We start from the raw sequence: 72,089 nt of genomic DNA, 5'->3' as shown, positions 1-72,089 counted from the left end.
GTGCTCCTTTCTAACCGCATCTTCGCGGTGACAAACCAGGGGACTTGTTTCGTATGGGACACATCCAACGGTATACTCCGTCTCTCCCAGTTTATTTGTTTTGAATTTTGTCCTTTTTATAAGTTTCAAATTCAAATGTAGAGATCCCCATCACATGTTGAGATTACAATGTCCATTAAATCGTTGCGTGCATGTATAGTAAAGAAACAAATCTCGAGTTTGCCACGAGTTCGTGCAGCGGTAGCACCACAAGGCTTGGCGCAGGAGTTACATTTACCTCTCAGGGCCCTTGGGTCTAAGCTCCAGCACCTTACGACACCTGTTGTTGAATAAAAAACGTGTGGAATCGATAGGTGGCTGGTCCACATGTGATGCTCCCGAAGGCAGAGGGGCAGTGGGGCTGAGAGGGGTGAGCCATAGGTCGGGGGACGTGTGGTGTCATCGGTTCGAGCGGCGTCCTGGGAATCACGTGTGGCTGTGATAGAAACTTGATGCTCGCCGCGTTTCAGTTGGCCCACGTGTCATGCACACAAAGGCAGAGGGGCGTAGCGACCGAGAGGGGTGAGGTGCACGTCGGGGGACGTGGTGCCGTGGGTTGGTGCGGCATCGTCGGAATCACGAGTGGAAGTGGATGAAACGTGATGGTCGCCGTAGTTGAACTTCCATGGACAAGTTGTCATGTCTACGGACACATGCATTGCATACCGATCACTAGAAGGAGTAGTATAGAAAGCTAGGCGAATAAATAGTTCCTTATAGTGAAGCGGACCCACGCTACTACTTGTTCCAAAGACATGCACACCATTGAAATAGTCCATCTATATCAATATACATAGAGAGCGAATTTTTTTTACAAGAGAGGAAATAGTTCATCCATCCATAATGCCCTGCTGTTGGTGCAGCATCTTCTTCTTCTGCTTGTCCTCACTTTCTATGGGAGACGGCTTCGCAACAAGCTCTCTGGACATTGCAGCTATCTCGAAACTCACACGGGCATCGAGGGCATCATATTTTATCCGGTCGTACGTCAAGGGATAATTCTCCCATCAAGACGACCATAATGCCAGCGTCTCATCACCCTTCTAAAGATTTTTTCCGAGCATAAAAATTGCTATGTCCAATAGGGATGTTGTTGGTTTATCACAATCTTCTACAGGAATTTTTATTTTGGTTTGTAGGTCGGCGATGCTTTTCAAATCAAGGTTGTACGGCTCCATCTTCTGTTTGTCCCCTGCGATGTCTGCCCCACAGAAGTATATGTCCTCCCGAGACAAGAAATCGTGAAGCTCACCTGGTATGGAGGGCGCGTGTATGATGAGGTACACCAAAATATCATCTTTGAGGTACAGCTGAAGGACGGTGGCGCGTTGGATCTTCCTAGTGGCACGCTCCGTGTACTCTGCGTCGAGATCAATGACATTCATCTCCACCTTTTGGAGGGAGTTGGATACATTATTGATCCATTTCCGAATAACCCTTGGGTGGTCGTGACTGTGGCAACTATGCTCAACGGGCCTTCGACGATGACATGTTGGACGCTAAAAACCTACATCTCTATCTCTTTCGCCATTTGGAACTGCTAGATCGGAGGGCTATGATTTGGGGAATTAGGAATAGATGGCTAGTCTAACTGAAGAAGATGATTATTTATAGGGGCTGCAGAATTACTCTAAGAGGATGTGAAGAGGTTAAAACAATGTGAATGCAGTGTGGTTTGGATGCAAATCAAGATCAAGGAGTAGTGAAGAAGACAAGGAAAATCGGTTCCCGATGGAGAAGTAAATGGGAGACGGGGCATGCAGGCAGTTGATTAGATGGCTAGGTAGACTAAACGAAAAGGCTACGCGGGTAGACTGAGGAGTGGGGCCTATCCCTATACGTGCCCATCCTACTAGCGCTACATGTGCCACTGGCTAGTTGAGGTCACTCTTTCGAATCACCGTGGCGACACATTTTATGATTCCTTTTTATTTTTGCACCCCTCCTGACAGGCGGGACCTATGCAAATGGATAAAACAAATGTGTCGTAGCTTGTTCGGATGGATATTGGCGCGTGCGTGGGAGACACTACATTCTTTAGTTAAGGAATATGCGGTTATCCTCAAAAAAGAAAAGTCCATCTTCGCGCTTCCGCATGCACGAGAATTTGGTTCTGCTCACAATATGGATGATACCTGGAGGATGAAGTGAACCCAGAGGCATGCTAGGACGGGAGTACTACTCTTGTTCCTAGTACTTGTACTAGTAGTAGTAGTACAACTATCGTACACAGGATGGTCAAAATACTATTATTTATCCGGTCCTCACAATGAAGTGACAAGACCCTGTGCCTGGGGTGACACCAGCACAGGCGCGTGTCCAGGTTACCAAAGTCAGCCTCACCTTGTGCACTGTGTAGTCACTGTCACCGCCGCCATATAGCAGGTCTCGCCTCGTCTCCCTCTCCCCTAGCACCACTCCATCTCCGTCTCGCCGGAGATCTTGGGGTCACTCTTCATCATCTCACTGTGCCCCCGCGTACCCTCACCTCGCTCGCCTCCCCCAGTACCACTTTTCCCTCGCTAGCTGCTCGAGCACCGAAAGCCTTCTCCCCCGTAAATCAAGCCCCCCAAAACCCCACCTTCCAAACTCCACCATGGCCGAAAACGAACCACGCAGCATCCATATGAGTTGCGATTGGAGCAATCTCCCTAGTGATGTCCTCGACCTCTGTTATTCGTGTGTGGATATGTTGAGCGCCATGCGGCTGGCTGCATGCTCGAGGGGCATGCACACGGCCATCATCAAAGCGAGGCCTAAGATTTTCAAGACACCTTGCTTGTTGCCATCTGGTCTTGCAAGATTTTCTCACCGTGATACGGTGGCGTACGTGATGCCCCTCGACTTCAATCCGACCTCCATTAGCCGAAACTTCTTTGCAGGTATGTAGTGGGTCGCCGTACATCATTTCCCTCGACTTCGATCCGATCACCATCACCCGAAACTTCTTGCAGGTATGTACTAGGTCGGCATGAACTCCCACTGGATGGCTGCTGTCAGAGAAGACGGGGAAAAGTTGGTTCTCGTGAACTTCCAGACCTCCCATGAGATTATCCTTCCTCCGTTGGATGATATAGAGTTTTACCTTCGCTGTCCAAGTCATCTAGATTACGTCGTCAGTAGGACGCACCTTGTTTTGCAGAAGATTGTAATCTGCCAAGTGCCCACACGACATGCGGATTACGCAGACTTCAAGCTAATTGTGTTGTTCGACAAGGGACTCGCCTATCGTTCCGTCGGTTCCTTCTTTAGGTGGAGACAACTCAGCTTGCAGTGGATCGTCGTCAAAGCTGATACACACTTCTGTGAAGCTATTTAACACAATGGCATCATCTACGTGATCGACAAAGAAGATGGCACCACGTATTGCTGGGACGGCGGGTGTAAGTTGTTTCCGTCTGATGTTAATGATGACGCCATGTCACTGTTTGAACTTTTTGTGATGATTGACATATCCCTGTTTGAGCAGAATTTGAGTAGAACTATGGCAATGTATTAGAAACACCGTAAATCAGCTATATTTGGAATGAGTTAATTCATGCGATTGTGACCATGTCATTACAGCAAATTTGTACCCCAGAATAATCAAACTGTTAGGAAGATATTGATATTCTCCTAATGTTGTAGTAATCTATATACTACTAAATATGAGTGTGTATCAATGGCCATGTTAGTTTCCTCATTTTCATGATTTACAAACATGCATCACACTGTTGATTTCATCTAACCATACATTAGGGAAGCAAATGTGCAAATGGGAACTCTGTATTTTGAAGTAGTGAAATCATGTAATGCTTACCATGTGTACATACCTATGTTCTCCCTTCAGCAATCAATAGCTAGAATAATATGCTCACAAAAATTTTGCCCACAGAACATGAGTATATAACAATGCATGGTCTGTTTATTTCCTTGAAGAATTTGTTTGTGAGGACAGAACATGATTACATAATATGCATGACATGGTAGTTTCCTGTGAAGAATTGATTGTGAGACAACATGAGTATAACGATGCATGGCACTTCTATATTTTCGAACCTAGTATACATTTCCCTGTATTTTCCTCCCAGTTCCAACAGGGACACATCAAAGTTGTTTCTTGCATTATCCTATTCATACTCTGAACAATGCTAATCTTACATTAACAATGCCTGTCCTTTTTGAAATGATGTAGTGTCGCTATAGTTACCGCCCTTTGTAATCACTCCACCTTTTCCAAAAACAGGGAAGCACAACTCGTTCCTTGCTCGATTAGAGGACGGCAAAAGACAGATGATCATTCGGACAAATGAGCCGGAAAAGTTATATTGCACAAACCCCACTGTATGCAAGCACCGTGAAATACGTGAGTATCTGGACAGTGGCTGTTACATCCATGAGCAGGATACCAACTTGTTGGGGCCTGCAGGATTTTTGAGTCGGAGGCGAGTAAACATCCTTGGTTCATACTCTTTGTTTCTCGGACTCAATTATCCGATTAAGCAGGAGATCACCGTTGGCAAGGACCTTAATGGCAGAGGGGCTCTATTTGCTATGGAATATTGTGTCTACACGGCGAGCCATAGGAGTTCGGGAGCAAACTCCCCTGATTGTGAACGATACAGCCTGCAGCCAAATGAAGGTGAGAATGACAAAGGCATCTGGATTAACTTTGATCCCTGGATGTGTCGAGTCCGACAGGCGGTGATGTGGTTCAGTCCTTCAGGTTGATAGGAAATTGGGTTGTTGCGTCGAAAGGGTGGAGTACTGGTGTCTCCGGATCACTGTTGGTTGAACCGGGGCTGCGAATTATTATGGTGTTGGATCATCCCTCTTCGAATGTTGTCTTTGCTGCTTGTTCTAGATGGGTGGTAATCTCTTTTGTTATGCATATTCCTTGTCATTTGGTCATCCTCGTCTATGTCACTCTTACTATGTAATAGTTGCCTCTATTTAGAATGTCATTCTCGTCTGGATCACGAGAGTTTGAGCACTGCAGATGGGTGCGATTTGGTGGTGTAGCAAGACTTCTTATGAACTATAATATCTTGATGTTTATGTCAGTAGTAGTCATTAATTAGTGTTTGAATGTTGTATATATCATTGTTTCAAACTGTTTATTGTATCGAACTGCTGGTGGGCTAAATGAGGGTGAGGGAGTCCTGGATTAGGGGGGTGTTCGGATAGCCGGACTATACCTTTAGCCGGACTCCTAGACTATGAAGATACAAGATTGAAGACTTCGTCCCGTGTCCGGAAGGGACTTTCCTTGGCGTGGAAGCCAAGCTAGGCGATACGGATATGCAGATCTCCTACCATTGTAACCGACTTTGTATAACCCTAACCTTCTCCGGTGTCTATATAAACCGGAGGGTTTTTAGTCCGTAGGACAACATACATATCAACAATCATACCATAGGCTAGCTTCTAGGATTTAGCATCTCTGATCTCGTGGTAGATCTACTCTTGTACTACCCATATCATGAATATTAATCAAGCAGGACGTAGGGTTTTACCTCCATCGTGACGGACCAAACCTGGGTAAAACTTCGTGTCCCTTGCCTCCTGTTACCATCCAGCCTAGACTCACAGTTCGGGACCCCCTACCCGAGATCCGCCGGTTTTGACACCGACATTGGTGCTTTCATTGAGGTTCCTCTGTGTCGTCGCCGTCAGGCTCGATGGCTCCTACGATCATCAATAGCGATGTAGTCCAGGGTGATACCTTCCTCCACGTACAGATCTTCGTCTTCGGCGGCTTCGCACTACGGGCCAATTCACTTGGCCATCTGGAGCAGATCGAAAGCTAAGCCCCTGGCCGTCAGGTCAGATTTGGAAGTTTAAACTACACGGCTGACATCCGCGGGGACTTGATCTTCGACGGATTCGAGCCACTGCCGAGCGCGCCGTACTGTCACGACGAGCATGATCTAGCTCTGCCGTCGAACAGTGCCCTGGAGGCCGCACCCGCATCGGCTTCGACCTTTAATTTGAAGCCAACTGCGCCGATCGAGGATGGGTGGTTTGACGCCGCCTCGGGGGTTGCGATCCCAACAGCGATCGAGCCGAACACCAGTCCCGCACTCCGCAAAACTCATGACTCCAAGGAGCCGGACTCCTCTCTGAACTTCGAACCCCTTGCGCCCCTGCCGATCGAATCCGATTGGGCGCCGATCATGGAGTTTACTGCTGCAGACATCTTTCAGCACTCGCCTTTCGGCGATATTCTGAAGACCCTGAAGTCTCTCTCTTTATCAGGAGAGCCCTGGCCGGACTACGGTCAGCAAGGTGGGGGTACGGACGATGAAGAAATTCAAAGCCCACCCACCACCCACTTTGTAGCCACTGTCGACGATTTAAACGACATGCTCGACTTCGAATCCGAAGACATCGACGGTATGGACGCCGATGAAGGAGACGATGAAGAACCAGCGCCTATTAGGCCCTGGAAAGCCACCTCTTCATATGACATATACATGGTGGACACCCCAAAAGAGGGAGATGTCGATGGAACAGTGGAGGCTGACACCTCCAAGAAGCAGCCCAAGCGCCGGCGTCAGCGGCGCCGATCAAAATCCCGCCAAAACAAATACGGTGATTCCAGCACGGGAGATAATAATACTCCGGAGAGTGCCGAAGAAAACGCCCTCCAGCAAGATTTAGCACAGGAGGATGGAGAAACCAGCCCTCATGAGAGAGCGGCAGACAGAGAGGTCGAGGACGATAATTATATGCCTCCCTCCGAAGATGAGGCAAGCCTCGACGACGACGAATTCGTTGTGCCAGAGGATCCCGTCGAGCAAGAGCGTCTTCTACGCAGGCTTATGGCCACGGCAAGAAGCCTCAAGAAAAAACAGCAACAGCTCAGAGCTGATCAAGATTTGCTAGTCGACAGATGTACTGAAGTCCTTGCGGCTGAAGAGCATAAACTCGAACGCCCCTCCAAGAGCTACCCAAAGCGCAAGTTGCTACCCCGATTAGAGGAGGAAGCACTTGATGCGGCCGACCGGCCACCTCGTGGCCGCGACAGAGAGGCCTCTCGGCCCTCCACTCAAGCCGCACCCCATACCAAGGCACGGGAATATGCGCCGGACTTACGAGATATGTTGGAGGACAAGGCAAGGCAAACAAGATCGATCTACGGATCGCGGGGGCGCCCCACGGCTCGAGACGGTAACCGTCACGCCGGCCACAAATTCGGGAGGGCCGAACACATTAGACAAAGCTCATTGGAGCTATGTCATGATATAGCCCAGTACAGAGGCGCCGGACACCCACTATGCTTCACAGACAAAATAATGGATCATCAAATCCCCGAGGGTTTCAAACCCGTAAACATTGAATCATATGATGGCCCAACAGATCCGGCGGTATGGATCGAGGATTATCTCCTTCATATCCACATGGCCCGCGGTGATGTTTTCCACGCCATCAAATACCTCCCACTCTAGCTTAAAGGACCAGCTCGGCATTGGCTTAACACCTTGCCAACAGGATCAATCAGTTGTTGGGAGGACCTAGAAGCCGCATCCCTCGACAATTTCCAGGGCACTTATGTGCGACCCCCAGACGCCGATGACCCATGTCACGTAATTCAGCAGCCAGAGAAATCGGCTAGGCAATTCTGGACACGGTTCCTAACAAAGAAAAATCAAATAGTCGACTGTCCGGACGCTGAGGCCCTAGCAGCCTTCAAGCACAATATCCGTGACGAGTGGCTGGCCTGGCACCTTGGACAGGAAAAGCTAAAATCTATGGCAGCACTCATGACACTCATGACCCGCTTTTGTGCGGGAGAAGACAGCTGGCTTGCTCGTAGCAACAATATGACCAAGAACCCTAGTAATTCGGACACCAGGGACAGTAGTGGCAGGTCGCGTTGCAACAAGCAGAAGCGCCGCATTAACGGCAACAATACTGAGGATACATCAGTTAATGCTGGATTCAGAGGCTCTAAATCTGGTCAGCGGAAAAAGCCATTCAAAAGGAATCCTAGGGGCCCGTCTAGTTTGGACCGAATACTAGACCGCTTGTGCCAGATACATGGCACCCCCGAAAAGCCGGCCAATCACACCAACAGGGATTGTTGGGTGTTCAAGCAGGCAGGCAAGTTAAACGCCGAAAATGAAGACAAGGGGCTACATAGCGATGATGACGAGGAGCCCCGGCCGCCGAACAACAGTGGACAGAAGGGTTTTCCCCCCACAAGTGCGGACGGTGAACATGATATATGCAACCCACGTCCCCAAAAGGGAGCGGAAGCGCGCGTTAAGGGACGTATATGCGGTAGAGCCAGTCGCCCCAAAGTTCAACCCATGGTCCTCCTACCCGATCACCTTTGATCGAAGGGACCATCCCACTAGCATCCGTCATGGAAGATTCGCCGCATTGGTTCTAGACCCAATTATTGATGGATTTCATCTCACTAGAGTCCTTATGGACTGCGGCAGCAGCCTGAACGTGCTTTACTAGGATACAGTGCGGAAAAATGGGCATAGATCCCTCGAGGATTAAGCCCACCAAAATGACCTTTAAAGGCATAATACCAGGTGTAGAGGCCAAATGTACAGGCTCGGTCACACTTGAAGTGGTCTTTGGATCTCCGGATAATTTCCGAAGCGAGGAGTTAATCTTCGACATAGTCCCGTTCCGCAGTGGTTATCACGCACTGCTCGGGCGAACCGCATTCGCCAAGTTCAATGCGGTACCGCACTACGCATACCTTAAGCTCAAGATGCCAGGTCCTCGAGGAGTAATTACGGTCAATGGAAACACCGAACGCTCCCTCCGAACGGAGGAGCACACGGTGGCCCTTGCAGCGGAAGTACAAAGCAGCCTCTCCAGGTTGTTCTCCTGTCCGGCCACTAAACGGCCGGACACCGTCAAGCGCGCCCGGAGTAACCTACAACAAGACCGCCTGGCACGATCCGAGCAGGCGTAGCAATGCGGCCCCAACCCCAACCCTCGCAAAAAGGCGACGCCAGTACTTCGCGTACATAACTAGGCTCTAGAAATACCATGGGCATAGGGGAGGGGCACCATCACGGCACGCCCAAAACACGGCTTAAACTGCACCAAGGGATGCCGTTTTTTTAATTTTCTCTTACTTTCAGGACTCTACTCTTCGAAAGGCCTGTTCGGCAGTTCAATTGCCGCACAAATGATGCAAGAACCAGGGAAGCAGACAAGCCATGCCGCATTACGGAACTCCCAGGTGGTCTCTATCACGAGCAGTATACTTGTTTCGCATACCATTCCGCAGCCTACCCCTGGAACGGACATGTTAAAATAGTCCAACCTTTTGTTATCACATTATTTGTATCGTTCTGCTTTGATCACAGCCCTTTTTAATGAACAATGCATAGCTTTTGTCTATTTTTGCATTACTCTTTTTCTATAAATATATGTTCCTTAACGACATGTGGCACCCGTACACTTTGGTACGGCCAAGATACGCCAGGGGCTTTAGTACCCCTCAATATGGTGTGAGAAGTCCGAACACTTTAACGAGTGCGGCACCCCGAACTTATAGCACTATATGCATTGGCTCCGAATCATGTCTTGGGTCAATAGTTGGGTTTTCCTGGCTCCTATGTTTTGGTGCCTTACGTTCCGCTATATTGGCTAAGGTAGCACTAGGAGAACCACTGCGATAGTGTCCCAGTTGAGCTGGGTCGAGCACCTCAGTGGAGAAAGCTAAAACTGACTGTCATGATGAAGCGAGAGCTGGTCGCTGTTCGAGAGGTTTTTCGAGTCCCTAAAGACTTATGCCGCTTAGAGCGAGGAGTCGGTTCTGTCCGGCCAAGGCGTGAATAGCGCCCCGAACTCGGTCTTCCGAATACTAGGGGCTTCGCCGAAATTTAAAATTATAGAATTCTATGGCTAAGTGAGAGTGTTCACGCATTATAGTCTGATTGCCTTGTTCGATTGGGCTAAGCGCCTCCCTCGAAGGACCCAAATATGGGAAAAAGAGCGCCCAGGTTTATCCCCGAACACCCCAGCACTAGCGGCACGGGGGCAGAAGCCGACGACTCGCCATCTCTCAGTATTGATAAACTGCCGCACATAAGGTAATATCTAAAATTCCAACAACATTGCTTAGCACATATGAACCAGTTTTCAGCGCACAGGATAACATGAGCGAGTTCTACTCAAAAAATACATCCTTGGTACATTCATCCGCCACAAGGTAGGCATCCTTCAGAACATCCTTATAATAATTCTCGGGCTTGCGATGCTCTTTCCCCGGCGGTGGCCCGTCCTTCACAAGCTTCTCAGCATCCAGCTTGCCCCAGTGCACCTTAGCATGGGCAAGGGCCCTACGGGCACCTTCAATGCAGACGGAGCGCTTGATGTCTTCAAGCCTCGGACAGGCCTCCACCAGCCGCCGCACCAGCCCGAAATAGCTCCCAGGCAGAGCCTCTCCAGGCCACAGCCGAACTATGAGGCCCTTCATGGCCCGTTCGGCCGCCTTGTGGAGCTCGACCAGTTGCTTCAGCTGGTCGCTCAGGGGCACGGGGTGTCCGGCCTCAGCGTACTGAGACCAGAACACCTTCTCTGTCGAGCTACCCTCCGCGGCTCGATAGAATGCGGCAGCATCAGATACACTTCAGGGAAGATCTGCAAACGCTCCTGGAGAGCTCCGGATTCAGGTAAGTATCAAATAACTCGCGTTTATGTGTTTACTTTGCATAAAGAATGCCTTACCCGCCGCTATCTTCTTCACCTCATCCAACTCCTGGAGGGTCTTCCGGGATTTGGCCTTGGCAGACTCGGCATTTTTACTAGCCGCCGCGAGCTCGGACGCTCGCGTCTTTGAGTCAAGCTCCAAACTCTCATGTTTTTTCATGAGAACCTGGAGCTCTTGCTGTACCTTGCCAACCTGGGCCTCGTACTTCTCCTGCTCGGTGCGCTCCGTGGTCGCCCTCTTCTCGGCCTCGACTAGCGCTTGCTTAAGGGTTGCCACCTCAGACGTGGCCCCTACAATAGCCACGATAGTCCTGTCATTTTTTGTAATTGCACCTTTTTGTATATATTCAAACAAGGTATTTCTTACCTTCATTATCCTCGAGCTGCTTCTTGGCACGCCTGAGCTCTTGCTCGGACCGCTCGAGGTTCTGCTTTAGCATGTCCACTTCCGCAGTCAGTGCGGCGGATGCAAGCAGAGAAGCCTGCATACGCATATTGACTCCTTTTTGTTAGACTCTTGTGAATTTATTTGATCCTCTATTCAGCCTTTCTTTTCAAACGCAAAACAGAGCATCAGGGGCTACTGTCTATGCAGTAATATTATCTACACATTCTTTACTTACCTCAACGCCTGTTAAAAGGCTAGTACAAGCTTCAGTCAGTCCGCTCTTGGCGGACTGAACCTTCTGGACCACCGCACTCATAATGGTGCGGTGCCCCTCGTCGATGGAGGCGCCTTGGAGCGCCTCCAACAGATTGTCCGGCGCCTCTGGTTGGACGGGGGTCACCGGCACGGTGGGCTTACTCCTCTTGGAAGGAGGTCCCCCGCCGGACTCTGGAACCTTTGAAGGTTCCGGAGCGGTGTCCGGCCTTGAACCGGACTTGGAGCCCTAGGGGGTTTCATCCCCTTTACTCCTGGAGTCCGGGAGGTCGCCTTGCGGCGCCTCCAGGACCACCTCCTCCTGGCTTGGAACCTGTTGGGACAACACTTCGGTGTCGTCCATAGGGCGGGGGGAGGAAGCCGTCGGAAGTGAGTTCACATCCGACGAGTCCAGTGAGCCGCTCGACGACGCGTCGAGCCGATCTTTGGGTGGGCTGCGTAAACATATTCGACATAAGGGAAAGCTGTGCAGTAAACGAATACTATGAATTACTCTGGTATCCGGATACTTACGATTTCGCCAGGGGCTTGGCCCTGAGCGGCCACTCCTCTCCGCCGTCGTCGGCGTCGGTGGAATAGTCCGGAGGAAGGTTTTTCCCCTTCTTGGACCCTCCGGCCTCCTCAGAGAGGGCGGCCTTCCTTTTCTTCTCTCCTCCCGCTAGAAGGGGAGAGGTCTCTTCTTCTTCCTCCTCGTCTTCACGGGAGGAATGCGCCTCGGAACCGCCGGATGATGGATCCGACACCTCCTGGCGCCGGGTACTCTTTCGAGTCCCCGTGGCCTTTTTCGCGGCACTCTTCTCCGGCACCACATAGGGTGCCGGAACCAGCAGCTTCGCCAAGTGAGCGTCTGCTGGGCCTTCGGGCAAAGGAGCCAGATAGTTGATTTGTCCGGATGTCTTCTGCCAATCTTGTCAAAGGTAAGGGAGCTTAGATCCCGCATGGAGTCAGACTATGAAAAATTGATACCCTGTAAAAGGAAAAAAATAGCTTACCGCATGAGCGTGGCGATGTGTACTGAATCCGCGATCCTCGGTAGCGAATGCGGGGGCCACGGCGCCCTTGAAAAGCACCTTCCAGGCATCTTCGTACGTCGTGTCGAAGTGCCTGCTCAGAGTTTGGTGTCGCGCCGGGTCGAACTCCCACAGGTTGAAAGCCCGTTATTGACACGGGAGGATCAGGCGGATGAGCATAACCTGGACTACGTTGACAAGTTTGAGATTCTTGTCCACCACGGTTTGGATGCATGTTTGGAGTCCGGTCAGCTCTCCTTTTTAACGCCACGACAGGCCCGTCTCCTTCCAGGAGGTGAGCCGCGTAGGGGGTCCGGATCGGAACTCGGGGGCTGCGACCCATTCGGGGTCGCGCGGCTCGGTGATATAAAACCACCCCGATTGCCACCCCTTCAGGGTCTCCACAAAGGATCCCTCGAGCCATAAGACATTAGGCATCTTGCCCACCATGGCGCCTCCGCACTCCGCCTGGTTGCCGCGCACCACCTTTGGCTTGACGTTGAAAGTCTTGAGCCATAGGCCGAAATGGGGGCGGATGCAGAGGAAAGCCTCGCACACGACGATAAACACCGAGATGTTGAGGATGAAGTTCGGGGCCAGATCATGGAAATCCAGGCCGCAGTAGAACATGAGCCCCCGGACAAGTGGGTGAAGAGGGAAGCCCAGTCCACAAAGGAAATGGGGGAGGAACACCACCCTCTCATGGGGCCCCGGGGTGGGGATGAGCTGCCCCTTTTCGGGAAGCCGGTACGCAATGTTGTTAGACAAGTATCCGGCCTTCCTCAGTTTTTTGATGTGTCCCTCCGTAACGGAGGAGACCATCCACTTGCCTCCCGCTCCGGACATGGCTGGAGAAGGTTGAGGTGGGGAGACCGGACTTGGGCACTGGAGCTCGAGTGCGCGAGAATGGATAGGCAAAGGAGGAAGAAGGCGTAGGTGAAAAGGTGGATCCTTATCCCCTTATATGGGTGGACGCAACTATGTGTCCCCACCAGCCTGGTAAAACTCGCTTATCTCCAAGCGCCGTAATCAATGGCGCGGTTGGGTTACCCACGCCCGTATTGATGAGAATCCTGGAATAAGGGGACATGATCTCTGCTTTGACAAGACGTGCCAAGGAAACCGCCTCGCATGACGCGCTGAGGTTGGATAATGAAATGACTCGGACAAAGGCTTGGCCGTGGTGTGTCCTACTACGGAATACGTCAGGAGATTAGATTTGTGTAAGTATTATTCTCTCTATGGCAATATGTGGAAACTTATTTTGCAGAGCCGGACACTATCTTTGTGTTCAATATCTTCTATGAAGTACTTGGAGGAGGAACCGCCTTGCAATGCCGAAGACAATCTGCGCGCCGGACTCGTCGTCATTGAAGCCTGGTTCAGGGGCTACTGAGGGAGTCCTGGATTAGGGGGGGGGTGTTCGGATAGCCGGACTATACCTTCAGCCGGACTCCTGGACTATGAAGATACAAGATTGAAGACTTCGTCCCGTGTCCGGAAGGGACTTTCCTTGGCGTGGAAGGCAAGCTTGGCGATACGGATATGAAGATCTCCTACCATTGTAACCGACTTTGTATAACCCTAACCCTCTCCGGTGTCTATATAAACCGGAGGGTTTTAGTCCGTAGGACAACATACACATCAACAATCATACCATAGGCTAGCTTCTAGGGTTTAGCCTCTCCGATCTCGTGGTAGATCTACTCTTGTACTACCCATATCATCAATATTAATCAAGCAGGACGTAGGGTTTTACCTCCATCGAGAGGGCCCGAACCTGGGTAAAACTTCATGTCCCTTGTCTCCTGTTACCATCCGGCCTAGACGCACAGTTCGGGACCCCCTACCCGAGATCCGTCGGTTTTGACACCGATAGAGGGCATTACCATTCTCCAGTGTTCAGAGTATATGTCATTTTTTCAAGTTATAATTTGAGCCCAGTGTCTTTTTGATGATGTACACTTGTTTGGGCCAGTGAGGTGTCATTGAATATGGGCTAAGTAGTAAGGCAATGCCAAATAGGTCAATTATGACTCTCAGGCCGGGCTCTCAAAAGATCCTCTAAAAAAAGGTTGGGCTCTCAACAAAAGAATAAGCACTCTTAGACCAACATGTGGGCACCACCAGTGTTTTCGTGCGCTTGCGCACTGAGAGCATATTGGCACGTGTTCGAAATTCATGCTACCTTTTCATCCCCAATCAACCGTGCCTCCCCCACCTCCGGAATCTCGATTCCTACTCCGGCTCCCCCAAATCCCCCTTCTATACTCCCTGTACTCAAGCGCAATATCATGTCACCAGTCAACGTGGATCTCCAAGCCGGAGATCCTGAGGTCCGTCCTGCCTTCGGGCACTGCGTGCTGCCACTCAATAGAGGCATGGCGGCGCTTGACGGCCAGTTTGCCGGCAAAGTGCTGATGGTAACCATCAACGGCGACCGACCTCCCATCTCGCCGGGCGACCTTGTCAAAGCTCCTGGCATTGCGCACGACATCCAAATAAGTGACTTGCTCGTCGAAGTCTGTCCACCACCGAATGATTTCTTCGTCAGGTTCCGAACAACTTTCGACTGCGGTCGTGTGTTTGAATCTTCCCGATGTTTGTTCTGCGATGGCGCGCTGGTGAGCTTTCATCGATGGCACCCAGGATGGGGTTGGTGCCCTCTGAGCTTGAGTTTTTAATAAAGCTTACCTTCCACGGCATGCCTCGACGTGCTTGGGACTGCGAGTCCATGAATGAGCTTATAAACGACCTTGGAGATGAGCTCGTAAGTAAGTTTGTTCCTACAGACAGCTGGGCTCTTACGGTTATGGCATGGATGAAGAAGCCGTCCACCATACCGAAGGTGATTGGTGTTGAGATACCGGTGCAGGAACCGGGGTTGTACTATCCGTCGCCACCAAGGCCGCCGCGGACTACCTTAGGGATGTACCTGTATTGATTGTTCGTGCATGTCGAAGAAGTGGTCAATCCATCAATCAAAGTCCTGCCGCCGCCACTGGTGCCCGGGTCCATCGACGACGTCCAATACAGGAGTCAACGTCAGACTTTCCCCGTGTTGCTCAGAACGATGGATGGCATAGGGCCTACTCCATCGTGCGGCGGAGGCCACTGCTTCTTTGGGAGAAGAGGTAGGGCTGGCTGCCTAGATGTGCTCTAATTTGAGGTAACAACTAATTCTTGTCAGATGACCTGTTCTATTTTTTTACCTGAACATTTTTTAGAAAGGGTTGTACGTCCACTTAATGTTCTAGCATAACTTATATATTGTGTTGGCTGTCTATTTTCTTTGCACAACATTCAAGATATTTCCCTGTCATTAATAAAGACGATGAACTATTATGTACGAGTTCGTTGGTTTCAACATAGCCCTACCCGTAGCGATCCACTGCTTCCACCCTGATTGTGCCGCCTGTCTGAATTTTTTGTATGCAAGTTTAGTGTCCTATGATGTTCTATATGATTGTGTGAACTATATAAGTTTTTACTGAGCATCATCAATGCATATGGCTGAAAGATGTATTTACGAGCATCGACCGATGGGTTTCTCTCTCTCTCTCTCTCACACACACGTGCACACACACACGCACAAGTGGGACCCGTTGAATTATTTCTTCGCTCGTGACAGCTTTTAATTAGGTTCCACTATACTCTAACTTTTTATTAAGTTATTAATTGAGCTTAGTGACTTCAAAAAGTTGTACAGAAGCTTTGTTTGGGCCTTTCCGGCATCACTGGATGTGGGCTGAGTAGCCATGTAAGGTTGTACAGTACTACACATGCCTTTTCTTTCAACATCAACAATGCAACTAGGCCGACAGTTGTACATAATCCGGGTCAACTTGTTATTCCCCGCCCCGCTGGGCTGCAAATCTTTCCTAGGAGGGATGCATTAAGCTTAACAAGAAAATGGGATGTAATTATAAATATGGGCAGTAACTATAAAAAATGCACCAAACACGTAATTAGTTTATAAAATATTACTTTTGGATTTTGAAAATTTTAATTTCATTAATTGTTGCGCGCATAATGTTTCGTTGGATTTTTACGTAATACAAATTTATATGGAAATTGTATTTAATCTGACTAGACATTTCAGGACAAAAATATTTTGGATCCTATCAAAATGAGGGAAATTTTATTGAATTCTGTTTTGAACAGTTGGTTGAAATTATTAATCGTTGTCCTAGCTAGAAAATGGGCTGTACTTTTAACAAACTGTAAATGGGCAGTAGTAAATTCCATTAGAATTCAAAATTAGGTTGTGCATTCTTACAAATCGCAAATAGGCTATAAGTTCTCTGCCACACACTCGTGGGCCTACTAAGTTGACGCATATGGAAGGCTTTGTCAACTTATAGTCAACACACGGTTCTAGCAGCAGTGTCCGTTGGATGTCAATCCAACGGATGTCGTGCTTCTTCTTCCATCTCAGATATTCTAGATTCAGCTGCCCAAAAAATGATTCCTCCCCTAACATTGGGGATGCACCTTTTTGAAGGCTGACCTGTGGGCCTACTAAGTTGACGCATACCAATGGATTTGTCAACTTAGTCAATATAAACGATTCTAGCTGCAGTGATCGTACGATGTCCATCCAACGGCCGTTGTGATTCTTCAACCTCTGGTCTTCTTGCTCTACCCGCCCAAAGAAGAGCCGGTCGTGCCGCCTGCTCCTGCCTCCCATTGCCGGCTATGCTGCCGCGGAAGCCTCACCTCCCACTACCACTCCCACCGCTGGCCAGACGCTTCGGCGACGGCATCCTCACATCGTAGCTGAACCAGGGAACCCTCGTACTCCTCTCCACGTGGGCATCCACTGTCATGTCTTCCCCTTCTTAGGACTCGCCGACGTCCACCGCCTTGGTGCTCTCGGCACGGTGTGGTCAACGTGGTCAAGGAACGACTTCCATCGGAAGTGTACTATACGTGGAGAGGCTGACACCTGGGTCCACGCCCGCAACAAGGAAGTACTTCCTTATTACATGTAAAATAATGATTCCTCCACCTGACAGTAGGGACCCACCGGACGGGACACCGTATTTTGCAAAAAAAAGTTTCCCCCTAACTAGTGGGACCGACCAGCTACATCCACTAGTAGAAAATAGGGCTTTGGTTCGGCCAGAAAAGAGCATTAATCCTGGTTGCATTACGAACCAGGACTAATGTGAGCATTAGTTCTGGTTCGAGCGGCTAGCGCACCGTACAGGCATTAGTCCTGGTTCAAATGGGACCTTTAGTCCCGGTTGGTGCCACGAACCGGGACTAAAGGGTGCGATGCCCATTAGTACCGGTTCGTGGCACGAACCGGTACTGAAGGTTAGACCTTGAGTCCCGGTTCGAGCCACCAACAGGTACAAATGGGGTTGAGGCATTAGTATCGGTTCGTGGCACCAACCGGTACTAAAGGTAGACCTTTAGTACCGGTTGGTGCCACGAACCGATACTAATGGTGCAATTTTCAAATTCTACCCCCCCTGTGTATCGCCTTTTCAGTTTATAAAAAGCAAAAGAAAATGATAAAAACGTCAAAAGTTAAAATCCTTCGAGATGTAGTTATGTTACTACATCTACTAGTTAGGAAAATTTAATAACTTAAATTTGGACATGTTTTGCAAAAAAGTTTAGGGAAAATGTAAAACGGCTATAACTTTTGCATACGATGTCAGAAAAAACATATAATATATCAAAATGTTCAGCACTATGGTCAAACTACTTATTCGAGAAGTATTAGTGTTACTAAATAATTATTCAAGAATATTAGAGTTACTAAATAATTATTCCAGTGTTTTTTGAATTTTGGTCAAATCTGGTCAAACTGTGGTCAAACAATGGTCAAACTACTTATTCAAGAAATATTAGTGTTACTAAATAATTATTGTTTTTTAGAATGATAGTTTCAAACTCAAACAGTGAAATGTGTGACTTCAGGCTCAAGCTAAACTCCTGAGAGTTAATAGGATTGACATCTTACTATTGTCAGGAAAACAACAAGTGCAGACTTGGAAACAAGAGAGAATAGAACCCGGAAGTTAAGCGTGCTCAGGCTGGGGTAGTGAGAGGATGGGTGACTGTCCAGGAAGTTAGATGATTTGGAATGATGAGGGGTGATTAGAGATTAGAGGTTAAACGGAGCAGTGATGAATGGTGATTAGAGGCTAAAATAATTTAGAAATTTGAAAATTCAGGAAAAAAATTCAAAAAAATTTAAAAAAAATCATAAAATTTCCTTTAGTACCGGTTGGTGTTACCAACCGGGGCTAAAGGTGGACCTCCACGCACCTCATCATTCCAAATCATCTAAATTCCCGGACGGTCACCCATCCCCTCACTACCCCATCCTAAGCACGCTTGACTTCCGGGTTCTTTTCACCCTCGTTTCCAAGTCTGCACTTGTCGTTTTCCTAACAATAGTAAGATGTCAATCCTATTAACTCTCAGGAGTTTATCTTGAGCATGAAGTCACACATTTCACAGTTTGAGTTTGAAACTATCGTTCTAAAAAATAATTTCTTGAATAAGTAGTTTGACCATTGTGACAAATGGCCCTTTTTCTACTGCTGATATCTTCCACGCAAGGAAGTGCGTCCATATTACGGGCAAAAAATGATTCGCCCCTGACTACTGGGACCCACCAATTACATCTTCGCACGCAAGGAAGTGCGTCCGTATTACAGGAAAAAATGATTCGCCCCTGGCTACTGGGACCCACCAGCTACATCTTTGCACGCAAGTGCTGATAGTCGGGACCCACCCAGTTGAAGCGTACGTAGCATTGTCATTCTGGTCACGAATGTGTACGTACATACTGGTCGATCGGTTTGTCTACAGGCTGCAGCGATGAACCTTGGCCGTGTATGGAAGGGCATGTGTGGTAGTAGGAGCGCGCACGTGTGGTAGTAGAGGCGCGCACGTAGCATGTACACGTACGTACAATGGCCAGGGTGCAAGAAAGAAAATACGGCCACGCACATACATACGGGCGGGGTCTCGAATGCGTACTCGTGGATACGTATGGCAGGGCTCGTGTACATGGCTAGGTCGGAACGGAGAAACTGCGACGTCGTCGTATTCATGGGGAGCCAACCGGCTAGGTCGGAATGGAATGCATCATCGTGTTCATCAAGAGCCAACCGGCTTGAACGAAACATGTGATGGAAACGAGGCCTGGCTTACCACAGAACGGAGGAAATGGCCTTGTGTTCGACCGGCCATGGTGGAAACGGGATCCGTGTCATCGGGAGGGGTCTGGCATACCGCAAAATGGAGGAAACGGTCCTCCTACGGATGAAACAGGGTCCTGTTGATCAGGAGGGGTGTGGAGTAGCGCAAAATGGAGGAAACGGACTTGTGTTGGAGCGCCACAGTCGAAACGGTGGTCCTGTTTATCGGGAGTGGTTTGGCGTACCGCAAACCGGGACTCCGTGGGATATTGTTCATCTCTACCGTCGACTGCCTCCACGGGCTACTGTTCATCCACCGTCGACCTCCTCCAGCCTCCACCTGCGACTATTCATCCACGGGCTCCTGTTCATCCAGCCTCCACCGCGCGCTCCTCCACCGGGTACTGTTCAACCAGCCCTCTCCACGGGGTCCTGTTCAACAACCCTGCCACGGGCTACTGTTCATCTAGCCCTCCACCGGCTAATGTTCAACCAGCCCTCCACTGGCTACTGTTCAACCAGCCCTCCATGGTGTCCTATTCATGAAGCCCTGCACGGGGTACTGTTCATCCAGCGGCAACAGCCTCTACTACCACGGGTTCCTGTTCATCCAACCCCCCACCGGGAACTGTTCATCCAAACCCCCTCAACAACACTCACTATTCATCTAGGGAAGGAGGCAGTAGTGTTCGATCAGCTTTAGTTAGCAGCAATAGCGAAGGAATCACTCGGGTTCAGTTAACAGCAAGGGATCGATTGATCGCTCGGGTTCAGTAACGCGTAGCCTGCAGTGGAATCGCTCGGGTTCAGTTAGATCCCAATGATACGTCTCCAATGTATCTACTTTTCCAAACACTTTTGCCCTTGTTTTGGACTCTAACTTATATTATTCGAATGGAACTAACCCGGACTGACACTGTTCTCAGCAGAATTGCCATGATGTTGTTTTATGTGCAGAAAACAACAGTTCTTGGAATGACCTGAAACTCCACGGAATATCTTACAATAAATAATAAAAAATCATCGCCAAAGATGAAGACCAGGGGCCCACACCCTTCTCACGAGGGTGGGGGCGCCCCCCCCCCTACCGCATGGCCCCCCTGGAAACCCCCCGACTCCAACTCCAACTCTATATAACTGATTTCGGGGAGAAAAAAAGAAAGGAGAAGAAATCATCACGTTTTACGATACGGAGCCGCCGTCAAGCCCTAAAACCTCTCGGGAGGGCTGATCTGGAGTGCGTTCGGGGCTCCGGATAGGGGGATTCGTTGCCGTCGTCATCATCATCAACCATCCTCCATCACCAATTTCATGATGCTCACCGCCGTGCGTGAGTAATTCCATCGTAGGCTTGCTGGACGGTGATGGGTTGGATGAGATTCACCATGTAATCAAGTAACTTTTGTTAGGGTTTGATCCCTAGTATCCACTGTGTTCTGAGATTGATGTTGCTATGACTTTGCTATGCTTAATGCTTGTCACTAGGGCCCGAGTGCCATGATTTCAGATCTGAACCTATTATGTTTTCATCAATATATGAGAGTTCTTGATCCTATCTTGCAAGTCTATAGTCACCTATTATGTGTTATGATCCATTAACCCCGAAGTAACAATAATCGGGATACTTACCGGTGATGACCGTAGTTTGAGGAGTTCATGTATTCACTATGTGCTAATGCTTTGTTCCGGTTCTCTATTAAATGGAGGCCATAATATCCCTTAGTTTCGATTAGGACCCCGCTGCCATGGGAGGGTAGGACAAAAGATGTCATGCAAGTTCTTTTCCATAAGCACGTATGACTATATTCGGAATACATGCCTACATTACATTGACGAATTGGAGCTAGTTCTGTGTCACCCTATGTTATGACTGTTACATGATGAACCGCATCCGGCATAATTATTCATCATTGGTCCGATGCCTACGAGCTTTCCATATACTAGTTTATGCTTATTTACTTTCTCGTTGCTATTGTTACAATCACTACAAAACACCAAAAACATTACTTTGCTTTCATTACTCTTTTGTTACCGTTACCATCACTATCATATTACTTTGCTACTAAACACCTTGCTATAGATACTAAGTTTCCAGGTGTGGTTAAATTGACAACTCAGCCGCTAATACTTGAGAATATTCTTTGGCTCCCCTTGTGTCGAATCAATAAATTTGGGTTGAATACTCTACCCCTCGAAAGCTGTTGCGATCCCCTATACTTGTGGGTTATCAAGACTAATTTCTGGCGCCGTTGCCGGGGAGCGTAGCTCTATTCTTTGAGTCCCTTGGGATTTATATCTGCTGGACACTATGAAGAACTTGAGAGATCCAAAAACCAAGATCTATCCCTCAACTACGAGGGGAGGTAAGGAACTGCCATCTAGCTCTACACTTGATTCACCTTCTGTTATGAGTAAGCTTGCGACACCTACACCTGCTTCTGCTATTCGTTCTGATCTGTCGCATGTTATTGATGATGCTACTTCTGCTATGCATGATACTTATGATGAAACTACCTCTATGCCTGATACTACTATGCCACTTAGTGATTTTCTAGAGGAACGACTTGCTAGGGCTAGAGAGATTGAAAATATTGAATCTGATTATGAAGATGAAAGTGATGATGAAGAATCACTTGTTATTCCTGAGGGTTATTTATTTGATCAAGATGCTTCTTTAGCTATTTTATCCTGCAAAGATAGATATGAACTCAAAAGGTTATTAGCTAAATGGAATAAGCAATCTCCAAATGCTAGGATGAGACCTGACCCTGCTTTTGCTACTTCACCTATATGTGTTGCTGATAAGGATTATGAATGCTCTGTTGGTCCTGATATAATTACTTTGGTTGAATCTGATCCTTTTCATGGCTATGAATCTGAAACTATTGTAGCACATCTTACTAAATTAAATGATATAGCCACCCTGTTCACTAATGATGAGAGATCTCGCTACTTTTATATCCTTAAAATATTTCCGTTCTCATTAAAGGGTGATGCTAAGATATGGTTTAATTCTATTGATCCTGGTTGTGTGCGTAGTCCCCAGGATATGATTTATTACTTCTCTACTAAATATTTCCCTGCTCATAAGAAACAAGCTGCTTTAAAGGAAATATACAACTTTGTGCAAATTAAAGAAGAGAGTCTCCCACAACCTTGGGGAGGCTTCTCAAGTTACTTAATGCTTTGCCTGATCATCCTCTTAAGAAAAATGAAATACTTGATATCTTTTATAATGGACTAACCGATGCTTCCAGAGATTACCTGGATAGTTGTGTTGGTTCTCTTTTCAGGGAAAGAACACCGGATGAAGCTGAAATCTTATTGAATAATATGTTGACAAATGAAAATAATTGGGCACCACCTGAGCCAGCTCCTACTCCAATTAATGATCCTATTCCTAAACCAACTCTGAAGAAGAGAGGTATTCTATTTCTTAGTCCCGAAGATATGCAAGAGGCAAAGAAATCTATGAAAGAAAAAGGTATTAAAGATGAAGATGTTAATAATTTACCTCCTATTAAAGAAATACATGGTCTTAATTTACCGCATGTTGAAGAAACATACGATCTTAATCCTTTATTTATTGAAGAACCTCTAGACCTTGATAACCCGACACAGGTAGTAAAGGTAAATTCTCTCTATAGATATGATAAAGCTGAAATCCCTCCTGCTAAAATTGCTAGTCAATGCTTGGATGAGTTTGATAATTTTATGTTTAAGAAAGAAGACTTCAATGCTTATTTTGGTAGACAATTAAAACAAGATGTTAGCAAACATGCTTCTATGGATAATATTACAGGTGAACTTAAACTTGTTAGCAAACATGCTTCTATGGTTACCACTCAAGTAGAACAAGTACTTAAAGCTCAAAAAGAATTCCTCAATGAGATGAATAGTAAGAAAAATGATTATGATGTTAGACTGGCTACTAGAACTGGTAGAATGACTCAAGAACCTTTGTATCCTGAAGGACACCCTAAGTGTAACATCCCAAAATTCTAAATTTTGGAATGTTATAATAAATAGATAGATTTGAATGATTGTTTGATTGATTGTCTGAAAGTGAGTGAATTCGAAACTTTTGAAAGTTAAATAAGAGGGAATAAAAGGACTTTCCCGAACTTTCATATCTGCTTTTATGATCTCCATGAATTCAAATTCTTTTCAAACACAAGACCCTAGAGAGAAGATGACATGACTTCTTCCATTTAAAAAAATGAAAAGGGTGTTTGAAAAATAATTGAATTTCATTTGGAAATATTCCAATTCTGAAACTTTATGCGACTCAATGATTTTCACGAGAGAAGATAAAATGACTTCTTCAAATTATATGAAATATGAGTTGGGAGTTTCAAAGAATTAAATTCAAAGTTCTTTTGAATTTATTTTCAATTTGGAATGTTAGATCATCATGCATATCTTATTTTCTTGCATTTTGGTCGATCCTAGAAATTTCACGCAACTCAAGGACCTTCGAAGAGAGTTGGAGATTTCGTTATTTTCTTATTTGAGAGTTTTCTCGGATTGGAAAAGAGGATCATTTGATTTATTTATTTCATCTTCAATTATTTTTCCGACGTCAAAAATATAAGAGAGGGAATAATATGACTTTCCCAAATTTAGGAAAAATGAGGATTTAATAAATAGATCAAATTTTGGTTTTGCCGGAGTTTTATTTGCATTTTATTCGGATAGGGAAAATGCGTGTTTTCAAAAATTGCATTTTAGGCCCGGAGAAAAGTTCATTTTGTTCGGCTCATTTTTAGGAGTCGGGGAAAATTTACTTTAGGTTTTTCGGAGTTCGTTTAGATCTCTTTTTGTTTTTTTTCTACGCGCTGAACAGTTTATAAAAAAAAAGAGGGAAACTTACTGCAGGCCAGCCGGGCCAAGGCCTAGGCCAGGCCGCTGCGCCCTAGCCTCACGCACGCCAGGAGCCAGCGAAGGGAGCTCGCCGCCGCCTCTTGCTCCTGTACCGAATCCTAAAAGGATTCTAGGGCGCCCCTTGCCCCTTTTTCCTTATTTCGTTATTCCTATTCCTACTCTATTTCTTGCCCTCTACCCCAAGTAAACCCCCTCCCCTCCCCAATATAAATACCCAAGCACCCCTCCCCTCTAAACATCAAATCAAAACCCCTCTCTCCACCACCCAAGCCGCGCCTCACCCCGCGCCTCTCACCTGCGCCACGCCCTGCGTCACCCGCCGCCGCCGCGCCTTGCTTACACCGCCGCCGCCCCTCACCCACGCCACCGCCGCCGCCGCCCAACGCCGCCGCCGCCGGAGCCCCTCACCGGAGACCTCGCCAGAGGTACCGCGCCGCGTCTCTTTTATTTTCCTCGGATCGGTTTTCTTATAAATCGTTCCGATTCTTTTCTTCTCCACCGATTCGTTTTCTTTCTGGTTCTTCGCTAAACAGTTCCGGTTTTCTAGATCAGTTTTCCGTTTCTTTCCGGTCTTTTTCTCCGAAAACCCTAGATTGGTTTTCGTTCTTCTTTCGGACCGTTCGTCTCAACGAACGTGATCACCGATTCTTTCCCGGTTAACGACGTCCGTTCGTTTAATCGTTCTTCGTTTTCTTTTCGTCGGATTTATTCCGCGATCGCGATCTCAGATCCGATCTTCGTTCTAGTTTATCTTCTCGCCCGTTTATCGGAATCAGGTGATTCAAGCGCCTGGAGTTTCGTCTCGAAACCGCCGTTCCGTCTAATCAACTTGAACAAGTTTTTGCTACTATAAAAATTTGACCTAGTTTCAACTTGCTAGAACCGAGTTGTTTCTTCCGCCGTTTGTTTTCCGTTTCTTTGTTCGGTTCTTTCTTTCCTTGCAATTGGAGTTCTTAAGTTGAACTTTCTAATTCGTTCTCTTGTTCGAGTTTTACTTGTGCATTAGATGACTACTTATTGTGTGGTTACTATTGTTTGCTTACGATAGATTGACCGGAGTGTGACGAGTAGATCTATCACGAGTTTTGAGTGCGAATCATCTTCATCAACATTGCAGGCAAGTAACACTTTGATCACACCTTTTCTACAACCCATGTTTTATTGCATTAGATCAATCCTCTCACACTGCATGATTAGGATCTAATTAAATTGTGGGATGGGAAGTAGATGAGGTAGTACTTATTACCTGTATTATTATGAAACATTGGGAGTTACTTCTACGTTTGCTTATTTTGCCATGCTATGCTAGTAGACGTGGATTGGGTGAGTGATATCCATGACAGATGTGAGTTGATAATTTTAATGGTTTATCTAAGGTGGCAACTTAAACACACATCTGGGTGGATTGAGGCACCTGATGTCTATCAGGACTTGCCTGTTTTTTTTGGACCGCCACCCAGGCTCAAAGGGATCATAAGATCTTTCATGCTAGAAACTTCCGTGTGCAGCCACATGCTACTATGGGCTCTGGCATAGTTGACTAAGTTGTGCGAACTCTTACAGGGTGGACTAGCAGATGTAGGGGATGTAGGTGTACCGGTCTACCCCACATGTAAGGTGCTAGCGCTTCTGAAAGACTATGTCTCGGTCATCCGTTTCTCAAACACCATGTAGTGCGAGAAAACAAACGGAGGTGATCGAGTCATGTGGGGAAAAGTGCGCAAACCTCTGCAGAGTGTACAAACTAATCATGATTAGCCGTGTCCCTGGTTATGGACAACTTGAGTATCTAGTACTTGAATATCCTGTGAATCTCAACATGTTACCTCTAATTAATGTTATTGGGTTTTAATTATTTTTAATTGGGATTGAGAATGCTGTCAACCGTTCTCAATGTTACACAACCACCATGATAGTTAAATAAATTTATTCCTTTGCAGTAGGGAAAAATTGGCTGTACGCAAAACTGTAACCATAGAGCTTTCCAGCAGCCATATATGCATATAGTATAGCTGTTTCATTCCATTACTCTCTATGTGTTACTTTGCCAGCATTTTCCATGTGCTGACCCGTTTTCGGGCTGCAACGTTAATGTTGCAGACTTTTCAGACGACGATTGAGGTGCTTTTAGGTCGTGGTTCTATACTCAGTGATGCCGCTGGAGTTGATGGACCCATTTATCTTCCGAGTCTTCCGCTGTTATCGATATTAGATGGCCTTCAGCCATATTTATTGTAATAAGTTCTTTTGAGCCATCGATGTAATAAGTGTGTGATTACAACTCTGCTATAAAACCTCGATGTACTGTGTGGTGTCAGCATTACTGATCCAGGGATGACACCGTAGCACAGTAGACGTGATCCATTTGGGTCAGGTCGCTACACTAAGAGAATTGAGCAAGACTTTTAGAGAAATAATATTGATGCACCTAGTTCTTCTAAAAAGAAGAAAAAGAAAAATGATAGAACTGTGCAAACTTCTAGTGAACCTATTGCTGAACCACCTGATAATCCAAATGATATCTCTATGTCTGATGCTAAAACACAATCTGGCAATGAAGATGAACCTAATGAAAATGTTAATGATGATGTTCATAATGATGCTCAACCTAGTAATGATAATAATGTAGAAATTGAACCTGCTGTTGATCTTGATAACCCACAATCAAAGAATCAACGTTATGATAAGAAAGACTTTGTTGCTAGGAAATATGGTAAAGAAAGAGAGCCTTGGGTTCAGAAACCCATGCCTTTTCCTCCCAAACCATCCAAGAAAAAGGATGATGAGGATTTTGAGCTTTTGCTAAAATGATTAGACCTATCTTTTTACGTATGCGATTAACTGATATACTCAAAACCAATCCTTATGCTAAGTACATGAAAGATATTATTACAAATAAAAGAAAGATATTGGAAGCTGAAATTTCAACCATGCTTGCTAATTATACTTTTCAGGGTGGAATACCAAAGAAACTTGGACATCCAGGAGTACCTACTATACCATGCTCCATTAAAAGAAACTATGTTAAAACTGCTTTATGTGATCTTGGAGCTGGTGTTAGTGTTATGCCTCTCTCTCTGTATCGTAGACTTGATTTGAATAAGTTGACACCTACTGAAATATCTTTGCAAATGGCCGATAGATCAACTGCTATACCTATTGGTATTTGTGAGGATGTACCTGTTGTGGTTGCAAACGTTACTATTTTAACGGACTTTGTTATTCTTGATATTCCCGAGGACGATAGTATGTCTATTATTCTTGGGAGACCTTTTCTTAATACTGCAGGGGCTGTTATTGATTGCAACAAAGGCAATGTCACTTTTCATGTTAACGGTAATGAGCATATGGTACACTTTCCGAGGAAAAACCTCAAGTTCATATTATCAATTCTATCGGAAAAATTTCATCGATTATATTTGGAGGTTTTGAATTTCCTCTCCCTACTGTCAAGAAGAAATATGATATACTTATTATTGGGGATGTGCATATGCCCGTTGAGGTAACCTAGTGTTATTCGAAATTTCTCTGGTTTCATGTTAATCGGAATGAGTTTGTTAACAAGACTTGATCAACCTTGTTAGTGGATTCCTTTTGACGAGCATGAGATGGATGAAACTAGAAGCACAACCTTCTGTACCCTCTCTATACTTTCTGTTCTTTAGTTGAAATAAAATAAAAACAAATAATTTTCTGTCTGTTATCTGATTATCCGTGCAATATAAAAATACCTCGAAAATAAAAGTTGTCCAAATACCCTGAAAATTAAATATGTTTTTTATAGAATATTTGAGGATTTATGGAACAAAGAACACACCGGGGGGGCCAACCACCTTGCCACGAGGGTGGAGGGCGCACCCCCTACCTCGTGGGCCCACGGCGGCCCTCCTCCACTTATTCTTTCAGCCACACACTTCATCTTCATCCCCCAAACACGGAAAACCAACTCAAACCCGAGTCCAAGCTCGTTTTTCCGCCATTTTCGATCTCCTTGCTCAAAGCACCTCTCACAAAACTTCTTGGGAGATTGTTCCTTGGTATGTGACTCCTCCATTGGTCCAATTAGTTTTTGTTCTAGTGCTTTATTCATTGCAAATTTTTGCTGCTTAGGTGACCCTGTTCTTGAGCTTGCATGTTAAATTTATATGGTCAACAGTAGTTTTGATGCATGATATAGGCTCTAGGCACTTGTAGGAGTAGTTGCTATCAATATTATTGATTTTGGTTTACTTTTATTTTGAAGTTACAAAAAATTTCAGAATTTTTCAGAAAATGATGAGGAGATTATTGAGGGGCTCATCGAGCCAAAGCTCGAAGGAAAAGGCACCGAAGCCTAAGTATAATTTTCCGCGCACCACGGAGGTTCGAGTGTGTGAATGGCCTTCTGAGGATTTCTTGAGAGCAACCGGGATTTATGAAGATTTTCAGGAGTTGGCTCATAATGCAGGCCTCACCGCTTTCCTCCATGACCAATGCGATCAGTATCTCTTGCACACAAATACCTTTGTGCAAAACTTTCATTTTCATTCTAGGAACTCACCACCTACGGTGGAGTTTCATTTATATGATGAGCATAAGGAGATGTCACTTTATGATTTCTGTCGGATTTGTTTAGTCCCTTTTGGGGGCAAGACAGAAGAACCACATCATGATGATGTGGAGGGATTTATTAATACTATCACTATAGGGGAAACTAGGAAGGTTTCCGATGCACGAATCACCAGCATACATTTTCCTGTCTTACGTTACTTTGCATTATTTGCTAGTCGTTGCTTAATTGGTCGCGGAAACTGTGGAAACCTTAGTATTCCTGATATTATTATTTTGCTCCAAGGTTTATACAGTGATAACTCTTTTAGTATGGGCGGCATTATTACTAGACGGTTAAGTATGAACCGTACTAAGGGTCCCATCTCTGGAGGCATCTATGCTACGCGCCTAGCTGCACATTCTAACATACCTATTAGGCATGCTGAGAAGGAAGAAAAAGTGCTGCCTCGTGTTTATCTAGATTATAAAAGTATGGTGGCACATGATTTTATTGTTAAGAATAGGGCATGAGAGCTTAAATATCAATTGTTCTTTAATAAACATCATCCTGAGACTATTACCTTGCCTGCTTTGTTTGATTTGACTGTAGGCAAGTACCTTGTTCCGTTGACGGTGTCACATCCCTACTTCTAGTCTGCTCTAGGTTAGCTAGTCTTGTGTTTCATCATGTCTAAATTTCTCAGAAACTTGAAATGGGGACTGACCAAACCCTAGCACCAAATGAATTCGAATAGGCGCAAACAAAATCACTTCCAATAAACCCAAAGTGACTTCAGGAAAAGTCTATCATTTTTGAAAATGGTGAAAACCTCAGAAAAAAATGGGTGCATATTTTAAATCATAAGTATTTGAATTGGAGCATTTAATGGCTATAAATATTTTAAATGCTTCAATAATTCTGAAAACATTTGAGGGCTGTTAGTAAACATTTAAAAAGTGCCCACAAATTTTCTCAGGAGTTTTAAAAATGGTTTAGTATTATTACTAAATCAAAAACAGAAAAGAAAAATAGAAAATAAAAATAAAAAGAGAGAGAGGGACTTACCTGGCAAAAGCTTACCTGGCGCCCACCAATAGGCCCAGTACTGTAGCTGGCGGCCCAGCCCACCTGGCCCCCCTCCCCTGTCGTCTTCCTCCTTTGCCAGGAGGATGGGCGTGTGCCCGCAGTGCGCCAGCACGCGCATGGCCACAGACGGCCACCTCCTGCTTGCCGTTTCGCCCTGGACACCTCCATGCGTCGCCACGCGCCCCCCGACCTCTCTCTCTCATGCCCGCAGCTCCTCCCCTCCTCTGGCTCCCTCTTCCTCTCTTCCCGAGCGCACCAGAGGGCGCCGCCGTGCACTACCACGGCCACCAGCCACCCCACGCCTCGCCGACGCGCCAAGAAGCCCCGCCTTGTTCCCCTCTTCCTCCTCACCAAGGCGGAAGGCGCCGGAAGCCCTGTGATGCCGCCAACATCATCTTCTTCCTCGCCGGTGATCCTCCTTGCCGCCCCGACTGCTCCGGACCGTCTCCGAGCTCGCTGACTCCCTCGTCCGACTCGCCGTGAGCCTCCGACCCTGCCCATCCCTCCTTCCTCGTAGGCCTCCGTAGCCACCGGACCGCCTACGCCCGAACCCGCCGCCGCCTGCGCTCGCCGCCGACGCGACTCCGGCGTCCAACCCACTCACCGCATCACGTAGGCCCCCGCTAGCGCCTCAGCTCGCTAGCTCGCGCACTGCAGCCCCGTAGCCACAAACACCCGAACTCCGGCGCCGCCCCGAGCTCGTTTCCGCCGTGCTCCGGCCGTCCCCGCCGCTGCCGCATGCTGCCCTGGATGCGGGCAAGCCCCAGCTCCCCGCGTGTGCCCTCCGCTGCTCGTTTGGGCGCCGGAGAAGCAATCTCACACCCTCCGCCGCGTCTGCTGCCGCCGACGGCTAAACGCCGGCGCGTTAGCCCAGTTGACCAAGGGGTTTGACCTCCCCTGGCTCAATGACAGGTGGGGCCACCCTGCTTACTAACCTAGAATAGGATTAACTAATCCTAGCTAATTTAGCTTAGCTACTGACATGTGGGCCCATGCCCCACTGACACTTTAGTTAGGATTAAATTAGCACTAACAGTCTCTGTTAATTAGCCTAGTCACTGACTAGTGGGTCCCAGCGTCAGGATTGACCTGGGCTGATGCTGTTGACTTGATGACATCATTCTGACATCAGGCTGATGCAGTAATGCTTTCTGGATTTTAAATAAATTAGAAATGATTTATTTAATTCAGAAAATGTCCAAAACTTCCAAAAATCATAGAAATTCAACCGTAACTCCAAATGAAATAATTTATATATGAAAAATTATCAGAAAAATTCAAGGAATCTGTTTATGGCATTTTCATGCTTGTTTGAACAATGTTAGTCCTCTGTTTTGGAAAAAACAAATAAATGGCATTTAACTAATCATATATGGAGTTTGAATTTGAATCTTGTATTCAAACCAACTTCATTTAATTGTGTTGCTAGTTGCATTAGCTCAATCAACAACATATTCCCATGTCAATTTCATGCATCATGTTGTGCATTGCATTGATTGTGTTCCTTCTCTGTTGCCAGTGGTTGTCCCTTCTCGGTGGACGTTGTACCGACGCTGTGATCGTTGACACTGATGAAGACCCAGTGATATCTTCAAAAGTGCCAGGCAAGCACAACCCCCTTGTTCACTCCGATACAATCCCACTCTCTCGCTCATGCTCTCTTTTACTGCATTAGGACAACAATGATTCATCTATTACTTGTTGCGGTAGTTGAACCCCTTATCCTCTGCATGACCTGTCATTGCCACAGTAAATAGATGAAACCCACTAGCATGAGTAGGAGTTGTTTGAGCCCTGATGTGCCTACTCACTCATGCTTGTTTGTCATGCCTGCTATTGCATAGACTTGTGTCAGGTCTGATTCATCGGGAATGAATCGGAGGTGTGTGAACATGTCCTACTGTGTGTGAGCTAAGTGTGTGAACACGTTTTGGTAAAGGTAGTGGTGAGAGGCCATGTAGGAGTACATGGTGGGTATTCTCATTGAAACCGTCCTCAGGAACTGAGTTCTGTGTCTGTGATCCATGAACAGCTACTACCACTCATTGGGATCCTTAATTGACCCTCTCGGCTTCTTAATCACCCTAGTACTCTGTCCAGGAGTTGCAACTAGTTTTTGGTGTTTGTAGGTTATGTGTTGGAGGCCGTGCGTAGCGCTGACCCTAGGGGTGGGCTATGATGCGGTAGATACACCGTGGCACGGTGTACCGGGTGCCCGTTTGGTATCTCGGGAACCCTGTTCACATCGTTCTGGGCCGTATGTGGAAACCTCGGCCGGACTCCCTATGGATGGAACCTGGATAGGCGATAAACCTGGACTAGAGACTTAAGTGTTTAGGTAGGCCGTGGCCGACACCCTCGTTGGGCTTCCGCTTGAAGGTTGCCGAGTACATGTCGTGTAAACGACGGTAAGTGGTGGGAGCGTGTGTGAAGAAGTACACCCCTGCAGCGTTATCAATATCTATTCGAATAGCCGGATTCCTCGGATATGGAAACTTGGACCCCTTGCATAGTTCATAGATAACTTGAAGTGGATACTCTAAAACTCGCAAGCTAAGTGTGAGTGCTATGGATGGCCTTCTCGTAGGGAGACGGGAGCGGATCCATAGTGGTGTTTTGAATGGTGAATATGTGGACTCGTGTGCGCCACCTCAGAAGAGTTGCTTGTAGTTATAGTTCAGGTTAGCCACTGGGTCAAAGCTGGCTTGCTGCAGTTAAACTCCACTACCCCTTTGTTGATACCGATGCATATGTAGTTAGTTCTGATGTAAGTCTTGCTGAGTACAATTGTACTCACGTTTGCTAAATTTATGTTTTGCAGAGAGACGTCAGTCTCGCTAGTAGTTCCGTGTGGGCTTCGACGTTTAGCTTGGTACCTCAGCTACGATCTTGTGCCCTCGGCAGGATATGGTAGATAGTCAAGCTTCTTAGCCTTTTTCATTTGTAGATGTCTGTACTCAGACATGTTAAGTTTCCGCATGTGCTTTGCATTGTATGCTATGATTGTTGGGTCATCAGACCCATGTTTGTAATATCTCGCTCCTCGAAGCCCAATGAATAAATACTTGAGTTATAGAGTTATGTTGTGATGCCATGTTGTATTTACACATATCGAGCATATGTGTGTATGATTGAAATGCTTGGTATGTGTGGGATCCGACAATCTAGTTGTTTATCCTTGGCAGCCTCTCTTATGGGGAAATGTAGTCTAGTGCTTCCATGAGCCATAGTAGTCCGGTACAGCCCGGTTCACCGGAGTCCTGCTAGCCCAGCACTACTTCTCAGGACACTTGACTGGCCGGCATGTGTTTCACTTCATTCATGTGTTTGTCCCTTCGGGGAAATGTCACGCGGTGACATCCGGAGTCCTGCCTAGCCTGCTACAGCCCGGGTTCCCGGAGTCCTGTTAGCCCAGTGCTACAGCCCGGATTCACACGCTGCTGACCGACATGCTCGATGTGATTCATGTATGACTGTCCCCATAGGTTAGTGCTGCTTTGGGTTAACGACTAGCCATGTTTGCCTGGGTTCTCTATCATATGGATGCTAGCGACACTATCTTATACGTGAGCCAAAAGGCGCAAACGGTCCCGGGCCATGGTAAGGCGACACCCGTGGGAATACCGTGCGTGAGGCCACAAAGTGATATGAGGTGTTACCGGCTAGATCGATGTGACTTGGAATCGGGGTCCTGACAGACGGCTATCCACGCGTACCGGAACCCTGCACCAACCGAGGAGCCAGAACCGGAACCACAATTTGATCCTTCATGACAATCTAACTATCAGTGGGATCTGGAGTTGATTGCCAGCCTGTGGCAATCGAAGCCTTCTTCTTCCTCATCATAGTACGGCCCCAACAACTATTATTATGGATATCGGCCAGGCCAGCCGTGGCCATAGACCAACTTAGGCCAAAATCCTAAGCTTGGGGGAGTACGTATTTCTCACCAACATTACATTTATGTTCACACACACTCATTGCTAGATGTCGGTGCTCATACTTTTCCACTTTATCATCCATGCTAATTTATTTTCTTTTATGCTTTCTTCTTGTGTGTTTGATAAACCTTAAGAAAAACCAAAAAAAATTAGTTGTAGCTTTTAATTAATTTACTTTCCATGCTTGTAGTAGTAATTAAAAAGAAAACCCAAAAATATTTCCTGTTCTTCTTTTGCTTGTTGGGTGCTTTCTCGTGTAAATAGTTTTATTTCTTTTCTTTTCTTTGGGGGTCAGTAGGAGAAGACCATGATTAAATTGTTGAAGTGGCTCTTATATGCATTATTGTTTATCTGACAAAAGAGCCCATATTGCCTTGTATTCTCCTGTTTATTGAATGCTCGCAGATTCCAGCTTAGTCCAATGCACGTGCACTCTTAATATTATTCACATCGTTTGGTCGTGCAAGTGAAAGGCAATTATGATGATATATGATGGACTGACTGAGATGAGAAAAGCTGGTATGAACTCAACCTCTTTTGTTTTTGTAAATATGATGAGTTCATCGTTCTTAATTCAGCTTGTTATGATGAGTGCCATGCTTGATTAGCTATGAGTTATAATGGTTTACCTTGCGTGCCAACATGCTATTAAAATGGTTATGATGTGGTATGATAGGGTGGTATCCTCCTCTGAATGATTTAAGTGACTTGACATGGCACATGTTCACGCATGTAGTTGAAACAAATCAACATAGCCTTCACGATATTTATGTTCATGGTGGATTATATCCTACTCATGCTTGCATCCAACGTTTATTAATTTTAATGCATGTACATGGCTGTTGTCGCTCTCTAGTTGGTCGCTTCCCAGTCTTTTGCTAGCCTTCCCCTGTACTAAGCGGGAATACTGCTTGTGCATCCAAACTCTTTAAACCCCAAAGTTATTACAGATGAGTCCACTATACCTTCCTATATGCGGTATCTACCTGCCGTTCCAAGTAAATTTGTATGTGCTAAACTCTAAACATTCAAATAATCATCCCGTTTTGTATGCTCGAATAGCTCACGTATCAACTAGGGCTTTCCGTATCTTCCATGTTAGGCGGGTTATTCTCAAGAAGAGTGGACTCTGCTCCTCACTCACGAGATAAAGGGCTAGTCACCGGGATGCCCAGTCCCATGCTTTATGCAAACTAAATCAAAATAATTGCAAACAAAACTCCCCCTGGTACCTGATGTACATTGGAGGCACTCGTTGTTTCGAGCAAGCCATGGATTGATCTTTGTTGGTGGAGGGGGAGTATAAACTTTACCATTCTGTTTGGGAACCGCCTATAATGTGTGTAGCATGGAAGATATTGCTATCTCTTGGTTGTTATGTTGACAATGAAATTATTCCGCTCAAAATATTATTCACCTCTATTTCGAAACCAAGCTCTGGCACCTCTACAAATCCCTGCTTCCCTCTGCGAAGGGCCTATCTATTTACTTTTATGTTGAGTCATCGCCCTCTTATTAAAAAGCACTAGCTGGAGAGTGCATCTGTCATTTGCATTCATTGTTGTTAGTTTACATTGGGTGTGACTATGATTGGATCTATTTTACCATGAATTACAATGTCTAGTTAGTCCTTGACCTAGAGTCCGTTCGGTGCTCCGGAGAGGGAGATTCGTCGCCGTCGTCATCATCAACCATCCTCCATCACCAATTTCAGGATGCTCACCACCGTGCGTGAGTAATTCCATCGTAGGCTTGCTGGACAGTAATGGGTTGGATGAGATTCACCATGTAATCAAGTTAGTTTTGTTAGGGTTTGGTCCCTAGTATCCACTATGTTCTGAGATTGATGTTACTATGACTTTTTTATGCTTAATGCTTGTCACTAGGACCCGAGTGCCATGATTTCAGATCTGAACCTATTATGTTTTCATCAATATATGAGAGTTCTAGATCCTATCTTGCAAGTCTATAGTCACATATTATGTGTTATGATCCGCTAAACCCAAAGTGACATTAATCGGGATACTTACTGGTGAGTTTCGGTTCTCTATTAAAAGGAGGCCTTAATATCCCTTAGTTTCCATTAGGACCCCGCTGCCACGGGAGGGTAGGACAAAAGATGTCATGCTAGTTCTTTTCCATAAGCACGTATGAATATATTCGGAATACATGCCTACATTACGTTGACGAATTGGAGCTAGTTCTGTGTCAGCCTATGTTATGACTGTTACATGATGAACCGCATCCGGCATAATTATTCATCATTGATCCGATGCCTACGACCTTTCCATATACTGGTTTACGCTTATTTACTTTCCCGTTGCTATTGTTACAATCACTATAAAACACCAAAAACATTACTTTGCTTTCATTACTCTTTTGTTACCATTACCATCACTATCATATTACTTTGCTACTAAACACCTTGCAGTAGATACTAAGTTTGCAGGTGTGGTTGAATTGACAACTCAACTGCTAATACTTGAGAATATTCTTTGGCTCCCGTTGTGTCAAATCAATAAATTTGGGTTGAATACTCTACCCTCGAAAGCTGTTGCGATCCCCTATACTTGTGGGTTATCACCCAACGCCTCGCTTGGGTTCAGTTAGAGCGCAACGCGTCGCACACATTTGCGTACATACAAGAGAAACGCGCATTGCTCGGCCCCCGACCACTCACCGTAACTGGGAACTTCCCCGATATTTTCCTCGCCCTCGCTTCTACCACGGTTTTCTCCATCATGGATGGCACAAAGAATGTCATGCAGCTGCGTCTCCGGCCCGCCCAGGACGAAAAGCCCATTTTCTGTCATGATTTTTTGTCATAGAAGTAGGAGCCCACCACATCTATGATGATACTGGATTTTCTCACAATTATCGTCATAAGTATGACCGAATTTTTTTTCGTTCGGCCCAAAATGTCACAGATGTGTCTTTTTTTTGTAGTGCGGGAAGATCTTGTTCTTCTCAAATAGCAAGGGTGCATAGAAGTTCATTTGCGTCTTGGTCCAAAAGCGCAGAAGCCTAATCTTGATAGAGCCATAAGGAGGCCTTACGGCGGTGGCAGCTGCGAAAGCAGCGACCTTGCTAGGGTTTTGAGCGAGGGAGGGGTTGTGGGGTGTATCTGTGTGTGTGTGTAGATTTTTGGGGTTTGTGTGTGGAGTGGGGGTGGTGTTTCAGGAAATGACACGGCAACTGAAAATTTTACTACGTGGGAGTAAAATAGCGGGGCTATTGAAAATTTGGATGACGCATCGCACACGGTCCCGATATAACAACCGTGTGTTATCAAACAAAAAACCCTCGAGCCAGGCAGATATTTTCGATGGATGCAGGCGGGAGCGGGAACAACAGATATCACACACGGTCAAAACATAATAACCATGTAGGTAGGTAGACATTTTTGACATTGCGAGGGAAGCCTCGTGGAACCAATGTACTGCGCTAATGTGAGGGACAGGGGCACGTGCATGGCAGATGGGTAGTGTGTGAACCGTGTCTGTTGCATCGTCTGACTTGTCTAATGTTTATATATTTGGCGAAAATAATGCGGGAAAGTGTCAGAACACGAACACACTTGCATGTGGACCAAAAATATGTATGCAAAGGGTGGTTTGATGTTCAAATACCAAATGCAAAACTTCAATGTGGCACCTGTCTTAGAAAGCGCATGGTATTACTTGTCCCTCCCCCTTCTTGTCGGCAGGAGGTGAATCCTAGCTAAGAACGCATGCCCCCATATAGGTAGATCTAACATATCACCCTACCGTAACACTAAACCTATGGGTGTTCATCATGGTCAAACCACGCCCCCTTTCGCCTCCAGTGAAAGGTGGACCGTGTGTGGACCCACAAATGTATGCTTCCGGTGTGAGATGGGTTGAGACCACATACGAACCACCTGCAGGTAGCTCAACTATATGTATGAAAATTGTGGTGTGATATTTAAATACCCAATTCACAACTTTGATGTGGCACATGTGCCTCGCAAATTAACCGGACATCACCGACCCCCATGGAGGTTCAACTAGCAAACTGCGAAGTTGTCCCTCAAACACACACACACACACACACACACACGCATGCACGCGTGCGCACACACCCACCCACACACACACACTCTTTGAGTTGTCAAGAGATGGAATCTCACCAAGATGTATCATAAAACGGACCAAGAATAATCCACCTCAATTGTACAACCTCTCTCTTGTTGTTGGTCAAAGTGATGGACGTCACCCGACCCCGGAGATGGGTTAGCTCGCCAATAATCATGCAAGTAGTGCCCGAAGACAACCATTGCCTGCACATGGCCCAAACATATGTATGGAGTGTTGATGTTTGAATACCCAAATGCACAACTTTGATGTGGCACCGTGCTTTCGAACCAGAATCCCCACACAGAGCGAGGGTTAGTTGATGATACGTCCATTTTGCATCATGTTGTTATGATATTTATTGCATTATGGGTTATTATTTCACATGATGGTACAATACATATGCCTTTTCTCTCTTATTTTACAAGATTTATATGAAGAGGGAGAATGCCGACAGCTGGAATTCAAAACCTGAAAGGAGCAAATCTGGGAGACCTATTCTGCATAACTCCAAATGTCCTGAAACTTTATGGAGAATTATTTTGGAATATATAAAAATATTGGGCGACGGAGTTACAGAAGGGGACCCACTAGGAGGCCACAAGCCTTGGGGGCACGCCCTACCCCCTAGGGCACGCCCCCAAAGCTCGTGGCCCCCCTGGCCATTGTCTGGTGACCATCGTCTTCTATATGAAGTGTTTTGACCTATAAAAAAATTAGAAGAGAGCATTCGGGACGAATCGCCGCCGTCTTGAGGCAGAACCAGGGCAAAAGAAATCTACGACTTCGGTGGAGCTATTCTACCAGGGAAACTTCCCTCCCGGAAGGGGAAATCGAAGCCATAGTCATCACCAATGATCCTCTCATCGAGGGAGGGTCATCAACATCTTTACTAGCACCATCTCCTCTCAAACCCTAGTTCATCTCTTTTATTCAATCTTTATCCCAAAACTTCATATTGGTACCTATGGGTTGCCAGTAGTGTTGATTACTCCTTGTAGTTGATGCTAGTTTGTTTATTTGGTGGAAGATTGATATGTCTCAATCGTATCTACTTTTCCTAACGCTTTCCTCTTGTTTTGGACTCTAGTTTACATGATTTGAGTGAAACTAACCTAGACTGATGCAGTTTTCAGCAGAATTGCCTATATGCGGTATTACTGCTTGTGCATCAAAATCCTGAAACCCAAGTTATTCCAGATGAGTGCACCATACCTACCTATATGCGGTATTACCCTGTCGTCCTAAGTAAATTTGCGTGTGCTACCTCGAAAAACTTCTAATAAGTATCCTTTTTTGTGTGCCTAGATTGTTCATAGAGCGATAGGATGTAGTCAATATCTTCCATGCTAAGCGGGTTATTCTCATGATGAGTGTTTACTCACTCGTCCCTGCACGAGTGGGGTGGTAATAGGGGATTCCCAGTCCTGAATTCAAATTGCAAATAATTAAGCAAAACTCCCCCAAGACTGTTTTTGGTATGGACGGTACCGTTGTTTCGGACCAGCCGTGGAGTGTATTGTTGGTGGAGGGGGAGTAAACTTTTACTTTTATCGCTTGGGAACCACCACTAATGTGTTTAGCATGGAAGATACCGATAACTAATGGTCGTGAAGTAAACAAGAAGGGTGCATTTCTCAAAATTTCATTTACCTTTGTTTTCAAAAGTTGAGCTCTGGCACCGCTGCAAATCACTGCTTTCCTCTCTGAAGGGACTATCTATTTACTTTTATGTTGTATCATCACCTTCTCAAATAAGAACCAGAACCTGAGAGCACTGTTGTCATCCTCATGCATTGTGTGTAGCTAATGTTGGGTGCATCATGACTGGATCTTTTCTACCATGAATTACAATGTTTAGTCACTGCTCGAACTTTGGAGGTGCTGTGCAATTATGTTTTGTGGTGTCAGAAAGGGCCAGTGAGATACCACTATTGTCATATTATATCATGGTAGTTTTGATAAAGTGTTGCCATTTGAGATATCTTATTATTTCTCGCTAGTTGATTATGTAATTGATATGAGTTAATATAATTTTTAGGAGTTATTGTCGACATGGTTAGTCATGATCTTGGCTGAAAACCTGGGTGCTACTAAAGCTTATTTATGTAAACAAGAGAAAAAGAGTTCGTAAAATTTTTTCTCTTTCACTTTCAGTTTATGAACTGACTTGCTTGAGGACAAGCAAAGGTTTAAGCTTGGGGGAGTTGATACGTCTCCGTCGTATCTACTTTTCCTAACGCTTTTCCTCTTGTTTTTTACTCTACTGTGCATGATTTGAATGAAACTAACCCGGACTGACACTGTTTTTAGCAGAACTACCATGGTGTTGTTTCTTTGCAGAAATAAAAGTTATCAGATCGAAACAAAACTTTGCAAGGAATTGTTAAAAAATAAAAGATAATTTCAGGAGCCAAGAACCACCGGAGGGGGCAACTGGGTGGGCACAACCCACCAGGGCGCGCCCCCCTTCAGGAACACCTAGGTGGGTTGTACCACATGGTGGCCCCACATGCCTCAACCCTGATACTACAAAATCACATTTTCGGAGAAAAAATTAACTAGGAAGAATTATCACGTTTCATGAGATGGAGCCGCCGCCGCCTCATGTTCTTCATCGGGAGGCCAGATCTGGAGTCCTTTTGGGGCTCTTGAGAGGGGGATCTTCGATCTTTGTCATCACCAACCCTTTTCCATCGCCAATTCCATGATGCTCCCCACCGAGAGTGAGTAATTCCTTCGTAGGCTCGCTGGTCGGTGAGGAGTTGGATGAGATTCATCATGTAATCGAGTTAGTTTCGGTGGTGCTTGATCCCTAGTATCCATTATGTTCTGATATTGATGTTGCTATGACTTTGCCATGCTTAATGCTTGTCACTTCGGGCCCAGTGCCATCATTTCAGATCTGAACCATTTATGTCATCACCATTATATTGATGTTCTAGATCCGATCTTGCAAGTTATTGTCACCTACTATGTGTTATGATCCAGCAACCTTGGACTGACAGAAGTTGGGACACTTCCTAGTGATGACTGTAGTTTGAGGAGTTCATGTATTCACTATGTGTTAATGCTTTGTTCCGGTTCTCTATTAAAAGGAGACCTTAATATCCCTTAGTTTCCAGTAGGATCCCGATGCCACGGGAGGGTAGGACAAAATATGTCATGTAAGTTCTTTCCATAAGCACGTAAGACTATTTACAGAATACATGCCTGCATTATATTTATGAACTGGAGCTAGTGTCGCATCGCCCTAGGTCATGACTGTTATATGATGAATATCATCCAATGAATTCACCGATCCAATGCCTACAAATTTCCCTTATATTGTTTCTGCTAAGTTACTACTTCTACTGTTATTGTTACACTTGCTACAAAATCATTGCTATCACAGTTACTGTTACTATTGCTGTTGCTACTACTGTCAAAACTATTATACTACTTTGCTACTAATCACTTTGCTGCAGATAATTGATCTCCAGGTGTGTTTGAATTTACAACTCAGCTACTGATACTAGCAAACATTCTTTGGCTCCCCTTGTGTCGAATCAATAAATTTGGGTTGAATACTCTACCCTCGAAAATTGTTGCGATCCCCTATACTTGTGGATTATCAAGACCTTTTTCTTGCACCGTTGCCGGGGAGCATAGCTATATTTGTTCAGTCACTTGGTATTATTATCAAATTATCACTATGAAGAATCTGAAGGATGCTAAGACTAAGATTTCCCCTCCAAGACGAGGGGAGGTAAGGACTCGCCATCTAGCTCTGCACTTGATTCACCTTCTGTTATAAGTAGACTTGCAACACCACCACATTCTATTAATCCAGATATCTCACAAGTTATTGATGATGCTACTTCTGCTATGAATGATATTTATGATGATGCTAGTACCATGCTTGATGATAATGTGCCACTTGGTGAACTTCTTGATGAACAACTTGCTAGAACTAAAGCTTTTGAAAATACTGAAACTGATGAAGAGCTTGAAACTGAAAATCTTGAAACACCTATCAGAACTAGTTCTCCTAGATATGAATTGCATAAAATACCGGAAGGTTATGTTAGGGATGAGGAGACAACTAGAGACTTTCTTCCTTACAATGATAGGGATGATCATAATAAATTATTATGCAAACTGAAAGAAAAATCGTTGAATCCTAGAATGAAACATGATCCTAAGTTTGCTACTTCACCTATCTTCGTAGATGAAAAGGATTATGAATTCTCTGTCGATCCAGAGTTAATTACTTTTATTGAATCTGATCCATTCCATGATTATGAAACTGAAACTGTTGTGGCACATCTTACTAAGTTGAACGACATAGCCACTCTTTTTGCTCATGATCAGAAAATGCGCTATTATTTTATCCTCAAATTATTTCCGTTCTCATTAATGGGTGATGCTAAGACTTGGTATAATACTCTTACTCCTGTTTGTGTGTGTAGTCCCCAGGATATGATTTATTACTTCTCTAAAAAATATTTTCCTACTCAAAAGAAACAAGCTTCCTTACAAGAAATATTTAACTTTGTGCAAATTGAAAAAGAGAGTCTCCCACAAGCTTGGGGGAGGCTTCTCCAATTTCTTAATGCTTTTCCTGATCATCCTCTTAAGAAAAATGAACTACTTGATATCTTCTATAATGGACTAATCGATGCTTCTAGGGATTTCCTGGATAGTTGCGCTGGTTGTGTTTTCAGGGAATGAACTATTGAACAAGCTGAAGAGTTATTAAATATTATATTGAAAAATTATGATGATTGGACTCTTCCTGAACCACCGCTCATACCTACTCTGAAGAAGAGGGGTATCTTATATCTCAGTCCTGAAGATATGCAAGAGGCAAAGAAATCTATGAAGGAAAAAGGTATTAAAGCTGAGGATGTCAAAAATTTACCTCGTGTTGAAGAAATACATGGGCTTGATACACCACCACCACCAAAGGTGGTATAGGTAAATTCTTTAATGAAATTCAGTGACAATGACAATCCTTATAATATGCATCCTAGTCAATGCCTTTATGAGTTTGACAATATACATTAGAAAGCAAGATCACTTGAATGCAAATGTTATGAAACAATTGAAATACAGTTCTGATATGATTGCTCGCTTGAGTGACTTGCTATTTAGAATTACCAATTATGGTAGGGGTGTAGGAAAACATGCCTCTGTGGTTCAAACTCAACTAGAACAAGTTGCTAAATCTCAAAGAGAATTGCCTGATGAAATGAACAATAATATCAATGATCATGCTGTTAGAGTAATGACTAGAGGAGGTAGAATGACCCAGGAACCACTTTATCCCAAGGTACACCCAAAAAGATTTGAACAAGACTCTCCAAGAGTTAACACTGATGCACCTAGTCCTTCTAAAAGGAGAAGACGAAGAAAAATGATAGTACTTTGCATGCCTCTAGTGAACCTGAAGTAGAAAGCTCTTGATAATGATAATGAAGTCTCTATCTCTGGTGCTGAAACTCAATCTGGTAATGAACATTCACCTACTGATAATGAAAAAGTTAATGATGAGGTTCATGAAGACACTTAAACAAATAATAAAGAACCAGACAATGATGTTGAGATAGAACCAACAGTTGATCTTGATAACCCAGAACCCAAGAATAAAAGATATGATAAAAGGGATTTTGTTGCTAGAAAATGCAGTGAGGAAAGAGGACCATGGGTTCAAAAAACCTACACCCTTTCCACCTAAGTCAACTAGGAAGAAAGATGATGAAGAATTTGAATGCTTTGCTAAAATTCTTAGGCCAGTCTTTTTGCATACCCGCTTGACTGATATCTTAAAAATGGCCCATTATACAAAGTACATGAAAGACATCATCACCAACAGGAGAAAAACACCGGAAGTCGAAATCTCCACCATGCTTGCTAATTATTCTTTTAAGGATGGAGTACCTAAAAACTTGGAGAACTGGGAATACCAACTATACCTTGCTCCATTAAGAGAAACTATGTGAAAACTGCTTTATGTGATTTAGGAGCTGGTGTTAGTGTTATGCCTTTCTCTTTATATAAAAGACTTGATTTGAATGAACTCACGCCTACTGAAATATCTTTGTAAATGGCTGACAAATAAACTGCCATACCTATCGGTATTTGTGGGGATGGGTGAGGGTGTCCTGGACTAAGGGGTCCTCGGGCGTCCGGCTTGTTGGCCATGGGCCGAACTGATGGGCTGTGAAGATACGAAGACCGAAGACTGTACCCGTGTCCGGACAGGACTCTCCTTGGCGTGGAAGGCAAGCTTGGCGACGGAATATGTAGATTCCTTTCTTTTTAACCGACCTTGTGTAACCCTAGATCCTCCCGGTGTCTATATAAACCGGAGGACATAGTCCGGAGAGGGAGAGATTCATTATCATAGCCATACAAGCTAGACCTCTAGGGTTTAGCCATTACGATCTCGAGGTAGATCAACTCTTGTCATACTCATATTCATCAATATCAATCAAGCAGGACGTAGGGTATTACCTCCATAGAGAGGGCCCGAACCTGGGTAAACATCGTGTCCCTTGTCTCCTGTTACCATCGACCTTAGACGCATAACTCGGGACCCCCTACCCGAGATCCGCTGGTTTTTACACCGACGTTGGTGCTTTCATTGAGAGTTCCACTGTGCCGTCGCCAAAAGGTTTGATGGACCCTTCAATCGTCAATAATGACGCTGTCCAAGGAGAAATCTTCTTGCCGGACAAATCTTTGTGTTCAGCGGCTTCGCATTGCGGGCCAATTCGCTTGGCCATCTGGAGCAGATCGAAAGCTACACCCCTGGCCATCATGTCAGATTTGGGAGCTTGAACTACGTTGCGGACATCCATGGACACTTGATCTTCGCTGGATTTGAGACCGCGGTAGCCGCTCCCGGTCATTGTCGGTGTCAAAACCGGTGGATCTCAGGTAGGGGGTCCCGAACTGTGCGTCTAGGCCGGATGGTAACAGGAGTCAAGGGACACAAAGTTTTACCCAGGTTCGGGCCCTCTCGATGGAGGTAAAACCCTACGTCCTGCTTGATTAATATTGATGATATGGGTAGTACAAGAGTAGATCGACCACGAGATCGGAGAGGCTAAACCCTAGAAGCTAGCCTATGGTATGATTGTTGATGTGTATGTTGTCCTACGGACTAAAACCCTCTGGTTTATATAGACTAGAGAGGGTTAGGGTTACACAAAGTCGGTTACAATGGTAGGAGATCTGCATATCTGTATCGCCAAGCTTGCCTTTCACGCCAAGGAAAGTCCCTTCCGGACACGGGATGAAGTCTTCAATCTTGTATCTTCATAGTCCAGGAGTCCGGCTGAAGGTATAGTCCGGCCATCCGGACACCCCCTAATCCAGGACTCCCTCAGTAGCCCTTGAACCAGGCTTCAATGACGACGAGTCCGGCACGCAAATTGTCTTCGGCATTGCAAGGCGGGTTCCTCCTCCAAGTACTTCATAGAAGATTTTGAACACAAAGATAGTGTCTGGCTCTGTAAAATAAGTTTCCACATATTGCCATAGAGAGAATAATATTTACACAAATCTAATCTGCTGATGTTTTCTGTAGTGCGACACACCACGGCCAAGCTTTTATCTGAGTCATTTCATTATCCCACCTTAGCGCGTCATGCGAGGCGGTTTCCTTGGCACGTTTTGTTAAAGTAGAGATCGTGTCCCCTTATTCCGAGATTCTCATCAATAGGGGCGTGGGTAACCCAACCGCTTCTAGGACTCCTAGATTATAGGCAAGTCCAAACGTACACGGAGAGGACGCTTGATATTCACCCTTTTTATGAAGGGACAAGGATTTTATTTTTCCCTCCCGTGCTCAATTGAATCCTTCCCCCACCTAAAGCTCAGATGTCCAAAGTTCAGGTCAGGTGCTCCCAACCTTCAGTCATGTCCGGAACTAGCCTTCAAGGCCGATGGGTGCCTTCCTCCGTCACGGAAGAAGACATCAAAAAGTTGAGGGGGCCAGATATCTGACCGCTGAGATTCCGCATCGGCTGCCTGCCCAAGGGCAGGCCGTCCCCTCCCCCGAACCCAACGAGATCGTCGTCTTCGTTTCTCACTTCCTCCGAGGTCTAGGCCTTGCTCTGGATCCTTTTGTCAGGGGCTTGATGTTTTATTACGGGCTAGATTTTCATGATCTAGCTCCAGACTCCTTTCTTCATATCATGACATTTATTGTCGTGTGTGAGGCCTTCCTTCGAGTTACCCCTCACTTTGGCCTGTGGCTCAAGACCTTTGAAGTAAAGCTGAAGATGATCGAGGGGCAACATGCGGCGTGTGGAGCTCCATGGCAATACGCAAGATGACGGGAGCTCCATGGCCCAAAGGTTCCAATCCAGAGGTGTCTGAATTGTGGCAACAGGAGTGGTTCTATATCACGGCTCCTAGAAGTGCCAAGTGGGTGGCCGCCCCTATTTTCCGCCCGGGCCCCCCACCACAACTGATTTCATGGATTAGCAGAGGATTGAGCTGGGGTCCAGCCAAGGACGTGCCTATACTTCAAAGCCGTATTCAAGATCTCCTCAATGGAGATTTTAGTTTGGTTGCGGTAACACAAGTTATGGTGGTTCATTAAGTCCAGCCTTGCAAACGCCGGCCCCTTCGCTTGTGGGAGTTCAATCCCGAGGGACCGCGTGCCATTCAAAATTTCCTCGGCCTGACACATGAGGAGATGTACAAGTCATTCTTTGGACATCAGGTAGAGTGTCCGGAAATCACCGAGGACGTGGGCCTGAGCAGTGCCCGCGCCGCCGAACAGGTAAGAAATCTTCCGGCCGAACATACTGTCTCTCATTTGTTACGAAGTTATTTCTGAGAGTTCGCTTTTTGATCAGGGCTGGCTAACAAAGGCGAAGTTGATTCGGTGTTCGGCCCCCCTCCCTGAGGGTTTGGAAAATCCGGTACTGGAAAAGATGCTCCAGATCGCACCTTGCCCGGAGCCCTTGAAGGAAGATACTGTGGAGGATAATAAGGGCGGACGCCGGCCCGCAACGCTGCCCATTCTAACCGATGGAGCGAGTGTCTCCATGAAGGAAGAAGACCGGAAGAGAAAAAGGACCGTGCTCGGGGATCAGGAAGCTGAAGCTTCCAAACGGGAGAAAAAGTCTCCCACAGAGGGTCCTACCTTGGGGGGTGCTGTTGCCGCACAAAGTCTGCGGGGGGATCAATTCTCCCACGAGTCGTAAGTGACCCAAAATACTTCAATAGTACAGATATGCCATCTTTTTCTTCTGAGAAAATAACCACCGCATATATCTTTGCAGTTCGGGCCTTAGCCCCTCCCAAATGAGCTCGTCTTCGGGGGATCTTCTTCCAGAGATGATGGAGAGCGAAACGCCTCCTCTGGACTCCTCCGCTTCGGAAGCGGGCGACCCTGAAGTGTCGTCGCGGAGGGCCTCTCCGAGTCCGGCGAGGCCAGAAGATAATCCCGTTGACCCTCGAAGCTCCCAATATCCGGCTCCCAAAGAGAGCAGACAAAAGAGTCCGGCACTGTCTAGTGTGCGATCGGATGTTCAGAGGGAGTTGGTGGGGCGTGCGGCCATCTCAGATGAACACCGTGTGCTGATGAATACGGTGATGGAGAGGATCTCGTCCGCCGAAAGCGGATTGCATAAAGCTTTTATGAGTCTACTGACAGGCTTTGAGGTACGTAAAATAATGTATGATAGTCCTGCACATGCTAAGTGTGCCCTGTGTAGATAGTAGCCCCCGAGACTCTCGTCGCCGTCGGAAATGACGACGAACAGAGGATCACATTCCTAGGTAATAACCATACTGCCTCTATGTGCAGGTGATGGAAGCTCCGGTGGCTAGCCGGACTAGCGAGTTTGCCCATTTAGAATGGAAGTTGGATGCGGCAGACGCCGACATCGAGCTTGTTAACAAAAGGCTTGACGAGGCACAGGGTAAGTGTCATTATCTGGTAAACGCCACATAGGAAGAGCAGCATGATGCCAGTATCATTAATATGTTGTGATTGCAGATGGAGCCGCCACTGTTGAAGCCCTGCGGGCAGAACTTGCCCAAGCCAAGGAACAAGCGAGGTTGGGTAATGCGGCTGCTTTGAAGGCAGCCGAAGAGTTGCAAGCCGAGAAGGTCGCGCATGGAGAGAGCCCAGATAAGATGGCCAAGATGGCCATAGAATTAAAAGCCGCCGCCGACTGTTGTCGGGTTCTTGAAAAGGAAAACCAGGCGAAGGCATCAGACCTTGAGAAGGCTGCTGCGACGGGAAAAGACCTCCGCTCTGCTATGAGGGCAATGAAGGAGGAGCTGCGGGAAGCCGGGGATATTGTAGCTGGGAAATCCTTTATGTTGCGGAGAAAGTTCGGAGATCCACGGTATGCCCCTCTGGATCGACTGTGGAGTTCGGAGGATGTGTATATGGATTTGGCAGCGAGCACTGCCGATGTGGCCAAGTACTTCCAGGGTCAGACGGACCGTGAAGTAGACCAGCTGTTTTGGAGATAATTCCATTCTCCCGAGCGTCCGCCTTCATTGTCTGACCAATTAGCCGAATGGGCCGAACTAAATAGGTTGTCCGGACTCTCCATGAGGTCTGTTGTGGATCAGCTATGGCCGGAAAGGTCAAAACCGAACAACTATTTCAGCTTGGTGCAGCAGTTCCTTGACGTGGTGCCGCGCATTAATGCGATGAAGAGGTCGGCGTGCATAGAGGGTGCACGGATAGCCTTTGCCCGTGTTAAAGCAAACTGGGTGGATATGGATGCTACCACTGTTGCAGCACGGGATTCGGCCATAGGTCGAAGGGCTACTGAGCACTACTTTGAAGAAGTTCTTGAGGGTGCTCATTTGATAGAGACCCAGTGCTCAAAAAATATTATGTTTGAGTGATATGTAATATCATTGTAAGCGAAATGCTTTTATAGATTTTTATAAGGCTATTTTTATATTTTTGCCTGAAAGTAATATGATGCCTCCTGGGCGGCCGTTTATGTATACATGAGTATAACCTGAAAGATTGCAGTCGTCGGCTTCAACCCCCACGCATATAATGCGGAGGTGCTTGCAAAAACACGCGTTCACACTTAACCCAACGTCTTGGTCCAATTAAGGAGGTGATAGCGGAGTGAGCGAGGCAACCGGACTATAATGCTTTAGCACTTTCACTTAGCCATAGGAGTTTGACTGTGGGGCTACTAGATAGCCCCCGGTGGCTCCGCACTCTCCTGATCCCAAGGTGTGTACATGCCTGGCCGGGAAACGGTCCTTCGTTAAGGCGGAGGAATTCTAACATTCCAACAGGTCATCGAGTGGTTGACCAGTCTCACACTATATCATGAAAATCAGTTTTCGGCTTTCTCTACTGAGGTGCTCGTCCGGATGAACCAGGGCACAATCGCAGTAGTTCTCCTGGTGCTACCTTAGCCGGTAAAGCGTAACGTAAGGCACCAAAACACAGGAGCCAGGAAAACCCAACATTTGACCAAAGACAATGATTCGGAGCTGATGCATACAGGGTCAAACTCGCGACGCCGAACACTCCCTAAGGTATTCGGTCTTTGTGGTATAGACCGGGCCTAGGTAATGGCCTTTGTAAGAAGCCCCTTGTGTCCAGGTACGTGCATTGTTCTGGCGTGGCCACATGCCAAGACGTCAGCATCCTTCTCAAAGGTGGATGTGTATCAACAAGAGTCAGTAAAAAAGGTTTATGCAGGGTCTTAATCTAAAAAGAATCCTCGGAGCAGGTCCCTGCTGCACGTCTGCGCCTGTGTCTCCGTTGTGCCGTATCCTGGACGGGTGTAGCACGATGGTCGTCTGTAAAAGAGAGGAATTTAGGTGAAAAAGGCTGTCGTGCAAAAAGATAGTTTTTTAAAGAAACCATGTATAATTCAAGATGAGAAGAAATTGCCACTTGTCTGCGCGCGTTGAGCCCCTTGTATTGACAAATAGGGGTGTGACCATTTATTCGGTATAAGTAGCGGCGCCGGACTCGATTAGTTGTGTCGGAGGTCTTGACGACCTATTGGATGCTTTCGCTAGTCCGGGCGCCTTTAGTGTGCGGCTGCCAAGGCAGCCTCACTCTCTTCGGTGCGCAGAGATCGCTTGATATTTCCGTGCACTGAAATGATGCCACGTGGACCGGGCATCTTGAGTGTGAGGGAGGCATAGTGTAGTATTGCATTAAAAAGCGAGCGAAAGCTTCGCGTCCGAGCAGTGCTTGATAGCCACTTTGGAACCGAGCGATGTGGATGGTTAAATGCTCGCGACGGAAGTTATCGGGGGAGCCGAATAAAACTTGTAGTAGGAGGGTGCCCGTACAATGAGCCCCTGGGCCTAGCGTTACTCCTTTAAAGGTAGTATTGCTATGGCAAATTTGTGTTGGGTCTAACCCCATCCCGCGGATTGTATCCTGATATATTAGGTTTAGACTGCTGCCGCCATCCATCAAGACTCGTGTGAAGTGATATCCGCCAATTACTGGGTCTAATACCAGGGCAGCCCATCCTGCGTGTTGGATACTTGCTGAGTAATCGCAATGGTCGAAAGTGATCGGTTGAGACGACCAGTGGCAGGACTTCGCGGTGACAGGCACTTGGGTATATTTTCCTGGGAGTGCCGCATTGTTTTTTCCCTTGATCACGTGTAACACGTTTACTGTTTTGACTTCTGGTGAAAATTTCTTTTGTTCCCCCGTGTCTTGCTTGGGAGGCTCGTCCTCGTCTTCACTTGGTGCATCCTCCCCCTTGTGTATGGCGTTGAGCTTGCCGGACTGCTTGAAGACCCAACATTCTCTGTGGGTATGATTAGCAGGTTTACCCGGGGTACTATGGATCTGACATACTTGTCCAGAATTTTGTTGAGGTTGGACAGTTCAACCATGGTGCCTTTAGTGGGCGGCTTTTGACCTGGCCGAGAGATTTTGAATCCGGCATTTACTGCCGTGCCCTTCGTGTTGTGTTCTTTGTTTCGGCGTTTGTTATTGCTGTTGCGCCGTGATTTCGCGTTTCCATCTCTATCTTCAGATGTACTGGGGTCGCTGGTGCTGCATCTTGCTAGCCAGCTGTCCTCACCCATGCAAAAGCGGGTCATGAGGTTTGTTAATGCGACCATCGTTCTCAGCTTATTTTGACTGAGGTGTCTGGCGAGCCATTCGTCACGGACACTATGCTTGAAAGCTGCCAAGGCTTCGGCGTCCAGACAGTCGACAATCTGGTTCTTTTTAGTAAGAAACCTGTTCCAAAGCTTTCGGGCTGACTCTCCAGGCTATTGAGTTATATGAATCAAATCATCCGCATCCGGAGGTAGGACATAAGTCCCTTGAAAATTTGCCCGAAAGGCGTCTTCAAGCTGTTCCCAACTTCCAATGAAGCTTTCGGGGAGGCCTTTAACCCAGTGACGGGCTGGTCCTTTGAGCTTGAGGGGTAAGTACTTGATGGCATGGAGATCATCTCCTCGAGCCATATGGATATGAAGGATATAGTCCTCGGTCCAGACCCAAGGGTCTGTTGTTCCGTCGTATGTCTCTATGTTTACGGGTTTGAATCCCTCTGGAAATTCATGGTCCAGCACCTCATCGATGAAACATAGGGGGTGTGCGGCACCCCTGTATCTGGGTGTACCGCGTTGTTCGGATGTTTGTTGTGTTGCATTGTATGCTGGGGCGCGCATGCGTGGTCCATAGATGGATCTTGTTGCGCCGTCCTTTGGGTGCGAGCCCTTGCATGGGTCGTGTGTTGTATTGTGAGTGGCGTTGTATGCCGCTCTGTGTTGATAGAGGGGTCGTCTATCCGACCAGGTGGCTGCTTTGATATTTGGTTGTGGGGGGTCGGAGGCCTCCTCACCGAATTCAGGTAGCAGCTTCCGCTTTGGGTAGCTCTTTGAGGGGCGATTGTCGCCATACATCGCTGCTGTATTGAGTATTTTACTCCATCTGATTTGGAGTGTGTCTTGTGCAACCTTGAGCCTTTGCTTTTGCTTTTTCAGATGCCTCGCGGTGGCAACAAGCCCTTTACGGGTATTCTGCTGCTCCAGGTGCCTGTCCGACGTTATGTCGTCCGGACCATTATCCTTAATAGAATTTGTTTGTTCAGTTTGGTTATCCGGATTGTCGTTGTCCGGCGGCGGTTCACCCTGCTCCAGCGCTAGGTCTGTGTGATCGCTATTTCTGTCGAGGCGGGATTTGGGGAGGCGCTTGCGTCGCCGCTTTGACTGCTTTTTGAGGGAACAAGCCTTCGGTGCATCCTTCCGCTCTCTGTCGTCAACTTTTGGTGCGTCCACCATGTATACGTCATGTGACGAGGTGGCGTTCCAGGGCCCAATAGGGCGCTGGTTCTTTATCGTCTCCTTCATCGTCGTCCATACCGTTGACGTCTTCGGAGTCAAAGTCGAGCATGTCGGTTAAATCGTCGACAGTGGCTACAAAGTGGGTGGTGGGTGGGCTTTCAATTTCTTCATCGTCCGCATCCCAATCTTGCTGACCGTAGTCCGGCCAGGGCTCTCCTGAAAAGGAGAGAGACTTTAGTGTCTTCAGAATATCGCTGAAAGGCGAGTGCTGAAAGATGTCCGCGGCAGTAAACTCCATGATCGGTGCTCGATCGGATTCGATCGTCAGGGGCGCGAGGGGTTCAGTGTTCGGAGAGGAGTCCGGCTCCTTGGAGTCATGAGTCTCGCGGAGTGCGGGGCTGGTGTTCGGCTTGATCGCCGTTGGGATCGCAGCCCCCAAGGCGGTGTCCAACCACCCATCCTCGATCGGCCCAGTTGGCTCCGAATCAAGGGTCGAAGCCGATGCGGGTGCGGCCTCTAGGGCACTGTTCGGCGGCAGAGCTAGATCATGCTCGTCGTGACAGTGCGGCGCGCTCGGCAGTGGCTCGAATCCGTCGAAGATCAAGTCCCCACGGATGTCAGCCGTGTAGTTTAAACTTCCAAATCTGACCTGACGGCCAGGGGCATATCTTCCGATCTGCTCCAGGTGGCCAAGTGAATTGGCCCGCAGTGCAAAGCCGCCGAAGACGAAGATCTGTCCGGGGAGGAAGGTCTCACCCTGGACTGCATCACTATTGATGATCGTAGGAGCCATCAAGCCTGACGGCGACGACACAGAGGAACTCTCAATGAAAGCACCAATGTCGGTGTCAAAACCGGCGGGTCTCGGGTAGGGGGTCCCGAACTGTGCGTCTAGGCCGGATGGTAACAGGAGGCAAGGGACACGAAGTTTTACCTAGGTTCGGGCCCTCTCGATGGAGGTAAAACCCTACGTCCTGCTTGATTAATATTGATGATATGGGTAGTACAAGAGTAGATCTACCACAAGATCGGAGAGGCTAAACCCTAGAAGCTAGCCTATGGTATGATTGTTGATGTGTATGTTGTCCTACGGACTAAAACCCTCCGGTTTACATAGACACCGGAGAGGGTTAGGGTTACACAAAGTCGGTTACAATGGTAGGAGATCTGCATATCCGTATCGCCAAGCTTGCCTTTCACGCCAAGGAAAGTCCCTTCCGGACACGGGATGAAGTCTTCAATCTTGTATCTTCATAGTCCAGGAGTCCGGCTGAAGGTATAGTCCGGCCATCCAGACACCCCCTAATCCAGGACTCCCTCAGTCACCCTAATGATCATTACCTAAATCTGTCATCTAGCAGCATCCACGAGATTGCTCCTGTAACCGCTCTGGCCCTAGATCCGGAGCAACCCGCGCCATCCAAGGATGGGAGGATCAAGCCCACCATGGAGGCCAGAGATTCCACTTCGTTGGAGCTGCATGTAGACTTAACCTCTCACGACGTTTTTGTCAGCGGAACTCCGGACTCGTCTCCGGCCGTATGTTCCGAACCACGTGAGCCCATGGATGCCGAGCTTGATCGTTTGTCGATCTTTGAATTCAGCACCGTAGACATCTTCCAGCACTCGCCTTTGGGTGATGTGCTAAACTCATTAAAAAAACCTGTCCTCGGCGGAGGACTCACAGCCGAACTATATCCAGCTCTAACTAGGTGCTCACGGTGGAAAATTTTGCTTCCCACCCGCCACCCACTTCATCGCCACAGTCGAGGATTTGACGAACTAACTTGATTACGACTCCAAGGACAATGACGGTATGGACGACGATGCCGGAGAAGAAGAGGCCTAGAACCCGCCGTTCACCGGACGCTGGACGGCCACTTCCTCGTATGATGTATACATGGTGGATGCACTAAAGGAGAACAACGGCGATGACAAGGAAGATCCAGCTGAGGATAAACTATGGTCAAACTACTTATTCAAGAAGTATTAGTGTTACTACATAATTATTAAAGAATATTAGTGTTACTAAATAATTATTTCATTTTTTTGAATTTTGGTGAAATCTGGAGAAACTGTGGTCAAACAATGGTCAAACTACTTATTCATGAAATATTAGTGTTACTAAATAATTATTGTTTTTTAGAACGATAGTTTCAAACTCAAACATTGAAATGTGTGACTTCATGCTCAAGCTAAACTCCCGAGAGTTAATAGGATTGAGATCTTACTATTGTCAGGAAAATAACAAGTGCAGACTTGAAACAGAGGGAGAATAGAACCCGGAAGTTAAGCGTGCTGAGGCTGGGGTAGTGAGAGGATGGGTGAGCGTCCGGGAATTTAGATGATTTGGAATGATGAGGGTTGATTAGGTACTAGAGGTTAAATTGAGCAGTGATGAGGGGTAATTAGAGATTAGAGGTTAAAAAATTCAGAAATTTGAAAATTCGGGAAAAAATTCAAAAAATTCAAAAAAATCATAATATTTCCTTTAGTACCGGTTGGTGTTACCAACCGGGACTAAAGGTGGACCTCCATGCAGCGGCCATGTGGAGGGCCTTTAGTCTCGGTTCCCTTTAGTCCCGGTTCTAGAACCGGGACAAATGGCCCTTTTTCTACTAGTGATATCTTCGCACGCAAGGAAGTGCGTCCATATTACGGGAAAAAAATGATTCACCCATGACTGCTGGGACCCACCAGCTACATCTTCACACGCAAGGAAGTGCGTCCATATTACGGGCAAAAAAAGATTCACCCCCTGACTACTAGGACCCACCAGCCACATCTTTGCATGCAAGGAAGTGCCTGACAGTCGGGAACCACCCAGTCAAAGCGTACGTAGCGTTGTCATTCTGGTCGCGAACGTGTACGTACATACTGGTCGATCGGTTTGTCTACAGGCTGCAGCAATGAACCTTGGCCGTGTATGGAAGGGAATGTGTGGTAGTAGGGGTGCGCACATGTGGTAGTAGAGGCGCACACGTAGCATATACACGTACGTACAGCGGCCAGGCTGCAAGAAAGAAAATATGGCCACGTACATACATACCGGCGCGGTCTCGAACGCCTACTTGCGCATACGTATGGCCAGGGCTCGTGTACATGGCCGGGTCAGAATGGAGAAACTGCATCATCGTCGTATTCATGGAGAGCCAACCGACTAGGTCGGAACGGAATGCATCGTCGTGTTCATCGGGAGCCCACCGGCTTGGACGGAACAGGCGATGGAAACGAGGCCTGACTTACCGCAGAACGGAGGAAACAACTTTGTGTTCGACCGGCCACGGTGGAAATAGGATCATGTTCATCGAGAGGGGTCTGGCGTACCGCAAAACAGAGGAAATGGTGCTCCTATGGTCGAAACGGGGTCCTGTTGATCGGGAGGGGTGTAGCATAGCGCAAAACGGAGGAAACGGACTTGTGTTGGAGCGCCATAGTCGAAACGGGGGTCCTGTTCATCGGGAGGGGTGTGGCGTACCGCAAAACGGGACTCCACGGGATACTGTTCATCTCCACCGTCGACTGCCTCCACGGGCTACTGTTCATCCACCGTCGACCTCCTCCACCCTCGACCTGCGACTATTCATCCATGGGCTCCTGTTCATCCAACCTCCACCGCGCGCTCCTCCACCGGCTACTGTTCAACCAGCCCTCTCCATGGGGTCCTGTTCAACCACCCCGCCATGGGCTTCTGTTCATCTAGCCCTCCACTGGCTACTGTTCAACCAGCCCTCCACTGGCTAATGTTCAACCAGCCCTCCACGAGGTCCTATTCATCCAGCCCTCCTCGGGGTACTGTTCATCCAGCGGCAACGGCCTCTACTACCACGGGTTCCTGTTCATCCAACCCCCCACCGGGAACTGCTCATCCAACCCCCTCAACAACACTCACTATTCATCCAGGGAAGGAGGCAGAAGTGTTCGATCGGCTTTAGTTAGCAGCAGTAGGGAAGGAATCACTCGAGTTCAGTTAATAGCAAGGGATCGGTCGATCGCTCGGGTACAGTAACGCGTAGCCTATAGTGCAATCGCTCGGGTCCAGTTAGAGCCCAATGCCTCGCTCGGGTTCAGTTAGAGCACAACGCCTCGCACACACGTGCATACGTGTGAGAGAAACGCGCACCGCTCGGCCCCCGACCACCCACCGTAACTGGGAACTCCCCCGATAATTTCCTCGCCCTCGCTTCTACCATGGTTTTCTCCGTCATGGATGGCATAATGAATGTCATGCAGCTGCATCTCCGGCCCGCCCAGGACGAAAAGCCCATTTTCTCTCATGATTTTTTGTCATAGAATTAGGATCCCACCACATCTATGATGATACCGGGTTTTTTCACAATTATCGTCATAGAAGTGTCATAAGTATGACAGAAAAAAATTTGTTCGGCCCAAAATGTCACGAATGTGTCTTTTTTGTAGTGCGGGAAGATCTTGTTCTTCTAAAATAGCAAGGGTGCATAGAATTTCATTTGCGTCTTGGTCCAAAAGTGCAGAAGCCTGATCTTGATAGAGCCATAATGAGGCCTTGCGGCGGTGGCAGCTGAGATAGTGGCGACCTTGCTAGGGTTTTGAGAGAGGGAGGGGTTGTGGGGTGTGTCTGTGTGTGTGTGTGCGTAGATTTTTGTGGTTTGTGTGCGGAGTGGGGGTGGTGTTTCAGGAAATGACACGGCTATAGAAAATTTTACTACGTGGGAGTAAAATAGCGGGGCTATTGAAAATTTGGATGATTCATCGCACACGGTCCCAATATAACGACCGTGTGTTATCAAACAAAAAACCCTCGAGCCAGGCAGATATTTTCGATTGATGCAGGCGGGAGTGGGAACAACAGATATCACACACGATGGAAACATAATAACCCTATAGGTGGGTAGATATTTTTGAGATTGTGAGGGAAGCCTCGTGGAACCAATGTACTACGCTAATGTGAGTGACAAGGGCACGGGCATGGCAGATGGGTAGTGTGTGAACCGTGTCTGTTGCGTCATCCGACTTGTCTAATGTTGATACATTTGGCGAAAATTACACGGGAAAGGGTCAGAACACGAACACACTTGCATGTGGACCAAAAATATGTATGCAAAGGGTGGTTTGATGTTCAAATACCAAATGCAAAACTTCAAAGTGGCACCTGTCTTAGAAAGTGCATGGTATTGCTTGTCCCTCCCCCCTTCCTGTCGGCAGGAGGTGAATCCTAGCTATGAACGCATGCCCCCAAATAGCTAGATCTAACATATAACCCTACCGTAACACTAAACCTATGGGTGTTCATCATGGTTAAACCCCGCCCCCCTTTCGCTTCCAGTGAAAGGTGGACCGTGTGCGGGCCCACAAATGTATGCTTCCGGTGCGAGATGGGTTGAGACCACATACAAACCACCTGCGGGTAGCCCAACTATATGTATGAAAATTGTGGTGTGATATTTAAATACTCAATTCACAACTTTGATGTGGCACATGTGCCTCGCAAATTAACCGGACATCACCGACCCCCATGGAGGTTCACGTAGCAAAGTGTGAAGTTGTCCCTCAAACACACACACGCTCGCGCGCGCCCACACACACACACACATGCACACGCGTGCACACACCCACCCACTCACACACACTTTTTGAGTTGTCGAGAGAGGGAATATCACCAAGATGTATCGTAAAATGGACCAAGAAGAATCCACCTCGATCGTACAACCTCTCTCTTGTTGTTGATCAAAGTGATGGACGTCCACCCGACCCCAGAGATGGGCTAGCTCGCCAATAATCATGCAAGTAGTGCCCGAAGACAACCATTGCCTGCACATGGCCCAAACATATGTATGGAGTGTTGATGTTTGAATACCCAAATGCACAACTTTGATGTGGCACCGTGCTTTCGAACCAGAATCCCCACACAGAGCGAGGGTTAGTTGATGATACGTCCATTTTGCATCATGCTGTTATGTTAATATTTATTGCATTATGGGCTGTTATTTCACATGATGGTACAATACATATGCCTTTTCTCTCTTATTTTACAAGATTTATATGAAGAGGGAGAATGCCGGTAGCTGGAATTCCACACCAGAAAGGAGCAAATCTGAGAGACCTATTCTGCATTACTCCAAATGTCCTGAAACTTTACAGAGAATTATTTTGGAATATATAAAAAATATTGGGTGAAGGAGTTACTGAAGGGGACCCACCAGGAGGCCACAAGCCTGGGGCACGCCCTACGCCCTAGGGCACGCCCCCAGGGCTTGTGGCCCCCCTGGCCATTCTCTGGTGCCCATCTTCTTCTATATGAAGTGTTTTGACCTAGAAAAAAAATCAGAAGAGAGCATTCGGGACGAATAGCCGCAGTCTTGAGGCATAACCAGGGCAAAAGCAATCTACGGCTTTGGTGGAGCTATTCTACCGGGGAAACTTCCCTCCCGGAAGGGGAAATTGAAGCCATAGTCATCACCAACGATCCTATCATCGAGGGAGGGTCATCAACATCTTTACTTGCACCATCTCCTCTCAAACCCTAGTTCATCTCTTGTATTCCATCTTTATCCCAAAACTTCATATTGGTACCTATGGGTTGCTAGTAGTGTTGATTACTCCTTGTAGTTGATGCTAGCTGGTTTATTTAGTGGAAGATTTCTACGTCTGCATCATATCTACTTTTCCTAACGCTTTCCTCTTGTTTTGGACTCTAGTTTACATGATTTGAGTGAAACTAACCCGGACTGATGTTGTTTTCAGCAGAATTGCCTATATGCGGTATTACTGCTTATGCATCAAAATCCTGAAACCCAAGTTATTCCAGATGAGTGCACCATACCTACCTATAGGCGGTATTACCCTGCCGTCCTAAGTAAATTTGCACGTGCTACCTCGAAAAACTTCTAATAAGTATCCTTTTTTTGTGTGCCTAGATTGTTCATAGAGCGACAGGATGTAGTCAATATCTTCCATGCTAAGCGGGTTATTCTCATGATGAGTGTTTATTCACTCGTCCTTGCACGAGAGGGGTGGTAATAGGGATTCCCAGTCCTGAATTCAAATTGCAAATAATTAAATAAAACTCCCCAGGACTGTTGTTGGTATGGACGGTACCGTTGTTTCGGACCAGCCATGGAGTGTATTATTGGTGGATGGGGAGTAAACTTTTACTTTTATCACTTGGGAACCGCCACTAGTGTGCTTAGCATGGAAGATACCGATAACTAATGGTCGTGAAGTAAACAAGAAGAGTGCATTTCTCGAAATTTCATTTACCTTTGTTTTCAAAAGTTGAGCTCTGGCACCGCTGCAAATCACTGCTTTCCTCTGCTAAGGGACTATCTATTTACACTAGTAGAAAAAACCCCATTCGTCCCGGTTGATAAGGGCCTTTTGTCCCGGTTTTTGAACCGGGACTAAAGGGTCGTTACTAATGCCCTAACCCTTTAGTCCCGGTTCTTACACGAACCGGGACAGATGGGCCTCCACATGGCCGGTGCGCCGAGCCCAGGAAGGAGGGCCTTTGGTCCCGGTTGGTGGCACCAACCGGGACCAATAGGCATCCACGCGTCAGCATTTCAGGGGCTGGGGTTTTGTTTTTTTTAAGGTTGGGGGTTGGGGGTTTGGGGGGTTTAATTTAGGTGTTTCATATATTGTGTTAGCTAGCTAATTAATAGAGAGAAGTGTCCTCTCTTATGTACGTGCTTGGATGACGCTATATATACGTGTATATAGAGAGGACTAGACACGCTAGCTAGTAAGAAAATAAAGGAAACAGAAGGTCGTCATGAACATATATGCATACAGAGAGAAGTGATATCGAGCACCTCTCCTTCTCCAAGAGATTGGTCGAACAACAAGTTCTCGTATATCTATCTGACACTACAGGCTACATATATACAATAATTATCTCTTATAATATAATCTCCTAATTATATATGAACACATGGTCCACATAGTATTCGTCGTCTTCAGCGATCACGTTGTCAAGGAAGAATGCCGCCAATTCCTCTTGAATTGCTCACATACGAACTGGTGCTAGGAGTTCATCCCGCATCCGAAACATCTAATTTGAACAAGGGGGTCAATACATATATATATATATATATGAATACATGAAACTCAACACAAATGATGGTAATAAAATAAAATTTTGAATATTATTGCTTACGCACTTCATATTGTTCGTCAGAGTACCCTCGTTGACAGGTCGTGTGGCGGATGGACTCGCAAACGTAGTATCCATAGTAATTATTCCCGGGTTCCTGCCACAACCACTTTACAAGAAATAGAGGTCAATCAAACTGATAAGCAAGCATGCTATAAATGGTATTGATGAAACTAGTGCATGAATCACTAGGAGATGCGTGGAACATGTTACTATAGTACTTACTTTCGGGTGTCTAAATTGCAGCTTCTTCGGTAGTCCCAGAGCTTTTTTGGTGAATTTTCTCCAAACCCTGCCAGACAAAGAAAACAATTACTTGATATATCAGGAAATGAACAAAGTTGCTGATATGGTGGATAATGATCAATTTAACTTACTTCTCGAGCATTTGAGTCATGTCCGCATAGTCCTGGGGATCTTTTCGTCTCGAATCTAAGACGGTTACTAGTCCCTGCTCAAGATTAATCTCTAGGAGAATATAGTGGAACCTGTGCATGCATACATAACTCATCAATTACATTACTATAACCTGGACTAATAAGGGAAACCGAATATGCACAAGCCAGTAACACTCACTTGAAGTTGTAAGGAAAGAGTAATATATCTTTGTTTTCATTTATTACCAACGATCATAGCAAGTTGGCCTCGGTATCTTCGACACGATATTTAACCTAGTTTGCATCTATGAGATTTGTGTTAATGAACCCAATATCACCGATTTGTCTTTTCTTCAATTCGGCGATCTTCAATCTGCATAATATAGTGAGGATAATTATAAATACATGCGATGAAAGAGCTGACCTATATAGAGAGACTTAATGATAGAAGTTGTACTAGTTACAGACAGTAGCAAGTGACCGTTGCTTTATCGAGGGCCTTTTGATTGAAAAACTGGAAGAACTCCTCAAATGGAACATTCAACAGTTCAATTCCAATGAGATCATGCTCCTCTCTAACTCTCAGCGTCAAAGTATTCCTCCCCCAGACTCTCTGCAGGTTTTCATGTACCAATCATGGAATCTTCGCATCATCATTGTTAGAGATCTTTCATCTTTGACGAGAGGCTTCCCGTACTCGTATTTGTGTTCCTCCACCTCCAAGAACTCATAATGTACATTGTCGGGCAGGTAATCTCCAAGATTGCTATAACTGGGCACCATCCTCGGATCATTAGTAGGCACCTTGAGCGGGGGGCACGATTGGTTCGCTTGTTCGCCGAGCTGGGGAATTTTCTTCCCAGCTCGTCATTCTTTTAACCTTTGATCACTGACAGTACTTCCCGACCGCTCTGCTTTGACAAATGACTTTGCAATAATGCGGTCATAGTTGCCTTTTGGCGGAGACTTTGCTGGTTTTTTTAGGGCAACCAGAGTGCGCTTCGCTTTCACCGGATCTACCTTCTCCTCCAGAGGTGGATGTTTCTTTGCTTTCACCCCTTCAAAGAAGTTCCTCACTTCGGCTCGCGCGATCTTGGCGTTCTCCTCCGGGGTCCTCTCGTATGGTAACTTCTCTGGAGTCTTTAGAGAAGGACCGAATCTGTATTGCCTCCCGCCTCTGGCTATACTGCTAGACACCGGCAGAGCAGACGGAGCGGCTGCGGCTGTCTTCTTTCCTTGCTTATGAGGCGGAGGAGAAGGACTACGACGCACCGGAGCAGCCGGAGCGGCGGCGGGTCTCTTCCACCCTTGCTGACGAGGCGGAGAAGGAGGAGGATGGCTGCTCGGGCGCGCCGGCGCAGGCGGAGAAGGAGGCGGAGTGCCGCCACGCGCCGGAGAAGGAGGCTGAGTGCCCTGATCACTCGCAGGAGGAGGAGGTGGAGGCGTCCAGTTCAGAAGCTTGATGAGCTCCTTCCGCCATAGGCATGGAGTCAATAGACAAGAACTCAGCCGAGTCTCCCCTTCTCCGGTAGGGTAGTCAAGCTGGAGGTCCTCAAATCCCTCCATTATTTCATCCACCGTCACCCTGGCATATCCTTCTGGAATTGGACTATAGTAAAAGTTGCACCGGGTTCAGTAGGTCGAACAGAGCTGACAGCCGCCTTGACTTTGAAGTTCTGCCATTGTGTCATAAGGTGGCAATGTTGAGAATCCGTGATAGCATCCACGGGGTAGCTAGTAGGAGTTGTCAAGACATGCTCCGGCTGAAGCAGCTCGGTGGAAGCCATGCTGCTTCTCCGCTGAGATGGCGGGGTAGCTTCGGGGGTAGTTTCGGCAGGTCGCTTGCTGTGAGCTGCTTCTCGTTCCTCTAGCGCTTGAACCCTTTCGTGCAGCGTTTGAATTAGGGCATGCTCCACTTTTTTCCTCCTCTCCTGGCATTTGTAACCGCCTGCATCCGGAAAACCAGCCTTCCACGAAACGGAGCCTAGCGTGCCTCGTGTCCGTCCAGGGTGCTCAGGATTCCCAAGGGCCATTGTGAGCTCGTCGTTCTCTCTGTCTGGAACAAACGTCCCTTGCCGCGCTGCATTGATATAGTGCTTTAGCTTCTTCACACTGGTATGTTCATTTGCTCATCCATCCAAACGCATTTCCCTGATACAAGGTTCAAGGTTCCGCCAGCCCCGAAGAACCAAGTCCGGCAACGGTCTGGCCAGTTCATTGTCTCTGGTTTGATCCCTTTATCAAGGAGATCATTCTCAGCCGTGGCCCACTTAGGCCGGGCTTTGAGGTAGCCACCTGACCCCGTGCGATGGTGAAGCTTCTTCTTTGCAGCATTTTTCTTGTTTGTCGCTGATATCTTCTTACTCTTTTCTGATGTCTTGTAGGCCACAAATGCGGGCCAGTGATCTCTGATCTTCTCATATCTGCCGATGAATTCTGGTGTCTCTTCTTTGTCGACAAATGTTTTCAGCTGATTCTTCCACCTCCTGAATAGGTCTGCCATCTTCTTAAGAGCATGAGACTTGATTAATTGCTCTTTAACTGGCTTCTTCGGATCCTCCTCTGGCGGTAGGGTAAAATTTGCCTTCATCTCAGTCCAAAGATCATCTTTCTGCATATCATTGACATAAGACACCTCAGGGTCTTCGTTCTTAGGCTTATACCATTGCTGGATGCTGATCGGGATCTTGTCCCTAATAAGAACCCCGCACTGAGTAGAAAATGCTTCCTTTGTCCGGATGGGTTCAATCGGTTGGCCGTCGCGCACGATTGTTGTGATCTCAAACCTTTCATCCGAGCGCAACTTTTTCTTCGGGCCTCGTCTCTTTACCGAAGTTGTGCTCGATCCGGAGGGCTAGAAAAAGGAAGAATTAGACGAGAGTTAATTAATATGTGTACATACCAAAACAATGAATGCATCAATTAGCTAGTCATCACATGCTTAACTAATATATTTACCTGGCCGGACTCTGTTCGGTCACTTGAGCCGTCACCACGGGCTCCTTCTTGCATGAGCATTGGGTCACCAGAGCCACCATAATCATGTATTTCCTCCTCCATTCTTCGATCACCGTAGCCTGCTTCTTCTTCACCCTATTCCGCTTCCAGACCATCATTGTCGTTAAGATACGACATGACATCACCTCCGGCTAAGATTATGTCCCCCAACACCTGTTCTTGTTCCTCGTCTCGTCCGAACTCCATTGTTTCTACAAATATTACAACATGGCAATTATTTCACAAACATGACAGCATGTCCATGTATTAGTGGCAAACGTAGACCTAGCTTATTCCGGGTTTGGGGTGGCCTCGGCAACGCTTCATGGGTAGGAGCGAGGCGGGAGGGGGTAGGAGACCGATATCGTTTTTTTTCTAGGGTTTGGGTGTCCTCGAGAGTTTTGGTCAAGCGAGAGGGCCGGGGGGTGCTCCCGTGGTATAAGTTATCACGGTCGAAGTTATCCGGGAGGGGGTTATATCGACAACAACGACATACATACATGGGAAAATAATGTTATCGGGGAGGGGGTAGGTCGAACCCCCACTCATGTTGAAGTTATCGGGACACGGGGTATATCGACAACGACATATCCGATAAAAAATAAGAAGACGAAGAAGAAATAAAAAGAGGAGAATAAGATATTAATAGAGGAGAAGATTGAAGAAAAAAGAAGAAGAAAAAAGAGGAAAAGAAGAAAGAAATAGAGGAGATTCTATTTTCCCTTCTTCTCCCCTATTCCTTTTTTCTTCTCCTCTTCTTTTTCTTCTTTTTTCTTCTTGTTATTTATTTCTCCTCTTCTTCCTCTCCTCTTCTTCTCCTTTCTTCCTCTTCTTATTTTCCTTTTTCCTCTCATTATTTTTCTTCTTCCTTTCCTAGCTAGATATATAAAACTTTTCTAAAAATGTAACTTTTGCATACATACATGGGAAAATAATATTATCGGGGAGGGGGTAGGTCGAAGCCCCCCTTGTGTTGAAGTTATCGGGACACGGGGTATATCGACAATAACATATCCGATAAAAAATAAGAAGATGAAGAATAAATAAAAAGAGGAGAAGAAGATATTAATAGAGGAGAAGATTGAAGAAAAAAAAGAAGAAAAAAAACAGGAGTAGAAGAAAGAAATAGAGGAGATTCTATTATTTTTCTTCTTTTTTCTTCTCCTCTTCTTTTTCTTCTTTTTTCTTCTTCTTATTTATTTCTCCTCTTCTTCCTCTCCTCTTCTTCTCCTTTCTCCCACTTCTTATTTTCCTTTTTCCTCTCATTCTTTTTCTTCTTCTTCCTTTCCTAGCTAGATATATAAAACTTTTCTAAAAATGTAAATTTTTCATACATACATGCGAAAATAATATTATCGGGGAGGGGGTAGGTCGAACACCCCCTCGTGTTGAAGTTATCGGGACACAGGGTATATCGACGACGACAGACCCGATAAAAAATAAGAAGACAAAGAAGAAATAAAAAGAGGAGAAGAAGAAAGGAATAGAGGTGGAAGATCGAAGAAAAAAAGAAGGAAAAAAAGAGGAGAAGAAGAAAGGAATAGAGGAGAAGAAGAAAAAAAATAGAAATTATATTTTTTTTCTTCTTCTCCTCCATTCCTTTCTTCTTCTCCTCTTTTTTTTGTTCTTTTTTCCTTTTCTTATTTATTTCTCTTCTTCTTCCTCTCCTCTCCTTCTCCTTTCTTCCTCTTCTTATTTCCTTTTTCCTCTCATTCTTTTTCTTCTTCTTCCTTCTTAAAAATACATGAAGTAGTATTGCTTGCTCTTTTTAAAATAATGTTCAAAAATAAAAGTAGTGTTGCTTCCTTTTTCCCCTCATTCTTTGAAAATAAGGTTTTGCCTAATTCATCGTTAATATGAATATAGAAACATTTGCATATTTACAATAATTAATATCCAAAAAATTCTATGAACAGAAAAAATCCTAATTTTTCTAAAAATCTATCTTTTGCATATATACATGAACATATATATATAGACACAGAGAACATATATACATACATATATACATTCTTATAAAAATGCAAAAAACAAAAAATGAAAAAAAGGCCATATAAACAGATATACACACGTATATATACTCATACATATACATATAATCAGGGAAAAACATCTATATATGTGCAAAAAAACAGGGAGGAAGAGGGGGGCGGTGCCGGCCCTGACCAAAGGGATGAGTTGCACGGCGTGGTCGGGGTAGGGGCGACGGCGGCGTGGTCGGGGAAGGGGCAGAGGCGACGACGGCATGGTCGGCGCAGGGCGAGGCAGAGGCGACGGCGGCGCGGGGCAGCTGGGGCGACGACGACGTGGTTGGGGCAGGGGCACGCGACGCAGTCGGGGCGGGCTGCCGGCGGCGTGCTCAGGGCAGGGCGGCGACGGCGTCGACGAGGCAACACGGGGCGGCGATGATGTCGATGGGGTGAGCTCGATCGGGCAGCCTGGCGGCATCGTCGGGGCGGGGGAACTGATGCAGATGATGTCTGAAAAACGCCAAGTGCTTTCTTATATACTGAGAGCATTGGTCCCAGTTCGTGGCACCAACCGGGACCAATGCCACCCTTTAGTCCCGGTTGGTGGCACCAACCGGGACCAAAGGCCTCTTTTCAGCAGCCTATATGGCGGAAAGCAGAGGCCTTTGGTCCCGGTTAGTGACACCAACTGGGACTAAGGGGGGGGGGTATTGGTCCCGGTTGGTGCCACCAACCGATACCAAAGGCAGCCTTTCGTCCCGGTTCGAGCCATGAACCAGGACCAATGACCTTGTGCTGGAACTGGCGCGGTGTGGTGGGATGTTTAGTCCCACCTCACTAGCCGAGAGCCTTCGACAGTGGTTTATAAGCGCTGCTGCGCTGACCACTTCGAGCTCCTCTCAAATGCAGGCTTACGGGCTTAAAGTCACTTTATCTGCATGTAGGCCTATTGGGCCTCCTGCGGGCCTGAATCCTGGCCCAAGGTAGGGTTTCTAGTCGTATTCAGGCTGTGGGGGCCCAATAGGTGGCACTTTTTTGTTTTCTTTGTTGCTTTATTTATTTTATTTTGTTTCTACTTACAACAAAATACTTAATGTTGCTATTTTTATTTTTTTTCCAGTTTTTTTGTTTTGTTTTTTGCATTATTTATTTTCGTTTGTTTCTTGCTTTATTTTTTAATTCTTTTTGCTTTTAGGTCAGAAAAATTATAAACTTTCTGTTAGTGCCATTAGTTTTCAAATTTGAATAGTTAAAATTTGAATTCTTTGACATTTGTTTGAATCACAAGTTTTTGATTAACTTTACTATAAAAATAGTTTTTTCCATTTTTTGTTTTGTTTTTTGCATTATTTATTTTCTTTTTTTTCTTTTTTTTATTCTTTTTGCTTTTAGGTCAGCAAAATTATAAACTTTCTGTTAGTGCCATTAGTTTTAGAAAAATTATACACTTTCTGTTAGTGCCATTAGTTTTCAAATTTGAATTGTTTGAAATTTTTGTGAGTCACAAGTTTGTGATTAACTTTACTATAAAAATAGTTTTTTTTCTAGTTTTTTTGTTTTGTTTTCTGCATTATTTATTTTCTTTTGTTTTTTGCTTTAATTTTTAATTCTTTTTTCTTTTAGGTTAGCAAAATTATAAACTTTCTGTTAGTGCCATTAGTTTTAGAAAAATTATAAACTTTTTGCAAAAGATGCTTCCCAATTCGTAGTAAATGAGCATAGATGCGCTTATAGAGAAAATTCAACCTAAATTCGTAGTAAATTTCTATGAATTTCAGAGAAATTCACTCTGAATTAAGGTTAAGCTTTTCTCTATTAGGGCATCTATTTTCACTTTGAGAGGAGCTCAACAAGGCAGAGAGGGAAGGGCTTATAAACCGGTGTGAGCCCCTTCGGTTGGCGAGGTGGGACTAAACTCTGCCAGCAACGAGGACCAACCACTACTAGGGAAAAGCCTAGCAGCAGCGCGGGTTTTAGGCCTATCAGTAGCGCGGGGCGATGCGCTACTCATAAGGCGCTACAGCTAACGTATAGCAGTAGCGTGCCTCCACCCACGCTACTGCTAAATTGACTTAGTAGTACCGACTTCCCGGAGGAGCGCTACTTGTAATTAGTAGTAGCGCTTATCCCTGCCCGCGCTGCTACTATTATTTCGTATTTTATTTATTTTTTATTTCATGTTGTATTCATACACCTTTACACAAGTTTTCATACAACATGGATTTAGAAATTGTTTTTACATCATAATGAGTTATTACATCACGGGGTGAAAGAACCGTGGACTAGTTTCAAGTGGATGGACATCCACTTGAAACTAATCCGCGGTTCTTTCACCCAATGATATAATAAATATCATCATCATATCATTAACAACTTATCATCATAATACATCATTGTCATATAACACCTCCTCAAGATCATCGTTTTCATCAATGAGACATCACATAGCAAATTGGTCACTAGTCGTAATCACAAGTACTCCTCATCATCAACTCTAACACATTGTATCACATAATAAACATATTGTACCTCATAGGACCTACTACATTCTCTTAGGACCTACTATATTATCTTAGGTAAAATAGCAAAAAACAAGATAGCCCTTGACTCTCCATTATGGAGAATGGAGATTATCCTGTCTCCAATTCTTGCCTTTCGCTTAATGTTACTTCCAAGAACCTCCTTGCGAATGTCCAAACATTTTTTCCATTCTTTGATTAGCATGTGTTCACCGGTTTTAGAAATCTGATATGCACAGGTGAGCTCCTTAGATTGACCTGGCTGTATGTTCAGAACTGCAAGGCGACCATTCTGATACATCAGATGAGGCACACAATCCATCGGGATTTTCTGTTGAAAAACATAGTAATAATTTCGTAGTTAGCAATTATGTACTAGTTTTATAAGTATGCAAAAGATGCATGGATGTCGTAATAGTAAAAAATCTCACCAGGGTATCTCCGTAGAAGTTACAGTGGTTCAACACGTGCACTAGTGGCACGTATTCACCATAATTTGGAGGAGTTCGATAATAGGTATTGTAATTCTCAAGATAAGTACAATAAGCAATCAGATGACTTTTCTCCTTATAAGTTAATTTGGAGCCATCAGTGTGGTGGGTTTTGTCTACCATCTTCTGCACATTCTTTGAAGATTCAAAATAAGCTGTCAATGGAAATAAGCTGTCAACTATTTTGAAATAAACAATATAAGTTAGTTAATAACTATGTTTGAGAAACTCACATTGCGGTAGAATCGGAAGCGTATCAACAAGGACCCAAATGTCCATATTGTCTTGCTCGATGTCAAGATCACAAAGATCCATGGTGACAATCATACCCACATAAAAAACATACATTTTGCAAAGTGCTTCCCAATTTTGGCAACCAAAATGGGTTACGCTCTGAGAATTGTACAGATTTACTTCAAAATCGATATCATGATGGGTCCTTAGGTGTATTTTCTTTGTTTGAAAATTTTCATGGTCTTCAAAACCCATCCTCTCCAAGACATAGCGTCTTGCATGGCATGGGATAAGCTAGTCAAATTGTAAAATATGAAAATTAGACGTTGAAATAGTTGAAGTCATGCTTAATTACAAAAAAAACACTTGTCGTTGTTGCGTACCGTTTCAACATCAAAGGTCTCCTCGAGCTTAATGCTGAAGCGCCGATCTTCGTCCAGCTCAACGAACATGTCGCACATACCTCGATCGTCGTGGCACCAGCTGCACTCCCCCGGGAGACTATCGTCGTTCGAGTACGACATTTCCTACATTCATAATTCAAAGATTAAACTTGTACAGTTAAATATATGTACTAAAAAACCTAAATTAGATCATTATTTTTCGAGAAAATCCAGGCCACTCGATATTTCCTACATATTCTAGCACAAGTCATGCCAGAATTCACGGAAAAATCCGGCATGACCTTTGCTAAAAAAGGACATATCGAGTGCCTGAAATTTGCCGGAACGGAAATTAATCAACACTCCGGCAAAACATAGGCCACTCGGAGGTGTAAACTAAACATGAATGGCCACTTGGGCAACCACATATCCTATTTTAGCAAATATGACATGTTCAACTAGTTTTATTAATTAAACTAGTTCTTACTAAATATAAACTTACTATAAATAGAAAAAAACTAGTTCTTTCTAAAAATAAAGTAGTTCAACAAGTTATATTAATTATCTTACTAAAAATACATTAGTTCTATTAATTCAACTAGTTCAACTAGTTTATTAATTTACTTACTAAACTAGTTCAACTACAACTAAAGTAGTTCAACTAGTTTATTAATTTACTTACTAAAAATAAAATAGTTCCTTTAACTAAAAAATAAACTAGTTCTATTAATTTTCGTACTAAAAATAAAATAGTTGTATTAACTCAACTAGTTCAATTAAGCACTTACTATGAATAAAAATAAACTAGTTTTTACTAAAAATAAACTAGTTCAACTAGTTATATTAATTTTCTTACTAATTCTATTAAACACTTACTAAAATTAAACCCTAACTAATTTGATGAACTCTAAAATTTAATCCTAACTAATTCGGTGAACTCTAAAACTAATTCTACTTAACAACTACTGGCATAATTAGCATCTAATTTGATGAACCCTAACTAACTAGATGAACTCTGAAATTTAACCCTAAGAACCCTAGCTAGGCAGAGGTAGGGGAGGAGGAGGAGGAGGAGGGCGTGCTCACCTCTGGCGCCGGCGGAGTTAGGGAGAGGGGCACGCGGCGTCGAGGTTGGGGACGGGGTCGGGGTCGGGGGCGCATGGCGGAGGTCGGGGTCGGGGGCGGCGTCGAGGTCGCGGTCAGGGGTGGGGGCGGCGTCGAAGGTGTGCAGAGAGTGACGGGTTGCGCGCGGCGGCCGATGACGTTGCGGGGCGGCCACAGCGGAGGAATAGGGATTTGGGGGAAGTGGCCATGGGGGAAGAACGAACCACGCGGTTAAGTTCAAAGTAGCAGTTGCGCGTTCCAGGAATTGCGTTGCTGCTACGGTAGCTATAGCGCGTTTCTTAACAAGCGCTACTGCTATTCCTTCACATTTTTATTTGCTTTCCATTTAATTTTATTTTCATTAGCAGTAGCGCCTTTGTTCATAAACGCGCTACTACAAAACAAGTAGCGGTAGCGCGGTTCCATGTAGATCGCTACTACTATGTGTAGCCTATCGGCTAAGCCGTGGGAATTTTAGTAGTAGCGCTTTTGTACTCGAGCGCGCTACTGCTATAACTGTATCTGTAGCGCGGTTTAAAATACCGTGTTGCTGCTAATTAGCACCAGCATGCGTTTTTATCCCGCGCTACTGCTAATGTTCTGTGTATAAGGTTTTCCCTAGTTGTGAACCCTTTAGTCCCGGTTTGTGGCACAAACCGGGACTAATGGTCATGCACCAGGGGCGAGGAGCATTGGTCCCGGTTGGTGCCACGAACCGGGACCAAAGGCAACCTTTTGTCCCAGTTCGAACCACGAACCGGGACCAATGGCCTTGTGCTAGAACTGGCTCGGTGCGGTGGGATGTTTAGTCCCACCTCGCTAGCCGAGAGGCTTCGACAGTGGTTTATAAGCGTTGCTGCGCTGACCACTTCGAGCTCCCCTCAAATGCAGGCTTACGGGCCTAAAGTAAGTTTATCTGCCTGTGGGCCTACTCAGCCTCCTGCGGGCGTGAATCCTGGCCCATGGTAGGGTTTCTAGTCGTATTCAAGCCGTGGGGGCCCAGTAGGTGGCACTTTTTTGTTTTTTTGTTTTCTTTGTTGCTTTATTTATTTCATTTTGTTTCTACTTACAACAAAATACTTAATGTTGCTATTTTTATTTTTTTCCAGTTTTTTTGTTTTGTTTTTTGCATTATGTATTTTCTTTTGTTTCTTGCTTTATTTTTTTAATTATTTTAGCTTTTAGGTCAGAAAAATTATAAACTTTCTGTTAGTGCCATTAGTTTTCAAATTTGAATAGTTAAAATTTGAATTCTTTGAAATTTGTGTGAATCACAAGTTTGTGATTAACTTTACTATAAAAATAGCTTTTTGTCCATTTTTTTGTTTTTTTTTGCATTATTTATTTTCTTTTGTTTCTTGCTTTATTTTTTAATTCTTTTTGCTTTTAGGTCAGAAAAATTTTAAACTTTCTGTTAGTGCCATTAGTTTCAGAAAAATTATAAACTTTCTATTAGTGCCATTAGTTTTCAAATTTAAGTAGTTAAAATTTGAATTCTTTGAAATTTTGTGTGAATCACAAGTTTGTGATTAACTTTA

Source organism: Triticum urartu, chromosome 2 (genome assembly GCF_003073215.2).
Source record: "Triticum urartu cultivar G1812 chromosome 2, Tu2.1, whole genome shotgun sequence".
Lineage (NCBI taxonomy): Eukaryota > Viridiplantae > Streptophyta > Magnoliopsida > Poales > Poaceae > Triticum > Triticum urartu.
Note: the sequence above shows the minus strand (reverse complement) of the source record.